Source organism: Xiphophorus maculatus, chromosome 20, assembly GCF_002775205.1.
Source record: "Xiphophorus maculatus strain JP 163 A chromosome 20, X_maculatus-5.0-male, whole genome shotgun sequence".
Classification (NCBI taxonomy): Eukaryota; Metazoa; Chordata; class Actinopteri; order Cyprinodontiformes; family Poeciliidae; genus Xiphophorus; species Xiphophorus maculatus.
The window spans coordinates 25070000-25124344 of NC_036462.1; the positions used below are offsets into that span (position 1 = coordinate 25070000).

The window sequence follows — 54345 nt, forward strand, 5'->3', positions numbered from 1 at the left end:
GACCACATTATTATAAATATACAGATGACAACAAATTTTAATGTTACGTATTCAGTTCTAACCTCACTTTTACTGCTTCTATATCTGTCCACCACCGCGCCGTGGTGAGAGGGTTACCACTGATCAGTCGCAGCCTTTCTGTGGGTTTGCTAATTTTCAACCTCAGTACTTTGGTTTTCTCCCACAGAAGAATGTGCTTGTAACTGGATGTCGGAGCTATACCTAACTTGGCCAGTTTAACACACGTTGTGTGCTTTGATCCAAGCGTCCATCACAGCGCTTGTTGTTTGTTTACTAGTGTTGTTCTGCAGGAACCTTTGTCAAAGTCTTCTGCATCACCTATTTTGCTACTTGCCTTTTAAATAATGAGCAGACTATTTGTGAAACATTTTGTGACTTATCTGAGAAAGGTATAAGTAACATTTACTTACTTTGGTAAAAGGTTTCTTTAGAGTCTTTTTCTTCCAGTAAGTAAATTGAAAATGCATCATGTAACATTTTATTCCAAGATTTTTTTGTGCGTTTACTTCGGAGCCGTGTCCATTGTGTTTCTGTGTATTAGTTAGGACCTGCCGTCAGCCGCCATTTAATCAGCATAAGTTATTTGTGCTTCCTGTTTTGGATTTGTCCTGCTGTTCAGTCTGAAAATATATAGGAATTGCATTTCCAACATAGAGTGGATCCTAAGGAGCGTTATTTACTAGCGTGCAGTAATCCGTGAAGAGTTTTGAATTATTAATAAAAACAGACGTTTCTTATCCTGCCAGAAACCCAGAGACACTCATATCAAGTCCAGTTCCATGTGACTTTACACAAAGCAGACCTGATTAAGCCTCAGAGCCACCGCCCAAGGCGTCCATGCTTTAATCTGAATATAAAAATTTTTTTTTTTTTCTCTCCCTTTCTTTGCAGAATGTCAAATGTTTAAACACAAAATGTGATCTAAACCCTCATCCATCGCCAAAAGAGCGTGGTGCCTGAGGCTCCTTCACCATCAACTTCAGCTGGAACAGCCAGAGATTTCACAACAATGCACTACAGCAGTAGGTCTGACAAGTCAGACAGATGAAGACGGTGTCATCCATTCGTGAGCTTAGAGTCGTCACAGCAGCTCAACTCCAAAATAACAACAGGCCTTTGTGTGAGTAAAGTCTTGTGTCTCAGCAGTCACATATTCCACTATGCAGTACATTTCCACACTGTACGTTTCTAATTTCAAGTGTGGTCTCTGGATTCAGCTCTCTGGGACTTAAGATGAACAGAAAAGCTGCTATTCCCAAGTTCACCTCTAAATCTGTCACTAACAGGAGCTTCTGGTATAGTCATTTATGAAGCACAGGTGTTACAAACACAGACTGGTAGCTGTGTTTACATATGTTTATTTTTTACATGCATACACTTCATTTAGTGCTTTGCAAAAATATGCACACCCCTTAAACTTGTCCCCAAGTTACAACAAACAATCATTTTTGGTAATTAGTGCCATTTTTTTCCCAGCTCAGGAAAAGCATCTCTACTGCATGATGCTGCCACTACCATTCGCCACAGTGGGGGTGGTATGTTCAGGCTAACTCATTAGGAGGCTTCTGAAGGAAGCTGTTTGCTCTCAGGGGTATCAAAGTAAAGGGTGAAATGCATGACACACTTTTCAGATTTTTATTTGGAAAAAAACAAAAAAAAACCTAACTTTGAAAATAATTTTCTTCCTGTTTGCACTATTATGTACGATTGTGTTGGTATGCCAATAAAACTGACGTTTGTAGTGGGAACATGGCAAACAGTGGAAAAGATCAAGGGATGCGAATAAGTTTGAAGGCACTGTAAAACAGACAATAGTAGCTTTTGGTCTACAAAATTAGGATAAAAATATGATAATTAATCTCAAAAATATATACCGGAAATAAAACAGAGCAAAAATATCGTATTGCAATTAAACTCTTAGCTGTCTGTATTTGTTTTTGTTTTGAGGAAAATATTTTGGAAGCATTGTTTTTTTTTAGTCTGACTGTACAGGAAGAATAAAGCTAATATAAGCAAAAAGCTTTCAGTTCTCACTTTTAGCCTATAGATTTACTGAAGAAAAAAAAAAACAAGATGAAAAAGGTTCACTCTTGGTCTTTTTCCTCTCCGTGAGTAATGATGTGCACCAGGTTCTTGTAGTCCAGGTTTCCAGCCACATCAGGGGGGAAGGCGGTAAACATCTGCTCCATCTAACCAACCAAACACACGAGAACGCCTCGTCACGCGACATGCATCAAAAGCTGGGATGATTCACCACCGTTTCTTCATTTTTGTTTCTTTTTTCATTATTCTGGAAGAAAATGTGCCTGACGTGGACACGTGCGACCGTCATAATGACGTTCATTCTTTTTCAGAGTCACCCACTCGCACCCAGTAATCGGCAATAATGGCGACAATTAGTGTAAAACTCCACAATGTACCTCTTCAGAGGAGAATCGGTCGGCCTGCGTTGTTAGCATCTGTGTCACGCTGGAAAAAAAAAGAAAAAAAAAAAAAAAAAGAGTCTTCAGAGCGACACGCATTGTGAACTGGGATGAACAACTGCAGCCAGAGTGTCATTAACAGTGAGAGGAAGCGAACGCAGCGTTGCTTTCAATGAATTTGCAAATTGCAAACTCATGTGGAGTTAGGAGTGAGTCCTCCAGACACTTACTAGTCTTTCTTCAGTATGCCTTTTCCCTCGGGGTCGAAGACTTTAAACGCATTGAGGATGGTCTCCTCTGGATCCGCACCTGGAGTCATTAAAGAAGCCATCAGCACTCCTCAAACACACTTACCTTTAATTATTATTTAGTTGCTCTTTTCACAGTTAGAGAAGTAGGTCAGTGTGTCTGAAATGAGCTTCTGTTTCGCTGCTATAAGATTCATGATGTGTCAGCATGAACATCTGTTTCGGCTGAAGTTGGTAAAATTTTTTTTACATATTGCTAATACTGGATTAACATTAAAAGCAGATATTAATTTCCATCTTGTTGCTGCTTAGGTGTTCCAGGGTTGGCTATGTTGTGCAGGATTGTGGGGTTTTTAATTGAAGCAGAGAAGCAATGTCAGTGGTGTCGAAAAGGTGGAAAAATAAAAATATCTGTAAATCTAACAGCGGATCCTGATGTCAAGGACAGCACTGCTGCTCAAGTTTTCTTCCTACAACTATTAGACTCTTGAATCAAAGCAGCCAATCAGTGAAGCAATTTTGTTTTTGTGTGATGCCAAAAATGCAATTTCTTCATCCATAAAAGATCCTGAAGGAGTAACTTTGCGGTAACGTCTGGTTTGTTTTTCAACATGATGGTCCACTTTGGAGCCTACAGTGTGAACAGTATCAGCTTTATGCATGTGGTATTATTCTGAAGCCTGGATGTGGAGATGCTGACGTCCTCTGCTCTGACTGCAGTTGGCAAAATCTTCAAAAGCAACAGAATACGTTCCTAGATGCGTCACTGGTCCCTTTTTTAAAAAGCCACTTTACTTTTATATCAGAATTACTCTGAATGGAAATGGTTTCCATCTCACTTCTGCAGCACATATTTAACACAGAACGATAACTTGGAGTAGCTTAGCCACTGTTTATGTTCTTACCTTTCAGCTTCTCACCAAACATTGTGAGGAAGACTGTGAAGTTGATGGGACCAGGAGCCTCTTTGAGCATGTCGTCGATCTCTTCCTGTTTCACATTCAGACGTCCTTTGGGAGCAAACACACTACATAATGAGCAGACGGATCGTCGGCACTTAAAGACTCATGTCCCTATGATCCTTGAACATGCTTGTCGACATACCAAGAGCAGCGAAGGTGTCCCTCAGATCATTCTTGTCAATAAAGCCATCTCTGTTCTGGTCCATGATTGTGAAGGCCTGAGGTCAGAGCAGGGAGAAAGCTTCATGGCTTTAGTTTTAAAAAAAGCGATTGCTTCAAGCTATCTCTGTAACAGTAATGCTTAAACTCTGAATTTAAACGCGTTTTCTTTTTTCTGAACTGCATTCATAGATGAAGACTTAAGTATTTATAACTTGTAAGCCCACTTAGGATTGCGTGCGGCATCCAGGGCACGCGCAGCCGTTCATCTGCGGCCTAATCGCTGATGACACAGTCTGAATGTTTGGGCACCGCCGACCTTCATACCAACATACCGCGTGCTCCGCTGTTGCCAAGCCTGAGGCATGAAAATAGACAGGTGGGCATACTGAGGCCGTGAACAATAGAAACCGAAAGACAAGGAGGGAAAGTAGCTGGAGCTCTCGGTGTGTGTGAACTGTATTCAGGCTGTGCAGAGACGTTTGGGTTTTAGAGGGAATTGAATCATTCTGAGCAGCGCTCACCTCTTTGAATTCCTGGATCTGGGCCTGCTCGAACATGGAGAACACATTGGAGTTGGCTCCCTCCGCCGCCCTCTTCTTGGCTTTCTTGGGGGCCTTTTGGCACGAATAAAGAAAAAGCATAAACTAGATGCTTTTAAATACAGCACCTTAATCAGCTAAAAAGTGTCCTTAGAAGATCTCTTTAAGGATATAACAAGCACATTTTACACGCTTCCACTTGATAGCCAGTAAAGATTATGAATGAAAGGACAAAACTTATTCCACAATATAACAGAGTTACTTACCATCAGGTGTCCACTCTGACAGCAGCATCTCCGAAGCCAAGAAAACTCACCTGTCCTTACAGTAAGAAACATGTCACACATGCCGACTTACCATGGCTGAGCAGCTGGGATGTCAGACCGACAATGATGCCAGTGAACAATGGGGGCGATTGTGGGTGGCCTTTTTGTAGTCCCTGAGCCACAGCTCCACTGGATGATATTTATAAACTATGTCCTCTTTAGGAAGTGACAGGTAAATGACGCTTTATACAACACTTATAGTCCTGCGGGCTCTCAGACGAAAAACACAGCGCTAACATGACAAGCATCTCTCTATGCCGTCTAGATCGGCACAGGACAAAGAGATTGGAGGAACCAGTCTAGAACTACAAGAGCAGGAGGAAGTAACACGCTTGATCATTTTCCTTGTCTGAAAATTTGATATTTAAAAGTTTAATAGGATAAAACCTGCCGTAGTGTTTGTGATGCGGTTCAGTCTCTTTCTGCATAAATTACAGCAAAGGTGGACAGGAAGCAGTCAAACCTCCACTGAATGCATGAAAAAATAAGTCAGCTATATTGTTTTAACCCTTTCATGCATAGAGTGGACAGCTGTCTAAAAGCCATTTTCTTGTGCTTCTTGTGGATTTTTATGTTATAAATGAAGTGGACATTAATGCGTCATAAAATATACCATCAACTGCTGGCCATCAGCTGCAAATGCAAGAAATTATTTTAGTTAAATCCAATATGGCCGACCGAGCCTTTCCCTCCCTCTACTGTAGACGACTCTTGCAGGTAAAAAAAAAAAAATTGTGACATCAGATAACCCCTAAAGAACAAAACTACTGATGTATTTTTCAAATAACAACTTTGTATTTGAAGAAAATTACAATTGATCACCTAAAAAAAGTTTTATTAAAATAAAAATTTTACACTTTTTTTCCCTACCTTTTTTATGCTTTAAGAAAAAAAAAACAAAAATTGGAAAAATATCCTGACATAAAGAATCATAATTCATGCATAAAAGGGTTCATCAAAAACATTTGACTTTGACAAAAATTGTTTTTTTTTTAGTTCAACATGTATTTGTCCAAGTCAGTGGATCTAAGACCTGATACCACTAGCACATTTCCATTGAATAAGTGTATTTGTCGTAGTTAGATATTTTTATGAATTATGCATATTTAGATAAAATTCACCTAAAAATCAACTTGTACACATTTAATTAAAATCATTATATTTCCTATTTTTATTTATTTGGTTCAGATCCTTGTTTGTGGCAATCAGAAACCCTGATCAAACCAAAAATAACTACCAGACTGAAGACTTACTGATAGTAATGGTGAAATAATAAATATTATACAAAATCCAGTATTCAACATGTTGCTGAACTGAATGAAGAGTGAAATGCTGAGAGATGGGTTGTGTTTAGCAACTAGCCTACAAATCCCTCTGACTCTTGAACAACAGGTAAGCTGGGGATATTGATATCGCTGCCAGATCCAAATTCCTACCACAGATCTATCAGAACTTATTACTGGTTTACTACAGCCCTCTAAATGTCTTACTGGGAGTTCTTGAGAAGGTTCTGATAAATATGGAGACCTTTTTAGTTCTTGGTACTTATTAGCACTATGTCACAGTACACTTGCTTGTCTACATCTGTCAGTAATTGACACCAAAATGTCTTCTTAATACACACAGTGAAGAGTTGTGCCACAGGTCTAAGACTTAAAATTAAAACAAAACTGCTGTTTCTCCCTCAAGTTGTTAAAGTGCGGCGCTGCTACATTTATACGTTTCACCAGCTTTGTTTTCTGCTATAGATAAGACAGACGCTCTCGTTCTGCTGCATGAGGTGATCTGATTTTTGAACAGCTTTTTAAATGTTTCTATGCTTCGGCATCAACTTTAAAAACTCGTCTTGAATACATTTTTTTCCAAAAAGCTCATTAGTTTGGACAATGTGTCAGAAAATACTGAGCTAGATTCCTAGATGGGGGGGGGAAAGAAGGTTCAAAGCGAAATTCATCTGAGAATCTACGCTTCAAGGATTTACACTTATTAAAGCTCTGACAACTTCCAGCCTGATGAAGGCTGAATTAGCCCTATGAAGTCACGGACTCTCACCAACAACATCATAATAGACTGATACAAGTACCAATCATTTTTGCTCCCTTTGGATAAAGGAATGAGATTCACCAGGTCATTACACGTAATTTACTGAGCTGACAGGACTGAGTTAGAGCCAAACTTGCTCACATTTCACACCAGCTTCTCCACATCACTGGTGTTGGCTTGCCTTTCTCCCCTAACACAGTCATGTAAATAGTGACACATTGTGCTTACTACAACCTGGATGCAGCGGCTGTGATTCAGTCATTAAAGAAACTATTGAGTGATGCATTTTGTTTTCATTTCCAAAAAGACAGTAAAAACACAGCAAGATAGTAGGTTGTTTTTTTTTAATCAATGAAAATTGTACAATTCTTCTAATTGTACAGTCATTTTTTGAATATTTGGGTTGATGACATCAGAAAAGGTAACAACTATGGTGAAATGATGAATGGCCGGTATATCCCGGCATAAACTATCAAATTTTGAACCTGAAGTAGTCAGAGCAAGCAAAATGACAAAGATGCCTAATGATGAACACCTATTGTAACTTACCATTAAAGAGCAAAAAGCAATAAGAAAAATACAGAAAGATATACTCAAAAGAAATATTATCGGATGTCTTAAGGGGAAGCCAATCTTCATCTAAGGAGCAGTGTTGTTAGCATAGCAGAGCATTTGAAACAAAGCTCTGAGGATGTCATCGGCAGCAGGCGCGACATACTAAAGTGTGACACTGCCGACACTGAACACGTCCTTACAATGTGCCACGTCTCAATGCATCATTAGCAAGTCGTCCGGTGTCACTTGAGGCTCCGCCGGTCAAGAAAAGCGTCAGTGTGTGAAAATGAGCTAAGCGGGCCAGGGTTAGGAGGTGAGGCCACAGGTGTTTCGCCTATATAAAGCGAGGCGCTGAAAGGCCTTCGCACACTCGGGCCTCCCACTGTCGCATACACGCGACAGTGGATGAACCTCCTAGCAGCTGCCAAGCGGTATCATCTCACAGCGTGGCGCATGCAAGGAGGTCGGATTTAGACACGTTATTGTTAACCAAAGAGACACATGGGGTTGTTAAAACTTTCCTTCTGTACCCTCTTGGATCCGAGCAGCCACTGCAGCTACCGGGGCTGAAATGGCAAGCCATTGTCACATCGACTGAATGCTGAACACCTAAAAATAGAGCAGCCTCTGGAGCACAATGGGCCTGGACAAAATGGCCTTTTCACTGGCTGTCTTCAAGAGTCTGGAAGGCAGAAGTGAAGAGGGAAACGGCTCCTGCTCAAGACACTTTGGTCTTCTTTAGAAACACATATTTAAATCTAAATATCATTGAAAAGTACATTTTCATGTTAATTCAAAAGTGAAAGTCAGATTTATATAGAGTGACATATTTCAAGGTAATTTTAACCTACTATAAAGTATTTCCTTACTGTATAGATTTGGAAAAATGATTGCATCAGTGCAGGTTAGAATGGAGACAGACATCCTGTGGTTCTGCAACGCATCAACATCAGTAGATGCGTTAAAGTTTGCTGGCCAATCAAGGCGCCAAGTTGTGCTGGAAAATGAAATATGAGCCCTAAAAAAAAAAAACTCGTCAAAGGAGGGAAGCATGAACGGTTCTTAACTTTCCTGGTAGGTAGCTGAACTCACTTTGAAGCTCAGGCAACTTGATTCATAGAATCAAGTTCTAGGAGGGATAATATGCCCAAAAGTTATCCCTGTTGTGTATGCTTCTCTTACGTATTTTTTTTCTTTCCTCTCAACTTTCCATTAATATACCTGGAAACAGTACACAGAACATCCACCTTCGATAACCGTGGCCTTCTGTGGGCAACCCTCGTTGTGGACTGTGGTAAAGGCTGTCAGTTAGCCAACATTCAAGTTCCTCAGGACTGAGTTCGCCATAACTTTAATGTATTAGACCTTCTTTTAAACTTTGTTTTATTCAAATTTTCTGAAAAACTGATTAACATTAAAGAATTATGTGTGTTTGAGTGTTATTAAGAGTTTGCTTTTTGAACAAATTACTGCAATAAACTAATTTCATATGATATTCTAATTTACACAAGCACACTACAGACCAAAAGTTATGAAGCAACTTCAAGTCATGATCTGCTGCCTGATCAGACCGTTTCCACTGATAGACACAATTTACGCAACAGGAACCAAATGTTTATCAAACAGGAAAAGTCCCAAGCAGTAAAAAAACATCTAAACAAAGAAAACAAAATTATAGTAAGATTTATTTTTGATGGACTAATTGTTTATTTTCAGCCTAAATAAACCAATCAACGTTTGACATTTTTGTATAAATCTGAAGTTTCCAAACTTTAGGACTGTAAAGGAGAAGTGCTAAGTTGTTTTCCTGCAATTTATGACAGCAAAACACAAAAAACAACAATACGAATCATAAGTGAAAGACAATGATTATAATATTTAATATTCTGTGACAAAATCTCTACAGGAAATGCTAATTAAACATTTGTTAGCAGACATCAATATCATATCCAGCATAAGAGCATTATGATCCGGAATATGTAAAACATAAAGACGATGAAATAGAAAAATAAAAATTAAAATATGTGGGCAACCCTTTTGTACAGAGTCCTACAGAGACCAGCTGAAAGTGTGTGCAATCTGTTGCATTTTGTTAAACACTGGCAAAATCAGCTCCATCTTCTTGACTTTTAATACATTCAGGAAGCGTTTTTAAGTTTATAAAGGAGTTTAAAAATTCCAGAAATAACTTCAAACCGAGCGCCTTACTGCTGAGAAGAAAAAACTGGGCAGGTTAAAGTGAGGTATCTCATCTGCTTACATTCAAGAACCATGACTGAAAACCGAAGTTCAGAAATAAATTTGTCTTTCGAACCAACATGGATGGATAATTTTACTAATCTTCTGAATGAAGTGGATGTCTCGACTCATAAAATAATAATAAAAAAAGGCTAGGATTTAGTCATCGTCACATGACTTCACTGAGCAGATAGTTCACACAAGGTAGTTAATATTTACGTGCTTTGTAAGATTGTGGAACTCGATGAGGCAGAAGCAGAAGACAACACTCCGTTTCGTTTCAGATATACATATCCATGCCATTTACGAATCGGGAGAGAAAGGAAACAAAACAAAAAAGAAAAATCTTTTTTCATCTTCACTTTGAACATTTTCAATTTATATACAACAGTAAGGAACACTGTACAAAAAGAAATGCTCAGGTACTAACGTTTTAAACTCTAAACATGATTGTTTCTTCCCCCCCCCTTCATTCCTTCATATATGAGTCAGTACTGAGGTTTTTCCCTTTTTGACAGATGGAAGTGCATACACGAGTCAGATCCAGATACAATCACTCACTTGATAAAGACGCATTAGGACGTGTTAAAAGAATACTCATCGGACATTCAAGAGGACTATTTTATCACTTTGTTCTTTAACAAAAATAGACACGGCTTTTCCAGCCTTGAAATTCCCTCTCAGAATATATATATAAAATTATGTCTCATCTATTTACACTCAGATTGTGTTCTGAAGGATTAGAAAGGTACTGCTCCATCGCTGCTGGGGGTGCGGGCTGTGGGTAGTGCGGGCTGTGGGTAGTGCATTTTTTTTGTTTGTTTTTTTAGTGTTGACCTGTCAGGAGGGCAAACAGAGATCCAGGGCGACACTGAACTTTTTCTCTGTTTGCTTTGCGGCCAGAGCCTGTCAGGCGTGGACAGATGACCAGCTGAAGATGATTGCAATTAGCCGATTGTGTGTGGAGGCTGAAGCCGGAGGAGGCCATGCTACACGTCTGCCCCGATCTGTAGTTAAGGAGTTTGAGGAGGAGCGGAGCCGAATTTAATGATGTTGATTTTAACCAGTTTAAACCATTCATCACTGGTGGCTGCGAATGACTTTAAGGTTAGGTGTCTAAGACTGTGCTTATGTTGTAGTAAGCAGCATGTGAAGGTATATCTGTAAGTAGCAAAACCAACCAAGTCCAGTCTTGATGTGAAAACCCACATCTTAGCTTTTTCTTTGCAAATTATTAACATGTGCTAAAAACTTCATAAAGACCAGGTTTATGTGGCCAGTATGACATTTTGTTCTTCATTGAAAATATAGCCTAATTTGAAGGACATCTCTTTATTTTCTCTAATACTACCTTTAATATCCGACAGCTACGGTTGTTTTTCTGTGTAGGTACTTAAGTATAGGCAGTGTTTCAAGACGAGTCTGCAACGTTCTCACTGGTTCTTTGAAAAAGACGAGTTTCTCCTTCAATGATGGGCGCGTGGCTCCGCTGATTCTTAAACGGATGATTGGTCCCACACCTGCAGGAGGAGGCCAAAAAAAAATACATCTTAGCATTTTAAATGCTGGAATATTTAAGAACTCTTGCAAATGTTGAATCTTTTTTAAATACCGGTAAATTGATTTTTAAAATATATTTTCTAGTATTACCTGCAAACTTCAAAGTGTTTTATTCAGGGTTTGTGTGATTGACTAGGGCTACACAATATTAGGAAAACATGCACTTGCTTCACAATGGATTTACTAAGAGTGTCCTCATCACCAAGCTTTAGCATCTTAACCACTAAAAATACACTTTAAATGTGGATACCATAAAAGGAGAAACAGTCTACAAAGTATTGACCCGCAGACTACACTTCTCAGATTTTTCTTCTAGTTCGTACTTTTGTATGAATGCATGTTGTTGTACTAAATAGTCAAAATAATATAACATGTTTGTGGTTTCAAATAACATGGTTGCAATCACCGCATTTCCAAAATGTGGAAATGTTTAAGCCATATGAATATTTTCAAAAAGCACTGAAAATATTTACCACAATAATCTTAAATTTGTTTTGACAAATTCACAGCGAGGGACAAATAATTTCGCTTTCTCATAAAGCTGCACAACATTACATGACGTGGAAATAAAGGATCTCTTTGGGAGCCATAAATACTTGAGGTTCTTTAAGTTTTGTTTACTCGAAGAGAAGTCGTAGTAAAGCACAACATGAAGAGCTATGAACCTAAAGCTTTATCCTGCAAGCAGATGTTGACGAACCTTGTTGACGGGGTTTATGGGCGTGCGCCCAGAGCCGGTATGAAGTCTCTGGCGCTCCTCAAACCTTCCAGGTGACCTCTCCCTTCGAACGTCCATCATCCGGCCGGGGGAGCGGTCCATGCGGGGGTCTGCCATGGCCCTGCCCGGGGAACGTTCTAGCCTGGGGTCGGCCATGGCCCTGCCGGGAGACCCAACTATCCGGCTCTCCAGCATCCTGCCGGGGGACTTCTCTCTCTCCAGCGGGCGGCTCGGAGACTTGTCCCGCCGAAACTCTGTGCGGGCCTCTCTGTAGCGGTGGGGTGTGCCGGGGTCGCCGTGGACCAGAGGATTGGCGGCGAGCCTTTTGGAGATGTGCTCATTGTAGGAGGGTGGCCCACGCTTGTTGGGACTGTGGGGAGGAACCCAGGCGTAAAGACAGACATGGTGCATCATTTAGTAAAAGAGGTTTAAAGTCTGGGCTCTGCTTGGCACCGTAGGAGTCAGGATGTGGTGAGGGGGAATGGATTTATGCTAGCGCTAATTGAATCGGCTAACAAGTGCATTGTTGTTTGTGATTAGAGGTGACTGAACCCATCAACTCCATTTAGTCTGCTGAATTGAATTTAAGTTAGCGGTTGACAACAAAATAAAGAGCATTAATGAAGCTTTACACCAGTCAGCACAAGAATAGCAAAAACATTTTTATTTTAAAGTTTATTATCGAGATGAGGTATTTCAACAAATCATTTAAAAATAAGTCGATGCAAAATTACGATCTGTGACAGATAAAAAATGGACCACCTTTCCTGTAAAATAAAACAAATGTTAATTTTTCATTAAAACATTCGAACCATCACCACGTGTGGACACCACCTGTGCCAGCTAAGCCCAGTGACCCATCAGCACCACATACGTGAACCTGAACCGTGTGACTGGAAACATCCCTCTGCTCTAAACTTGTTCTGAGCCACATGCAGAACCTAATGTGCAGCTGAAATCAATACTCTACATAAAGACACCAAACCTTGCCTTGCTTTAGGTCAGCTAGCAGGACCAACATTGGCATTTATCTTTGATAAATGCCAAAATAATGAAAAAAATATGTACAATTTCCTTTAATTTTAGTTTCATCAGAATAAAAGACATTTGTAAACTTGAATCTGGCTCTGGATGTTGCTTTAATAGCTTCATCCTATCTGAGCAGCATTTCAGCCCACACCAGTAAAGGACTCGTTTCACCGTGGATAAGGACACTCTTCTGTTCAGCCACGATTTTACAAGGTCCTTTGCTGCTGTATGTTGCTGAAAGATACGATGGTTGGACATTCCCGTATTGTTTATACCTTTCTATAATTAAACAGACGAATATGGAAACTTCATTTTGTAATGCAAAGCTGACCTAAAACAAGACATTTTAGGTGCTGAGAAAAAAGTATATATATATTTTTAACTAAATGACTAGTTAATCAAATCTCAACAGACAAGAAAAAAAATTACATCTTCTTTGTTCATCTTTTTTTTTTGGCAGAATTGTTGCTCCCTTGTAATATTATAAGTTCTTAATCTTTTATTTTGTATTTTGTGAAAACTGAAGGCAGGAATATAATATTCTGTTTGTCTTGAAAATGGATAGCACCTCAGAAACGAGCAACATTTAAGAGGATGGTGTGTCACTAAAGCGGTCCCTAAATGAAAGACCAAATTGAAGGCAAGTTCTTACCTCCGTCCCGAGCCGTTGCGCTGCAGATCTCCTCCACCTTCTTGACTCTGCACCAGGTTGCCTTTGCAGCAAATGACCCGCAGTTTGTTCTGGTAGGATGAGGCCAAGTAAATGGCCCCAGAGGAAATGGCTGGGCCAAGGTAACGTGGGTTTGGGATGTCCAAGTGTGCATATGAGTGTGACCTGAAGAGATGGGAAAGCAAAAATATTTTAAACAATGACCAGAGCATTTCATAACTTTTTCTTATGGAACAGCACAAATATGCACAACTTGTGCTGTTCTCCAGGTTTGATTTGCCAATGCATTTTAAATGTTGCGTCATTTGGACTGAACCGAAGGTGCAACATTCATGTAGTCTACAAAAAGTGACCGAGCAGACTGTACTTCTTTCAGTGTTTATAACACGAGGCTGCACATCTTCTATAAGTCTGCTTTTATCTCTTTTGCAATCTTCATATGGGGTAAAGGCATCAGAGCCAGGGACTTAAAAAAAAAGCTTAGCAAGCTGATAAAGGAGGATCACTCTGCACATAATCTCCTGGGGTTCCTGTACAAAGGATTCTTCATAAACTTAACGTCATTACAGAGAACCCAGAGGATCCTCCTCATCAGACTGTGTCTTCAGTCACAGGCTGCTTCAGGTTAGCTGTAATACTGACCACTACATTCCTATCCACAGCCATCACCATTTGTAACAACTGTAATAATGAGTTACAACATTTATTTTTACTTTTAGAATGAAATCAGTTTTTCACTTCACAGTTATGCACTATGTTTTGTCATTCCCTGTAACTAACATTTCAAAACCAAAGAACTAAAAAGAAAAATGTACCAGCAAAATACATGAGATCCTCAGCCTTGAAGTTTTGGAGTATACACTATACGTTGTTTTATTGTGAAATTTAAAAACCACAATTCAGTTTTATTTTTAGGTCCTAAACCAGAAAGGAAAAAACAACAACATCTTTTTCGAGGGGGAAAAGATCCATAATTTCCTGTCTAGTGGCAGACAGACTGCCTTTATACATCACTCATTTCTCATGGCTATTAAATTTTAGGTAACCTTTTTTCTGACCTATCCCATAAATTCAAGGCTTCCACAAATTTTCATATTTTAATTGGGAAAAGCCAAATAAAAAAATGAAAACCATGCATCATTTTGCTTCCACTTCAGAGTTCTGCACTATATTGTGTTGGTTTAACATATACATTTCCAATATACAGTACATTAAAGTTTATTACAGGAATACCAAAAACTGTGTAAAAAAATAAATAAACCATAAACATCTTTTAAAAACAAAAATAACGTCTTACCCAAGAGCAGCATGTCCCTGAATTTCAATAACATCCAAAGAGTTGAAGTAAGTCACAAACAGGTAGGGCTCTCTGTAGGCTGGAAAACAAACATTTCATTCAACATCATTACTGGTTTTTATCCTTTATAATCAATTACAATTCATCAAAAAGAGACACTCAAACTGGTTGACATTTACCAAATGAGAGAGGCAGACGGCTCCATTTGATATCGTCTGTTCTACTTCTGCGGCCATATGCATCAACAAACACACCAAACTCTGCAAGACAAAAGTCCAGAAGTTTAAAGACCCGGAAAGAACAGGAAACACCGCCTTTCCACTTTGGTGGACCTGCTAGTAATGTGTTCTCAATATATATAACCACATAAATAAATAAATGTCAAACCGTGGAAACAGAGCAGGTACTCATCCTTCTGTGGGGCTGTGGTGACTTGGATGATGGAGATGGGAAAGCTGTGGGAGGACGCAGCGAAGACAGCTGAAGCCAGCGTTACGTCGTTTTTATCCAAGAACTCTGCAGAAACGAATCCCCAGAGATATTTAACTCATTCAGGTGTGAACGCTCAAATGCTGCTGTGACAGAACTGCTCTGCTGTAAATGTTTGTGTAAAACCATCTGGTTACAAAGACATAACAGTACAAATTACGACACGTACCTTCCAGCACATACTGCTTCATCTCGATCTCATAGAACTTATTTGTGCCAATTATGATGCTGTATCCAGTGAAGTGAATACAGCTGCATGGCTCTGATGTCTCAATCTCCTGCAAATGCAAACAGAGAATGGATGAGCATCTTCTTTAAATTCCCACTCCGAGCAGATCTTCCACGCCGTTCGTTCACCTTTCTGATGCAGAACTTGTTGAGGCTTTCATTATGTCGCAGGATGGTAATCTTGTTAGGCATCGCAGCACAGATGCAGAGTCCGTTATCGATCTGCAAAGACAGAACAGCTCTAATCAGGGCAGAGGTAAATATTTGCAATCACCGCTTTGTTGTTCCTGTTAAGATCAGCTCAATAACTGACTGGGTGACAGTCCGCCAGGGTTTAGCTCCATTTACGCAGCAAATGGTCTCACCTTTCCAGAAGAGAAGAGGTGGCATCCTTTCACTGTCTCAAAGATGAAAGGGTTGAGGTCAGGCTGAGCTGGGAGATGGGACTGTGACAAAGACTGTTTCACCTTCTTGATCTCCACCAAACACAGCGCTCTCTCCTCCCCTGAATGACATCAGCCAGACCAGACATTACAAAGTATACAAGGAATTGCCCACAAATTGGGGTTTAGAAAGTAAATGTATGGCTTTAAAGATTTTTTTTATGCCTTTAGTTCCAACATATATGGCAACTAATTATTTAAGAAAATAACAAAAAAATTATACATTTAACTTGTGTCAATTCACATCTTGATGTCACTTTATAAGTGTTTTGGGAGGAAGATGGATTTGGCCATGTAGTTTGGGTATGAATCTAACCAGAGAAGTAATGCCAATCTAAATAATCTAAATAACTGTAGCTGATTACATTGTAACTGTTAAAACCAGACTGTTATATTAATCTAACCAGAGAAGTAATGCCAATCTAAATAATCTAAATAACTGTAGCTGATTACATTGTAACTGTTAAAACCAGACTGTTATATTACTTTGCTGCAGTAGGAATGATTATTACTTTTCTCCTAAGTAAAAACAATCATTTTACAGTGAAAGTACTTTCACTCAGTTCTCATACAATGAGCATGTCGTACCAGTGATCATCAGCAGCTTATCAAGCTCTCTCAGGATCTGGATCTGGAAAACCGAAGTCAGTCCAGGGATGTGCGTCAAAGAGTTCTTGATGACGTTGAGAGCATACAAACCCTCCTCAGAGCCAACTAGAACAATCTGAAGGGAAAGATGAGGCAGGAAGTGAGGAAAATGTAGTAGTCAGGCAAATTGCCTCACCACAAACATGGTTAGAAAACCTCTTTTTTGTGGTTACTGTACCTGGTCTGTGAGAGGTAGGGTGCAGTTTATGTCCAAGCGGTCATCCCCCTCCAGCTTCAGCAGAGAGTTGCCCAGAAGTTTCTATTAAGACAATAAACAAAGAAAAACAGAAAGATTCAGAAATCTGAAAATAAGTTGAATTAGAGGCAAGTTAACTCAGAGCGTGACTGCCGGAGAGCTTTTACAAACAAAATTGACAAAGCACCAATATAGCAAGGCTTATTTCACATACAGGGTTATGTATGAAGCACACAATTTGTCATCCCTCCAGTAAACTTAACTTGAATCTTTCCAGTTTTGTGGGTACAGTTTTTTTTTTTTTTTGGTAATTAAGTTTTAAATACATTTCATTATACATTATCTATCTATTGCAACTGAAAAGAGAAAAAATAGTCAAATAACCAAAGATCAACAATGCAAATCTTGTATGTGCTAAATGCTGCTCTGCGATATTTCTTGTAGCATCATTTTTACTGTATAACTTGCATTAGTGAATCTGGAGGTCTAACAAAGCTCATAAAGCCAAAGAGATGCAGTGGAGGGAGGAGCTTTAGACAAAAGGACAGCTGCACTGGAGAAAATGATGAGGGAAAACTGGATAGAAAGTAAAGTAATTTAGGGAAAAGCCCACATGTGAAAAAACAGGGAAAGAAATATATTAAAAAAAACCTAATATGAGATAATCTTGCAACAGTAGTCTGTAATCAGAAAAACATTAAATATGGTCAAGATTATGAAGCTCCTGGCTGGAAATGAAAACACAAATTTTACTAGACTGTCAACAATGCAAGACTTTGTGTGATGTAAACAAATGAGGCACTAATTCAGGGATGCATCAATAAATGGGCTTTTGACCAGAATGCATCAACCTTTTTTATTTTAGCTTGCCTGTGACCAGCTGGTCAGAACATCAGTTCTTCTTGCACACCACAAGTAAGAGGTAGAAGGTTGCAGCAACAACTAAAATAATGTAGATGTTGTTACTGAATGAAAATTTAAAAAAGCTACTCTATTTTTTAATGACATTCTTAGACCTTCCTGTGGGTCATTTAGGCCGTAACTTTCAGCAGATACCAGGAAGGTTAAACACAATACCGCAAAGTTACTTTGTTTTGAGTGTCTGTATGCCTGTTTTACATGATAGATGCTGAATTTGGAAATGTTAGCAATGTGAAAATCTTGGTTAAGTCTTTTCAGTTGTTTGTTGTACATTCTCTACAATATACAAACAGAAACAGTTGTTACAGTAATGCTAACCATGCTAATTGCTAATCACTCCAGTTGCGCAGCTTTTAATTTGGTAGCCGACTCTGGTAAAAGTCTTTGTTTTGCGCAAACTACAAAGCTGTGGGTGAATGTTCTTATCCCAGTGTGCGTGTTATTTTGCAATAGGTTCAGCCTTTATCAACAAATCAGTAAATTTAGAACTTGATCCCACAAGTCTTATGTTAAAGTTAGAAACATAAGACTAACTTTCACATTAGTTAGTCTTATGAAACCAAATTCATAGGACTAACTTGTGTTAAGAAACCACATTCTTGGGGAAGGAAAGAATTATAGCAAAATCTAGACTTATTTCATGTGACTGAGATCAAACTGTTGTGTTCACAGCCAAATAAACTTTAAAAAAAAACTGGAAGAAGAGTTAAAACAGTTCCAAGTAATGACAGTAGAGGTTAGAAGGTAACAGAAATGTAATGTCTAAATACAGAGGTGGTAGAGGCAAGGGCACAGTATTTGGAGAAAAGCTGAAACAATTCAGTGCTAAGATAGCATTACAAAGAAAGCAGAAGATGGGGGGAATGTTGCAAGAAAACAGAAAGAAAGGAACAAGCACCAGCCCATGATATCTGTTGTTGCAAAAACCGATCATGTCATGGTTTACCAAATAGGGCTTTAGCACAGCTTTTGCAGGAGCATGCAACACAGCATACGCTAAAATGTCTGCCGCAGCATGTTCATGTCCATGCGTTAATGTGGTTTATATTAATGAAAATGTATGAAGTACAACTATTTTTCAAAGGCATCTGTTCTGATCGACCATATCGAGTAAGTGACTCTGGACTGCGCTGACCTCAACTATCGTGCACACAGTTTTATACATATTTTGGACAGCTGACACATGCTTAGTCGGACGGACGACTGAAGCCCAAGCGTTCGTGCAGCCACTTACTGTACCTGAACCAGAGGTGATAGGTTCTTCTGTCTTTTAGAAACGCCTGCCTATAACATGATCCACATAACCAGGTTGAATGGAGATATACGCACACACACAATCACAGTCACACACGTACCAACCAATTTATTCACAGAGGAGGACAACAAGTGGGTACAGGATGAAAATATTGAACACATGCAAAGAGAGAGAGAAAGGAGAGAAAACAAGAAGTGAAGATGCTGGGCTGATGAGGAATAAAAAGCATCTTAATTCACTTTTTAAAATGTTGCCCCAAACAAGACTAAGATCTTTTGATTTGGTTAAAATTGGTCTAATATTAAGAAACCAGGGACTAGTTTCACACCCCTTGTTTACAAAAGTATTTACATATTGAGCAGCACAAAATCTTAAAAATAATGTATGAATATTTAAACTTGTAGTTAAATGACAAAATTATACTTACCGCCTCAGCTTCTGCTCTGTCTTTAGACCCCCGGCTACCGACCATGACAGACTCCAGCACTGCCACCCAGCGCTGCTTGTCAGGGAAGCTGGGAGCCATGAAGTAGAGGCACTGGCCTGGCCAGCATGTGGTGTGGGGATGGGACTCCAGCTTCAACACATATGGAATGTCTGAGAAGGGGTACAAAAAAAGCAAAAAATATATATATACGCATTTGGACGCCAATATATTTAAAGATTCTAAAAATCAGAAACTCAATATAAATGCTCCAATGACAGAATACCTTTAAAAAATATAAATATAATTTCTGGTGAGGAGTAAAATATAAATAGGAAACATCAACTTTATTGCCACTTAAAATGGCTAAATCTCACAGGTGCATCATATCAGGAATAAATGGTCAGAACATAATTACTCAAGGAGGTTTTTCCCTGTGTATGGAAGCATAGAAGGGTTTAGGCATGAAATAATGAAACTCCGATTTAACTGTGTATAAAAGGATGCTTGAGGAAATTGTGACCTCATTCGTAAAAAAATAAATTAATGAACAAAATAGAGGTGATGTAGAACTGGGCCTTTGAAACAGGCTGTTTGAAACCCCTTAAATATCTCACAGATGAAAGTTTAAATGGCTGGTAGATGGCTACAATAAGCTTTAACCAAAATGAGTAAAATTATCAGTAAGGCGGCAGGTTGTCCCAACTTCTTCCTCATTCAGAATACAGACCTTAGTTGCTATCTTTTATTTAAGAAACCAAACAAGGTAAGAGTTTAATAATCAACTGTAACTAAATCACTACGGTTTTTTTTTTTTTTTTTTTTTTTTTTTTTTTAGATACAGTATATACAAGTTTACACATCAATATTTGAAGATTTCTCAAAAACAAACAAAAAAGTAGTTGTTGGTATGGCCTAATATTTATTTATTTATTTTTTTTTTTTTTACAAATGCCATAGTGAAAACAAACATTGAAACCAGGAAATGACAAAATGAAAAACTTTCAATATTTTTTCATTAGCAGAATTAACTAGTTTTTCTTACCCGACTTGGCCGTGTTGATGAGCTCAGAGGCACCGACGGCTCCATGAACTGTGACCTCTCCGTCACCTAAACACAGCTCAAACTCCTCCTCGGCCTTTAGAGAGTCTAAAAACAAACAGATGGATTCCACTGTGGTCTATACAGGAAAACCTGAACTTAAATCATAACGTCATTATTATAAATTCAACAAAATCATCTTTCTTTAAAAGTGTAAAGCATAGAAAAAAACAAAACAAAAAAACAATTGTTGACCTTCTGCAGGTTCAGTATCATAGACTGATAGTTTGGTTCCGTCCAGAATCACATATTTCCTCTCCCATCCTTGCTGGCCGCGTTTGCCATTTCTATCCAGTGAAATATGAAGGTTTAAACTATTTATTAGTGCTGTATAAAACATTCAGAAAAGCTGTAAAATACTTGTACTAGGGAAGACTATTACCTAGGCTGCTTCATCCAGCCTTCGAGACGAACATGCCCAGTGGCCTCCTTCATTTGCAAAGCGGGTGAGTTTGTCTTTTCTCTGCACAGAGCCTCTGAGAAGTGAGTGGCATACTCAGCTGGCAGACCACAGGTGGCTGGCAGACACGGGGAACACTTGGGGTGGCACAGGGTGTGGCACTCTGCATCGAGACAAAAAGAAGGATGAAAAAAAGCCTTTAAAATAGCTCATCACTACATTAAAAATAACCTGAGATCCAGCTTTGTTACCAAAAAGCATCTAGAATAATCCTCTCTGGATATTTAATCATCCTTATCAGAAATTGTAGAGTTCATTTAAATAGTTTCCTGGCACAGACTGGCCTTTTAAATATAGTCCATAAACTTGGTTTTAGCCTGTGGCCATTCCCGAAGCCTAACGTGAGCCTGACTTATCCACTACAAACTAGTTTTGACGTTGGTTTAAAATCAGCGTCCTGTTAAAAACGCCCAACTGTGGCCAAATTTCAACCATCTGTCCCTCTCAGATGAAAAGAAGCTGGTGAAATGAATGACGAACTGAAAGCTGGTTGCTGGAGCCTCAGAGAAGACAGCTTGACTTCAACTTGATCTGTAGAGAACAGAGCGGCAAGATGGCCCTTGAAGAAAAGGTTTCATAGTCAGATAAGGCAGTATTGCCACAATAAGAAAAGGTGTCTGCAAAAGGAAGGTAAGGCTTTCAAACTACAGAACAGCACAAAAACTGTACAACAGGGGTATTCAAAGTCAATCCACAAGGGATCCTGCATGTTTTATTTCTCTCCCTGGTGGTAGTAGCATCCTTTTCAATGTTCTTCTTATTCCTTCTAATGAGCCATCATTCGATCCAGGTGCATTAAACCAGGAAGAGAACTAAAACATGCAGGATGCCGGCCCTTGAGGACCGACTTTGGGTACCACTGCTGTAAAACAAAATGGTGGAGGAATCATGATAAGGTTATGTTAGGAATAATTAGGCATGCAAGACTTCCTCCAAATCACTCTACTTCACCTCAAATCAATTACTAGATGATGGAAACTTGGGCAATATCGGCTGTTCCAGTCAGACAATGAGAACAAATTTATTAAAACGACAGAGAAGACAAAATGATTGGAAATGTCTGGACTATTTTTGTTGGATCCTTGGCAAAAAATATGGTAAGAAGAGTGATCAAATAACCAGCTGGAATTATACCCGAGTCCTGCTGACTGCTACACTTTTGCTTTTTTCTACACATTGCTAAGGGAAGTGTGTTTAAACATTAGTGGAGGGTGGATATATATATATGTAATCACACCAACACACTCCCAAAATGTTTAAGATATTCATCCCAATGAATGGGGTAAAGTCCAGACCAGCAGTCAGTTAATCACCTTGGACACTGTTGTCTTTGTTATTGTCTTTTCTAAGACAATAGCTGTGAAACCGATGATCCTACCCAGGAAGGAAGAAGCCAGATTAATCCATCTAAAGGCTGCTGTACAAGAATGATTCCAGTATTTTTGTTATTTCCTGCCAATGAAGTGTCCCCGGAAATATTTTTATGTTCCATCTGTGCCGCTGAAAAGCACGATACAGACCTAAACAAGTGGCAGCCTGCCGTCCAAAGTGAACAGTGTCCAGGCAGACGGCACATTTGGCAGCCCTCATGTTGAGGCCGACAGTGAAACGATGAGGAATGTTGTGGTGCATTCTTTCCTTCACACGGCGACCAAATTCTGAAAAGCAAACAGGGGAGAGAAAAAAAAAAAAAAAGGACGCAGAGATAGAAGTTACTGACATGAGACAAAGTGGTACATTAGAGGATAAATAACTGCGAGGATCAGCAAAGATTTGTATCAGATGCATTATTTTCAAGCACTAGAAGGCGTTTTAAGTAATGGATTTGGAACTGAGCCTTAAAAAAGTCAAATTAAAAATCAGATTGCACATGCTAGTAAGCATGAAATGTATTTAAATGCTCCTGAGTGAAAAAGCTACCCGTCCTACACAATACATCTTCCTGTCTCAAGGAAGAAAGCAGTCATTGGTCAAGTTAAGACAGTGAAACAGATGAACACTTTGATAGCGAAACGTCTCCACACAGTGCAACATGCTGGCATCGCAGGTGAGCTCAGGTGTTTGATGGTGGCTAACTTACTTTCAAACGTGACCCTCCTCTTTTCTGAAGAAGAGGAGAAGAGGGAAGAGACACAAAAAAGAAAGTGGTCTAACAACAGCTAAATGCCAGCAGAAACACACCGACACCAAGAGCCTGAATCACAAAGCAAGAGAAACCAATTCTGCCCATTTTCTTACAGATGTTAGATCCTTAGATGTTTGCTAATTGGGTTGGTTTGTTCCGAAATATAGAAAGTTCTTTCACTCAGTCAATCTCTTTATACTGATGTGAAAATTTTCCAGCTGATTGTTGAGCCGTTTATCAGTTGTAGCTGGGATTCACTCAACCTGCAACCTAGCTATGGTATAAGCAGCAGTGGTTCAATTTTCATGGCGATGACTGCATCAATAATGTGTTTTCGCTTCAAATTAGAAAACAGCCTGGATTATTTAAAAGCAACCCAGCTTTTTTATGGCTTATCTACGTTTCTTGTTTGTTTGTGTTCTGAAAATTTGCAACAATTAAAAAAAAAGTCTTAGTTTAATATAAATACTTTTGAATCCCACTCATAATTAGACAATTATTTCCATTTATGCACTAAAATCATGTCTCCAGATATAGACTCTTGATAATGTTTCAAAATGGGGGGAAAGAACAATAATGTACTAAATTTGTTGGATTGTGAGGGGTGACCACAGTTTTTTGTGGGAGGCAAAACCAGGAGTTTGATTCCCGATATAGGAGAGCAACTACTTCTCCTATATCGGGAAGTTGTTGCTCTGTCACATACAGCAAAAATTGTTACAACCTTACCTGGATAAATAGTCAATTAAATGTGATACTGTTTTGTTCACATCATGCAAGGCAGTCTTAGTTTAGCCTAATTCTTGCTTTGTGAAAACGGCCATTGAGAGAACACATACAGCACAGGACACGGACAAAAGAGGTGACCAAACAGTCCATTTGTTAGCGTCAGGTTGAATGCGCCTGAGAGGGGAAACACATTAACCTCAGTACAAGAAATTCATGCCTCATATTTACGCCGAGTAAGAGATCAACACTGTTTGTTTATCTATTTGGTTATGTTTTGTTTGACTAACCTTCAGGTGTAGACGTCTCCTTGCAGCGAGTGGAGGGGTTGAGCAGGCTACTGGGGTTGGGCTGATGTTCTGGAGATTTGACGATGGCCGACATGAGGATCTGGTGTCGAGCCTGGGCTGGTGTGGAAGGAGCCACATGTTCCTGGGCTTTGAAATGAACCGCTGGGACACCAGATGCAAATAAACAATATAAGATCAGGAATTTGTGACCTTTAAAAGAAATTGGGAAACTGTTTGAAATAAGCCTTCTTAGGTTTTTTTTTTTTTTTAAATGCTACCAAGATACACTGTAGTAAAATAAACAGTCAGTAAATTTAAGTTGTAAAATTTAAGCCGTAACTTAAGTTGGACAATCAACAATGCATTATTTAGCATTAAAATAAACAATAATAACCATCCATAAAAAAATTCTAATTTAAGAGGTTGCAATAGAAAACATTGTTTATACTAGAAATTAATGTTGCAAATCATAAATGTAGCACTTCCTAAACTATTTCTAATGGTGTTCGAGTGGGACATAAAAAATTGTCCTGTAATGACATAATTATATCCTATAAATTATTAACTTTATTGTAATAAGTATGTGCAATTAATGAGAGGGAGTAGGAAAGAGGAGAGTGAGAACAAGAGAATGGGACGTAGAACCAAAAGAAAGATGAAACTTTTTCCATAATTTGCAATAATTTAGAACTGATTTTTATTTAGACATAATTGTTACTACTATTAATCCTATTACTGCTATTATTACCATTACTAGTATCATGAAGTATGAAGTAAAGCCCAGAGCTTTAAAGATGCCAACAGGCATGTTGCTCTGGTACCTTCTTCTCTGAGGGAGCGCAGCTCTATCCTCATCTTCTGTAGCGCCTCCTCCAGCTCTGCACACCTAGAGCGCTCCTTGTCCAAGGCCATTTTCATGTCACCGTACGGCATGGGGACCGCCGGCTGGGCCTGTTGAGCCAGAGCGCCATTAGTAGTGGTGCCTACATCTTCACGCCGCCGTCCAAAGATACCCTGTACAGAGGAGAAATGGTAACCCACTTATTAATTTATCACATGACCAGAACACTGTTTACTATAATTGTGTTTTTAAGCTAAAGCTGATTGAGATCGAGGTACGATTCTGTAAACTGAAATATTTTCCTGTACCTTCTTTTTTTTGGTGGGTTGGTCCATTTTGGCCTGCAGGAAATCAATGAGTTTGGTCTGCTGGGAGATGGTGCCCTCCATTTTTACTTTCTCATGAGAGTACACAGCCTGTAGTACGGAAATCAGAGGCTTAGAGAAGGAAATGCCTCAAAAGACTGCTTTGAAAAGAAGTCTGTGTGGGAAAACTAATCAGGATTTATAATTATCATCGCTCTACTGAGACACTTTTCGCTGTGGATAATGTATTTAATAATTAGGAAAGTCTTCCTCTCCAGAGGGGATCACATTTCGTTTTTCTGAAAAGGTACAATAGTGAGCACCTGTATATTTTCCAGCTGGTACTCCAGGTCTGTCCTTTCAGTTTTGAGCATGTCTGTTTGGTCCAGGGCATCCTGAAGGCCTTGAGTCAAACGGAAAATGTGACTTTTCTGAAGGTCCATCTGCTGCTGCAGCTTCGCTTGCTGGAGGGGGGACCGTCAATCACAAAATACAGTTAAAACAAAACCTTTCAAATCAATGATCTTAATAGGTACAGGCATGTTGCTCTGGTTAATTGCTGATGACTTTCTACCTCTTCCATCAGCCTCTGTTTCAGTTCCCTCTCAGTCTCCAGTTTCTGCTGCAAGCTGCGAGCGTTCATCTCCAGCATTGCGTGCTTCTTCTCCAGATCGTTGAGCTGTGACACAAGCCAGTCAAACATGTTTCACGAAAGAAAGCTACGATGGCTGACAAAGCTAAATTTACCGATACCAAAGAAAACGTCTGTTCGAAAGATCCGAGCTTCTAAATTTCATAACAAAGATAAAAAAATGTTACAAAAGTGGAGAAGATCCGGAAGTTCACACTGGAAGATTACACATTATAATGACCTAATACTGACGTATTCTGATGCAGGTAGTCATAATATGGTCATATGAAAATAGTTTATTGTTGTATTTAAATGATGAACATGAATTTGCTCACAAGACGGAATAATTGACTGCACATTTATCAGATCACTTTGATCATAAAAATTAAGCTAAAAGGTATTTCCAGGACAAAGACAACAATGGGGGATAGTTTTTCCTAAAATATTAGATTAATGTCTTTTGGAAAGGGACAGAAGAACTACATGCTTTATGTTGCCTTCAACAAGCCTCTAGCATAATTCTGGCTGGATATTTATTCACTTTTCTAATTAGAAATGAGCTCACATAAAATGAAGAATTTCCTGGCACAGACTGTTTGTACATTTAATTCACAATATTTTAAATTATCCATAAAAATCACTAGCCCAATCCTGGTTGCATTCACTCTGGAACCAGTTTTGATGAGTTAGCGATCATTGTCCTGTCTGAACAACTACAACTGTGCCCAAAGTTTCAAACGTAAAGCAATACACACTCAGAGTCACTTCTGTTCTTCGATTTACTTTGTCAGGGAGTTAAAAATAACACAATACTTGACTTCTGGAGACTAAAAAATGTCTCTAGAAGATATTTGACTCATGTCTGTGAGCAGCTGCAAACATCTGTCGAACTAGTGTTCACTTATCTTCCAGATATTGCCAGTTAAAAGCTTTGTTTGTTCGTAAGTTGTGTTTGAACATCTGAATCAATTATCTTTCTTCTGAGGCTGATTGTTTATATTCCATAGTAAAACTTGGGACATGTTGTGGTATTCCAACAGGGAAATGCTCAAATGCATCCACAAAAGCCCTATTCCTACAGGCACAGCATTTGTATGCATCTGTCATATAAACTGTGTATGGTTTAGAAATAAATCTAGACCATAAGGAATATAGTGAAGTGAATAAAGTGAAGACAGACAACATACTTACAGTGTCAGACAAACTTTCAGCTTTCAGTCTTTGCTCCTTCAAAGCCTGTTGTAACGCCAGTATCTCAGCCTTATGCTCCTTGACAGCCAGTTCCACTGCCTGACGAGACTCGGTGCTGCGCTGCTCTGCACGAAGCCTGTGATCAGAACCAAAAAGATTGTCTAGTAGCAACATTGAAAAATCTAATATATAACGAGAATGACATTATCAAATTGTATGTTAATGTGAATTTAAAAAAAAAAACAAACTGTTTTACCTGTTCTGCTTTTCATTATCCAGTAGTCTTTGCAGGTCTCTGGTCCGTCTCTCTGCTTGGTTTTTTTCGTCCTCCAGAGCTCCTCTCCATGCCTCCCACTGTCTCTCTTTCTCCAGCAGCTCATCGTTCAGAGACTCCAGCTCCACCACCTGCTCCTCCAGCATGCTGCATGTTGTCTTCAATGTCTCAATGTTCTGGGAGCATAAATTTAAGAGAAAAACACGGTTTGTCAATATTATGCCATTGTTCTGACTTTACTTTCGCTTTAAACGCTGTTATGTCTCACAAGGTTTTCATGTTACAACAAAATTACTGACACTGAATGAGTATTTTAGCTTGCTAGTAATAATTTTTTTGTCTAAATGTATAATTTAAATTTAAAAAAAAAATTGAAATACATTTCATTCCTCGCCAGCCTGGATTGAAATCCACACCATGTTAAGTGGTGGTTCCTGCAGATTTGACCAACTCCAATTCATGACTTTTTAAGACCATCACGAATGAAATTTATCGCAACAAATGTACAAAAGAAGCTTGTACATCTATAATATATATGTATGGGTTGGCAAAAGAAGTGAGTTAGTGGCAAAGATGGATGTAATTTAATGAACTGCAGATAAATTTGCATTTACAGATGATAGACGCAACAAAGCTAACAAGGGTTTATTAGCAGCTAGTTAGCGGTAGCGTCAACCGCCTTGAGTCACAGAATACAATGAAGATGTCTGCGTGCGACTCAAACGTTTGCCTTACAAAACATTCCCAACAATAAATAGTTCTGCCACAACAAAGTTTAAGACCTGTGACAGTCATATTTGAGGCCAAATTACATTTTTATTACTAAATTTAAAACATTTTATGGCCTTGATTTTAGATATGTGAATTTAAAACTTTTTAAGGCTGCGGGACAAGCTGTTAAACAATTTAATTGCTCTCATTTAACCTGCTTCTGGTTGTTGAGGTGCATCTCCCGGTCAGCCACCTCCCTCCTAAGGCGGTCCACCTCCTGGCTGAGCTGCATCTTTTCCTCCCTCTCATCCGACGCTTCATCGAGCTGTTTTGACAAGTAGAAGTTCTGGCGGTTCAGCTCAGCATTCTCCTGACTCAGCTGCGTAAGCTGCTCCTCCAGGTCAGTGATCACCTGAGGCAAAACAAACAGGTGGAGGTGTTAAACCCATACAGATAAGTGGTCATAATACATAAATATTTTTTGTTGCTGTGCTAAAATGTAACTCAATGCACCACAACTATTTTGTATCTGTAATGAGGTCCCTAGTAGATTAGTTATTTTTTTAAACATGCTGCACAAATCTTATGGCAAACGTTTGATAGTTGTGATCAGAAAAGAGGAAAATAAAGGCAGTGTCAGCACTTACTGAGCAACTGTCCCTTAAGGCATCAAATTTGCGCTGAATATCGTCTCTGTGGTTCTGCAGAAAAAAGATGACAAAAATAGATATACAATGTGAAATTATGTAACTATTTTTTCTTTTAATAAATGGTGTTCCAATGTAAAATTATCCTACAACTGCTTACATGGTTCTGAGTTGTCATAATGGATAAGGACCCGAGGCATTTTGCTGCAGGATATCTGCCTGCCTCGTCCTCTCTATACCAAACTTACTGAGGAGCAACTTTATGAGATCTTGTGCTTGTCTGCTTGGAGTAGTGTCTCTTACCCTCAGTGCAGTGATTTCCTCCTCTGCCTCAGCAGTGGTCTCTTCCAGCTCCGTCTTCGCCTGCTGCAGCTGACTCTCCAGGGCGAGGCGTGCAGCCTGCAGGCTACTGATCTGGGACTCACGCTCTTGAAGAGACAAGGTCAACTCTGACACCTGTCTCTTAATCTCCAGTTTCTCTTCTTCATGTTCAAGGCCCATCTGCATGGGAAAGAAGTAAGCCTTTTTTAACAAAAACTCAAATTTCCATTGTTTTCTGTTCTTTTCAGCAGGTTTCATGAATTTATGGCAGATACCGCTACTGTTTCTGACTTAAAAAACAAAACCTGCAGAAAAACCACACCGTGAAGAGGACAGACAGACAAAGAATGATGTGTGTGTGAGGATGGATGAAAACTGACAGGTGGATAACTGGATGAAAATTTGAAACATGAATAGATGGATATAACTTAAGATACAGAAAAAATTTGGAAAAGAAATGAATGAATATTTGTCTCTATATTCTGTTTCCCTTTTCAAAATTTATTCAGCTTTAAAAACACTTAAATAACTATATAAAGTAAAAGTAAACAACAAGGCATGCCGGCTGTTCCTTCAGAAAAACAGAACTATCCTTCACTGGTTACTGGTCATCTTGCACTTTTGAATTGGGCTTTTATTTACCCAACTTTTTGTGTACAATGACAAGCCTTCTGCTTTTAGGACAGTCTGGTAAATTGAAAAAGAAACAAACTGACCAGGAGATAACAGGAAGGCTGAATAGATTACCGTACAGTCTGCTTGAAATCTCAAAGTTGATTGAGGTTTACAATTATCAAATGTAATAATTCCTAGTACAGGACAATCAATGGAGTGTAAAATAAAAACTCCTATCGTTTGGTCTTTGTAAAATAGGGCTTTGTTCATTTAAAAACAGAGACTCCTCTCGCAAGTACATGATTGGATACTGACTCTGCTAATAATTTAAACAAATAAAAGAAGAAAAGGCTAAGAAATATTTTAAATTCTTTTAAATATAGTTCCTAAAAAGTAATCCTCTAAAATCCCTATTGGTGGGTCAGAACGTTACAAAATCAGAACGTCAGAATTCAGCGACAAAAATCTTTTCCAGACTAGAATCCTACTGTTTCCTCTGAGAGAGGGCAGAGAAAATCTGTCTGCAAGCTAAAGGACAGCGAGGTGAGTATTTAGTGCCAGGCTGTGTATCGTGTCTCAGTAGAGTGCGAGAAGGCAGAAACATGACAGCAGGCTGTCCGTCAGCAACATCTACAGACAAGCTCTCAAATAGAGGAGGAGACTAATTAGCGACCTTTTTATCAAACTGTACAGAAAAATAAACAGCTGAGTATTAGGATACATATCTCAGTGTAGGACAAATGTAACATTTTAGGAGAGTACTGCTTGTACTATTTGTACGTGTATCTTACAAACCAGTCTCCCCAACAATCAAACCAGTGTTGTTTGATTTTTATTCCTTCCTCATTTGTTAAAATCTGGCCAATAAAACTGATTTTTTTTACAGTAGGGATTTCTTTCTAGACTTTTATCTATTGCTACATTTACATGAAAGCTACAGAAGCAGACTAGCTGATCAGCTCCTTAATCCTGTCATGATGCAAGGCTGGATTCTGTCCTGGTTTAAGTGAATGACTTAATCTTGAGCTTACAGATTTAGCACTGTTTTGCCTCCTGTTGCCTTACCTCCCGCAGCCGACTCTCCAGCTCCATCAGCCGGCTTCTCCTGGTCTGCTCCTGCTGACTCATTTTCTCCAAGTGCTCCTCCAGTTTGGCATTCTGAGCCTCTAGCTTGCCTGCTTGAGACTCCAAGTAAAACTTTTGCTGACGAAGTTCTGAGATCATCTCCTCCTGGGCTTTCCTGCCAAGAAAAGGAAACACGAATGTGGCTATTATTTATTTGGTTGACTCATTTCTTAAGAAAAATGTCTTAAAAAAAAAAAAACATAGCAAAAATTCTCAAATGAGAATTCTGAGTTCAATATTTGAAATGATAAAGTCCAGCATTGTTTAGGAGTATACTAGTGAAGACACCAGAGTAAAAATCTCCGGGAGAACAGAATGTACTGGACGCTTTGTTCACTCACATATTCTTTTGGGTGTAGATGCTACTGTTGGCAGCCAGCTTGTTAGCTTCGGACAGCTCAGCGATGCGCTGCTCCAGGTTCTTCATCTTGGAATCCATGGCATTGATGGTCTGCAGTAGAGCAGGGATGCAATTAACGCCCAGCCCATCAGCGTCTGACAAACCCACTCACCCAATAGGTTTCTTGATCAGTTTGTGCATAGAAGTCATAAAAGAATGACAGCAGATAATTAGCCAGCACATTTTTGTTTAAAGTTAGCATAATGTTAAACATTTACAAAATCCTATTTGAGTCCATTTAGCAGTTGACGATCTGGGGAAGCTTCTTAACGGCTTCCAGGCTAACACATTAACGAGATTAAAACTTAAACCCGGGCTGTGTTGAGCAACAAGAACCATTCTGCCAATTAACTTGTCAATCCAGCTAAACGGCGATAAAAAATTAACCAAATTAAATATCTGAAGACATAATCTTACAACCAAATCATTAGATGTTCCCAAATAGGTAAGTTAAGCACATGCAGGTCTTAACTAAGCAGACATAAGTGACTTCTGAATCCACTTCAATAAAAAATTAGAGAAAGATTTTGTTGTCTTACAGCTTTCTGTTCGCTGATTAGTTTGCAATTCTCTCTCGACTCCTCCTCCTGCTGTGCCCTTTTTGCCTCGAGGCTCTCCTTCTCAGACATGTCTGCCTTCATCTGGGACTCCAGGACCTGGATCAGTCAGAGCCGGAAAATAGGAGACTAGTCAGATTACATCAGAGATGCTCACGCTTAATTTATAACCCACTACAAGACATACTTTATGGTTTAACTATGAAACCTGGGGTGGAAACTATAAATAGAGCATTGTCAGGTTTTGCTGTAAAACATGTGACAGCGTCATTAATTGAAAATTTTAGACCTGAAAAGAAGAGGATTTTCTGACCCACCTTGATCTTATCTTCATAAAGCCTCTCCTTCTGAACCAGCTGAGTTTCCATCCTCTGAGCCGTTGACTGGGCGTCCCTCAGGTTCTCCTCCAGTTCCTGGGGAAATTATGAACATTATAATAAAATCGGCAGTAACAATTAAGACAGAGCAATCAACTAATAAATCCACTCTCACTCAAAATTACAGGAGAAATAAAACAAAGAAAGAAACTTGCATTAAAAAGCTGGAAATCCACAAGCTGACTGTAGCGGTGCCTGTTCATGCTGAAAATGGTAAAATCCATAAACGTAACACCAAATCTTTTCAAACTATCTGCGAGCCTCGGCTCCCTACGTCCATTTCCTACATCCATTAATGGCTGAGCCTTGACCATTATGGGGTTAGAAGGCGTAGGGCAGTGGGGAAATTAAGGGTGGAGTAGTGAAGAGTATTAATGAGCTTTAATCTAAGGCTCTCCCACCAGGATCTTTTCGGCCATCTGCTGGATCTGCTGAGATTTGGTCTGAATGTCATCTTTCAGCTTATTCTCCCGACGCTCGACCATCTCCAGCCTCTTTACTTGGTTTTCCAGGGTCTTCCTGCCCTCCTGCTTACACAACAAGAAGAATCCAGCAGAAAAAGTAAGTGCACAGAAAAGTAGTGATGATGACACAGAAGAATGTAAAGTAAACAAAAAATAAAACAGTGGAAGAAACTTGTTATGCAGCGTAACAGTGGGAATTTATCATGCTATCTACCATTTATCTTCAAAAATGTTTTGTCATGAAAAGAATTTTGACTTATGATAAATTTCAGCTACTGTAAAAAAATTTTTTTTAAAAATCACTAAAATGTTATTTTTACTATTTTGTCCGCTCTTTGTTCCATAGTGGAGAAGTCAGTAAATTCAAAAATAGGATTAGTCCCAATGTGCAGTTTAGTGATATAAATCACACTTCTGTAAGTGGCGTCTTGAAGAAGCCTGTTTCAAATAGGAATGTTTTCCAAACACAGTATTTGTGTTTGTGGCGCTACAAAAGCTGTGCCTTGAAGTTACATAAAAAAAAAAGAATAAAAGGTATCATAAAATACTGTGATAAAATTCTAAATCCATATCTACCTTAATACAGTGCCTTGGAAAGGTTTAAAGACCCGTTGAACTTTTTCACAACTCGTCATAATATAAACAGAAACTTTGTTATATTCCAATTGGGATAAGAGACCAACACACAAACCTTGAAAGACCATAATCATCCTATCTGGCTAGAAAATCGTCTGCCATGTTTGCTGTGGCTCTAAATGGCTTACGGCCGCTAGGAGTTTTTATGGGGGTTTTTTTAACAATGACTTCTTCTAGTCACTAATCAAAACATGCCAGCTTTGTGGAGTAAACAGCAGCTGGCTTTTCATCTTTCTAGATTCCTCAACCTGACCTGTCAATCTCTGCACTTCCTCAAGAGTTCTCAAATGGCTTTCAGCTTTCCTTTCTGACTGTTGCTCGCCTTCTCCAACCAAGTAATGCTTGGCACTGTGTAGTTCATACAGATTTAGGCTGGTACCTCCGTCTCTCTCAGACGACGCTTTAAAGTATCACTGGAGTCGGTTTTCCCCCGCAGGCGCTCCAGATCCCGCTCCAGTCGCTCTTTGGCCTGTCGGACATTCTGCAGCAGCTCCGTGGCTTCTGTGCTCGCTTTCACTGCCTGGGGAAAAATCAGAAGGTCAAAGGCTGCTAATGTGTCCCAAGACAAGCATCTTGATGTGCTCGTCCAAACCTTACCCATGGAGGTCGAAGAAAAAAGAAACTAAAAGCTACTCATGTGAATAAACCAAGTTCTACAGCACACTGCAAATCGGACAAAGCTGCTTGGATCCCTACATTTTTGCAGAGTGCCACAAACATGTGTTCTTTGTTTCAGAAAAGGGAAACAATACAGGTAAATTTACCTTAGACAGTTTGTCTTGGAGCTCTTGGATTTTCACCTGCTGTTCAGAGTTGGTCTACAAGAAAGCAAAGAGTGACTTTACTGATCAAATTTGATAACTGTAGAGTTGCAAAAATAAACAGCAGCCTGACTCCTCATTTACCTTCTCAAGTTTGGAAAGAAGCTCCTCCACTTCAGCTTTTCCCTGCTCTTTAGCCTGAAAACGAGTAACCCTAGACAGGTTAGTCAACATTTCCTCACTGAGAACACAGCTTACTGTTAAATGATGGACTTCTGAGAAATACAAAGCTTGTGTTATTTCATAGGTGGATTTTAGTGAAATTTATCATTTGAATGTCTATATTTATTACCCAGCAGAAATGTATCCACAACTATCAATACAGTAGAGTAGTTTTGTTCTTATAAACTACTTTTAGTTTATATTGAATTAATCCAAGAGCTTTCAAGCACTGGGGGGAAAGCAAACACCATGGATCTGCAGTTTTGCTCCAATGCTCGACACGATGAAGACCTTCATTTAATTTGGATTGTTTCATTTGCACAATAAGCAAATATCAAACAGTAGTTTGATATAATGGGTATAACATAAAGTTGTGCAAATAACTGAAGGGAAAACAAGGATTTAAAAATGAGGATGCTTTTGATAATCTACAGATCTAGTTTGCTTTGATAAAAAAGTAAATAAACCTTTTGGATTCTCTGCTGGTATTCCACTGCTTTTCGTTTAAGTTCTTCGCTTGTTTGCCTGGAGTCTCTCAGCTCGGCTTCGTAGAGGTCGCTGCGACGCCTTGCAGCTGAAAGGTCCTCTTCCAGCTGCCTGATGGTCACTTGCATCTCCTCCAGCTGGGCGTGGTACTCCTGAGGAGCAGCACACGGTGGTGAATAATAACGAGGGGAGTTGAAGATGTGAATGTTCATTTCGCAAAAAAAAATTTTTCAATGGGTCCTGAGATCATTCCTTTTTTCAGATTTGTTTTCTAATAAAAAAAGAAATAAAATAATGGGATCATTTCAAGCGGGGCAGAGTCCAAACGTTAATTTATGAACAATTGATTTCCATAAATTTACGACAGTGAAAGACACAGCTGATTTACTAATGGAACATCTATATGGATTCAGATTGTAGTTATTTGTGGTTTGCCTCTGCATATTTTACATGCATCTGATGATCTGTTAAGTCTGATGAAGACTTGGTGTGTTCAAGCCAGTGTAATTACTGGGTGTCTCCCTGCCCCCTGTATGGTGGCTGGGAGAACCTCTTGGTCAATTGCTCATGTTTTGAACCTTGCAGGGATGCCATCTGCTCTGATGACCTTTATGAGTGTCGGCCACCCAGAGGGGAAGCCCCGTCTGTGCAACAGACACACAGAGGGGGAAATATCTCACTGCTTCCTCACTCACTTTGCTATCAAATATGGCTTAAAATAAACCCTGAAAGTTTACAGTAGACTTGGAAAAGATTCCAATGTTGTGAGTGGGAAAATGAAACCTCTTTTTTTTCTTCCTCCCCCTTGACATACTTGTTCCTTAATTTCTTGCAGCTTGTTGCTCTGTTCTCTTATGTCGTGCAGCAGCTGCATGGCCTTATCGTCCTCTCTGGAGACCTCGACGCGTGCCTCCTCCAAGCTCCGCTTCAGGCTCTGCAGACACATGCATGCAAACACAAGGTCCAATCAACACAGTCGGTGGTGTAAAAGCTGCACAGATGTCTGAATGAGCAATCACCCCTTTAACAACAGCACATTCAAATGTTCTCCGGCAGCCTACCAACACGTCTGAATGAGCTGGTAGTATGACTCACACTGCACTCAGTAATGTAGGTGGCGAGGTCTTGCTCCAGGATGCTTCTCTGCGTCTCGGACGCCTTCAGCTCCACATCCTTCTGGTGGAGCACTGACTCCAGGTCAGTCATTTTACGCTGGAACCTGGAGATTTCTTGCTCCATCTTAACGCAAAGAAGACACGTTATTCGCCTTCAAGCGAAGGTTGAAAATTTAAAGCAATAAAGAAAGAAACCATGGTTTTATGCTCAGACTGAGAAACATGACCATACACTGAATGAAAATTACAAAAATGAGCAGCAATATGTTCGTATGCCGACTCGCACTTGGCCGGTAAAGCTTATTCTGATTCAGATTATGAGCGATTACTCTGACCCATCGCACCACCGTGAATGCCGCAAATTACAAAGCTGTGATGTTGTACAAACAAAAAGATTATCTTGGCTTATTGAAGCACAAACATAAGCTTCTATGATCTGTGTTAAGCCAGTCTGCCAGAATAAACACAACGAGTCTGGTAATAAAACCCACATTGTTGGGTCGATTTTGTTCAAAATCCAAAATGTGCACACAGAATTTTACAGTTTCCAATAAGGAATTAGTCGCTTTGGTTCGCATGAAATTTCTTTTTAGAGGATGCTTACAATACAGTTTTGGAAAGAAAGCTTTATTTAACAAATCTCTGTTGAGAATGAATGAATGCTTTAGTGACAATGAACTGTGATGAAACATAAAAACGTGTCTTTGCTCTCCTACCTTATGGCATTTGTCTTGAGTTTCCTGTAATTCTTTGCTTTTCAGATGAAGCTTCTTTTCCATAGAGTTGGTCTTAGCAGGTGAGTTGAGGCCTGCAGACACTGACCTGAAATAACAGCATATCAAGGGAGTCCTTAGTTGACTGAAGAAATACACAGATCCTTCAAACTAGCTGCAAAACACACTTCAATAGTAGCATGATATATCGGCATTAACATCGGTATCGTCCGATTTTAGTCCTTTTTTAGCATATCAGTATCGGCCCAATAGGTAAACACGGGTGGATAAGCACAAAATAAACTGAGGGGTGGCAGTGGCTCAGGAGGTAGGGCTTCATCTTGTAACCTGCGAGTTGCCGGTTGGAACCTCTAAAACAATCAAAAGTCAATCCTCCTAATTAAATTATTTTACTACAGGAACAACCAATATACTGGATTGTGTGGTTCAATGCATACTAATGCAATTTACTCATTATTTTAAGTTGTTTTTCTGAGGAAAAAAATATATATTCTGGTATTACCCTAGGGGATAAAACATATAGATGTACAATTTATATTACATTTTGCTCGATTATAAATTTTAAAGGTTTAAATAAACTTTAACTGATATTCAACTTTTGACAAGTATGTTTGTGTTTATATTTAAATTTGGTATGTGACCTATGCGTTTGTGTAATGGCAAAGAAAAACACAAAACCTAAATGCATCTTTAATTAATTAAAGTAAAGATATTTGGGGGTGGGCTTAAAGTCAAGCCTAGTAAATGTAATTCAGCCTAAGTCACATAAGGATGGCAGCCAATCCTTGATTCTGTCCAGAAATTGTTGCACCATCATTGTTAAAGCTCCCTTAAATAAGAGCAAGAACACACACACACATTATGACGGGAAAGCTTTATAATGCTGTAATAAAAATTATAATGCAGACACAAAACCCACCATCAAAAATAAACATCAAAGTTTGCCTTGAATCAGTTCTTTCTATTTAGAGGCACATCTAGTCCAACAATAACACTCCTGCCAACAGTTTGGGTGAGATGCATGAAAGCCTTTCAGAGGAGAGAATATCATCTATTTTCTATTCAATATGGTTTATTCAGTACAAAAACAAACTGCAGAGAAGAAAAATAAAGAGAAATGCAGGCATGGAAATATTTCCTCTTTCTCTGACTAAATAATGTGACAGAGAATTTTGATTGTGTTGTTGTTTATCATGGTTCTATCCATCTTTAACTTTGTAGTGAGTTTAACATTTTTCATCCGTTCTGATTTGTTTGCTTTGGAGTATTAAGAGCACACAGTTGATGTGGTTTAATCTGCTGTGCTGGAGACAAAACAACTCTGAAATAAATTAACAAGCCTTTATGAATGAGTTTACAAACACAGCAAAAGGATCTTTGACAAAGTTGACTCAGCCTGAGTCACAGTGTTAAAAATAACACCACAAAAGCAATCCCTGCTCTCTGTGCTTGCTGCAGTGAGGAGAGATCCCCTTGAAACATATCAATACATGGAGCATACACTACATTATATAAAGAAGAATCCCCCACCCACTCACATTGAGCTGTGCTATATAAAGACTGAAACCTGAAATGCCACATCAGTCATTTATTTCATGGGAATCCTGATTAAAACCGAAAGCAAACAAGCAGCCAACACAATTATGTTAGGAATTCACTTATCTCACTGCGGTTTAGTTGAATAGTTAAAAGAGGCTGTGTGGAGAAAATACTGTAGTGATTAAAAAGCTATCCAGTTGCGGTTTTCAGGGTTGGGGTCTATTGTTTTTCTATCCATCTTTCATACAAGTGACAAAACGTCAAAAGGAAGACGGATATCATTCTCATAACATTCAGACTCCTTCCCGCACATTGAAAATGAGTACGAGTACAAACTCTATACGACTAACATATTGTAGGCAGAAGAGAAAAGAAAAAAAAAAGAATACAAAAAAATGTACAGGAGATAAAATATTAGATCCCTCTGTAAAGAACATGGTGGTTGTCATTTCTTTGAACTGTGGCTGAAAAATAAATGAGGACTCAGTGCAGACCGCATTACTGAGGGGAATCAATAAAAGACAGGAACAGGAGGAAGGTATGCATGTTTAAGGCTTATTAGCATTGATCTGGTGTATACACGGAATATATTTATGACGCAAGAGAAATATGAATATAAAGAAAATCCACGTAAAGCCACAAGGTTCTAACAACAGCTAGAAATCAGGATCAACAAAGCAATAGTCGGGAAATTGTGTCTTGGAAATCAGTTTTATGCAAATTTCTGATCATTTGCCTTTTTTTTTTACTAAGCAAAACAGTCTAAACAACACCTGTCCATAAAAGCACACATCATCTGGTGGCAAAAATCAGTCATATTTTACCAATATTTTACCTTATTTATGAACATAGATGATGAGGAACAGGATTGCTTCATTTAAATTAAACTCTCATTTTATACTTTCAAAATTGTTACTTCTAAATGTCTATATAATAAAAGAGCATTTCTTACAGAAAATTTTGAATTAATGAGTGAAATACATAAGATCTCCAAACCAAGGATCAGGGCTGATCTGGCAAACAATATCAAGATATACTAAGGTTTTATGATTAAAAACCACAACAACTTTCCATTTTAGCATTTATACTGTTTCAAGTCCTTAAAATGAGATGTCAGAAAATATTGTCAGAAACAGAGGTTTTTCTGGCTGCATGAAGTACACAGTATTGAAGTAAAGGCCCTCCTTCACCTGTTGCTGCACATTGCCTATCTGCTGACTGAATAAAGTCGGCTAATAGGCATTTAGCAGGTTGGAGAAATCTCTGGCTGTGAAAAATGTTAAGTTGTAAGTAGAATACTGCGCATGTGTGAGATGTAAGGAGTGGGAGGCGGGGCTAGATCTGGGGTCCTTGGGGGTTTGTGGGTGGGGAGTGCGGAACGCAAGTTGTTAACGGTTAATGGCGACCATTAAAGTGTGGATGCTAACGTCAGCAGTGTGATTATTGTTTCAACAAAAAACACAGAAGACCGTGGTACAAAAACTGAAGGAGAACCAGCCAATGCCATAGGTAAAGTACCTGCTAGGAAGCTACGATCAACATGCTTGTTAAAAAGCTGCCTGCAGAGTAGCTACCTGAACAGACAGCCTGACTAACTAAAGTCCAATTTCAGCTTAGTCCGCTTATGTTGTATGAAGATATAACATTCTGTGCTAGGGCTGCACATCTATGTGTCTATCACCCTGTGCGACCTTTAACATTTTGGGCAATGTCATTTGCATCCAATGTGAACATCTACAGCTGTGACAGTCCCTTGTGATATGAATATTACACACACTTGTATTGTGATGATGATATACTTGCAATGTATTTTGCAGCCCTTTTTAGTTAAAGAACCAACATTAAATGTAGCAGGTATTTAGTCTCTATTTTTCTTTTCTTTTCTGTTTTGAAAGGTTTACTAAAGGCCAACAAGGAGGGAGGAAGCATAAAGGAGTTTTACTTCCTCCCCCTATAATATTCAAGTGGGGCAACTGGTGCTAAGAGGTAAGTCTGAAAGCTCCACTAAATGATAGGATATCAAAGCTTCCAACCGTCCTCAGCAGATTTCTCCAAAACTGTGGGCATTAGCTGCCAACAAAGCTCACTAAAGAGTAACCTTACACCATGTTACAGCTTTGGACGAGAGTGAAATGGTCAGCTAAATGAATATAACTTATCCTCTGGAGACTTTGAATAAAACTTTTACACCCTGCCAGCCATCTGGCATCGTTCAGGGAATTCTAATAAGGAGCTGTCAACGTATCATACTCCGAACCTAAGTGTTAGATGACAGACCAGAAAGACTTTCTACTCTACTCTAGTCAATCACAATCATCAGTAGACAAGAGAAACTCTTCAAACCAAACACATTACAGATACACCGATGAGCATAGAATATAATGAAATGTAACAATGATTTCTTGGCAGCAGGCAACAGAAGGCTTCTCAGAAATATGAGGCAAGCTGTGGAGGAGATTTTTGCTGTAGAGTTTTCCTAATGAGGAGTCGGGCAATCAAGGTCAAAAAGAATGAAAAGCAAATAAATCATGACTGGAAACCCCAAAACACATGATTAGCATTTCATTATGCCTGACACTTGGCTTATTTCCCTGTCCCTTTTTTGGAATTGCAATGAAGATTGTGGACATGCATATGTATGCACCCACACAATACCGAAAGATTGTTAGGGTTCTGGGCTTCTCTTTGTCAAACGCCGCAAACAAAATGACTGGCTTCAGTTAAAAAGCTCTAGCAGATGAGTGATGTTATGTTAACAGCAAGGGACAGAGACATTAGAAGAGGGAGAAAACAAGAGGAGATAAGACTGGTAAAGATGGGGGTGGGGGCTGAAGAGGGGAGAAAAAAAACATCACGTTAGTAACCATAGAAATAGATTTTCTCCCCCAATCTGAGCTCTCAGCCTTTTTTTTCTGTCTAATCTGCTAACGCTTTTTCTTCCGTTTCTGTTGCTGCTGCTGCTGTCATGATCCGCAGTCTCTCCAGCACCATTAACCGGTGAGAGCACCGGCCCAGGGAGGGGGCTAGAGAACTGAAACCCATCCTCCTGCTTTATTATCAGAGGTTAAGAAGCCAAATACCATAAAGATAAATTACATTCCCAAGCTTAGGCTGTTAAAGTCAGGAGCTCATTATGTCTCACAGGGAAACGGTGAAACCACAACAACAGCAGCGACGGTGGGAGTGTGCCTGTGTGTGGGGTTCCACGTCTCAGCAAACCTCATTGACACACTCAGCCGCATACCAATCAGTGTTCATGGAAAGATAACGCAGCCCAGCATCCTCTGGTTCATTTATTTTATCTGCCTACGCATCGGATCAACCATGTGTGGTCGCAAAACACACAAAAAAGAAAGAAAAATAGAAATCAGGAGAAAGAAATATCAGAAATTAGCTCTGCTTCCGTTCTTGTTTTAAACATCAAATGGACAAAATAATTTTAAGCCCCAACAGGCAGAAAACTATTGACATAGACAAGACCAGCTGCCCAGGCCACAGTGCTGGGTCACCTGGAAGAGGGCTACCAGCATATTATGAAGCCCAACAGCAGCAAAGGAGCCAGTGTTAGTATGGGGGAACAACAAAGATGTTGCAGGAGGCATATGCAAAGGAAATGATGATTACTGTGGATTCACTGTGAATTAAAAGGAAAGGGAAGACCAAAGCATATTGGTAAACAGGTAGCACTTACTCAGATTTGGCCAATGCTGTTAATGCTCTGCTGAAGAACCAGCCTAGAAAGGGCAGATCCTGGCCCCGGAAGCCTGCTGGCACAGCTCCTCGCTGGGTTGCTGAGGCTGGCCAGGGGGCAGCCTGCTCCGGCTCCTCAAAATTAGAGGTGTCATCCTCAGCATGCAACGCAGGAACGAAAGGCGGTGGAACTACGAGAGTAAAAAGGACGAGAGAGGAGGGAACAGGAGAGGGCAAGAAAAAAAAAGGTAGTAAAAAATTATGTTTAAAAGAACAACACAAGGAGAAAGGAAAGAGAAAGGAAGGGAGGAGGAGCAGAGTGGTGGGAGCCTAGAGTGCGGCAAGTCGCGCGTTGATGCACATGCTGCCTGTGTTCCTCCCTCCTCCTCTCTCCTCCTTTCATACACATGCTCGCTTGCTCTCCCTCACTGCAGCAGAGCGAGCTAATCAGCTGGAGTCACAGCTGAAGCAAAAAGCTCCTTCTGTGTTGAACTGTCAATAAACAAGGACCGAATATTCAATGCAAACATGCGGTACTTCTTAAACAGTGTTTTATATCAAGAACAGATTTTTTTCCCCAAATTGTATAAAGGTGTATAATTGTTTTTTGTAAAATAATCAACACTTTTCAGTTTTCAAAAGTCTATCATAAATACTACTTGCAAAGGGGAAATCTTTCAAAAGAAAATATATGACAGGAAAATTCAATGAACACATCAGATCTGATGAGCAAAAAAAGCCCAGTTTGCTTCCAACAATTGTACTTAACCAGTAAACTGAGATACTGGTCAAGCATGTCTGACAGAAAATATTTCTTCAAGGGTTAGAGTTGTGCTTTCCAGAAGCTGCTCAGCTGACGCTGTCGAACTGAACAAAAACAATGATGTTAAATCATCAGGCGTGTGCTTCCGCCACGGAAAGCCTGCTGGTGTAGCCTGCATACAGGATTTGTGCTGCGTCTGTTAAGAAGCAGATGAGTTGCAGATCTTCACCGTCAGCCTCCCTCCCATTTTCTCTCCTACAGAAGGAACTGGCCCGCTGCCAACGGCTCACAGAGCCTAATTATTTTACAACTGAAAACGCCTTTCATAATGCAATTACCCTTTGTTGCTTACATACATCCAGAAGCATATAACACACCTATAGAGACTAAGCATTTGTTCATATCATTACTACAAGGCTGAAAATAAAGTGTCAGAAGGAGGGGATTCCCCCCACCTTGTCTTAAGTTGTTCCAGTCTACATTTGAGAAGAAGGCGTGACACCGCAGTCCCTGGTAGCCCAGACGCTCTCTCGCTCCACACAGCAAGCTCCGCACCAAGTCAACAAACTGCTTACTGGCATGAGGCTCTTCTGGAAACTTTAAGTAACGCTGGAGGCAAAGGACATGGGCATTCAACAATTATTCATTACTTGAATAATACAATGACTAGAATTATTTTTTATTTAAATGATCACTGTACCAGACATACCTGAAAATTGAGAATGTTGTTGATGGTCTTAGTAGATGTGGCATCAGAAAAAGGCGACTTGGCATAGATCATCTCGTATGCAATAATGCCAAGGGACCACCAGTCGCACTCAACCCCGTAGGTGCTCTGAGAGCCACCGTTTATGACTGTCAGGACCTCTGGGGACAGAAAGTCCTGGGTACCAACAGCTACTGTGGCAGTGGCTACCTGGAAACATTTATAAAATACTTCAAATGGACAACTGCGGGTTACCAGTATTAAGACAAACCAAGGTATTAAAAAAATAAATAAATACAAAATTGTTTAAAAGCCGCAAAATCTTTCAATCGTACAGCTAATGTGGTTTACAGGATTACTATACAGTTCAATGCACAATTCTATATGGTCACAAATTTATAGTTTCAACATTTTGATTTAAATTCTTTACATTCGAGTTCAAACTTAATTCGGAACCTGCCTGAATCGTAGTTAAGCCTCATCATCCATCCTTTCCACAAATAATGAAACAACACGATGCTAAAGTGTGGTACCACTCTTTTTGTGGTACCTGACCTTTACTTCAAAATCCATTTTGCTTTGACTTGTCAATTTAGCAATGGAGTGTCCTAGACCACCAACCTATTCCTTAAAAACACAATTTGTGTACTTCAGCACCTTTATTAAATGCTTCCCCCCCAAAAAGCAAACTGAAGCATTGGTGTTTTATTTGGAATTTTACACTCGGTTATAAAGCAGCACACATTCATTTAAACCTGAATTTAAACTGGTCAAGATTTATCAAAAAATCTATCTTTTTTATGACTGCACATTCAACATTTAATAATTAAAGAATTATAGTTTACCAGAAAACAAAAAAACACACCATGACATTATTAGACTTCATTTAGAAAATAGAAGAAAGAAAAAAGTAAAACTCAAATCAAACTAAACTCCACTTTATACGTTTGGCACAGCTAAAATTTCTTTGAATAAGATTCAGAGTAAGGACTTTAATGTAGCACTTTCTCTGCTGCAGGATGCTTCCCACTGCCAGTCAGCCAGCTAAAAAAGACGATACTATATTTTTCTTGTACTTACAGACCAATTAGTATGTTTGGAAATATTTCCATCTTCATAAAGTCAGTCAAAGCTGCTTTGAAACTCCATATGGCAAAGTTATCCAGAGGTTTTTAAACTTTGCAGTAATACTAGGAAACCTTTACTCAACGTTATCAAATTGCAAGATCTCATTCAACCAACTTATTTCAGTGATGTCACTGTTAATAACACCGAAGTCAAAACCGTGTAATCTACTTACGGTTTTGTTTGCAGTCAACTTGGCAGCTGATCCAAAATCGGCGAGCTTAATGTGACCAGTCCGGTCGATGAGAATGTTCTCTGGTTTGACATCTCTGTAAGGAAATATTTTATAGGACATTTGATACTGCTTTTAAAAAGCTTTTTGATGCCTCAGTACTTTAACATGTCAGCTACTCCAAGTTTAATGGAGCACATTAGGAAACATCAGCATTGTTTTCTTTTTTTTTATACTTTATGTTGTCTGACTCGGATGTCAAAACCAATTTAGTAAAAAACAAAGTAGCAACACCAACTCAGAAACTCTAGTGGCTCCTCCTTTACCACATACTGGAGGGAAAGCAGTAAAGAGATGGATATGGCTTCGAGTGTCTAACCTGTGAACGTAACCCAGCTGGTGGACTGCCTGAATGGCTTCTACCAACTCAGCCAAATAAAACTGAGCCATTGACTCGTCAAATTGATCCTCGTATCGGTTCAGCAGAGACATCAGGTCACCGCCCGGCAAGTACTCCATGGCCTCAAGACACACACAGACAGACAAAGTCGATAGAAAAGAACATAATAATAGAACACAAATAAAATATGAGGCAATAAAATACAACATAACATTTTAGAACTAGACAATATATCGAATCCCAGCTGCAATTTCAAAGTGTGCAACACTGAGAACTACTTACATCTAATATTTGGTAGTATATAATATTTCAGGGTCCATCCGTTTTGCTTGTTAATAACATATTTGGCCACGCTGATGGACTTTCACTTTCTTATATGCCCACACTTGATTTATAACATGAAACAGAACTGTGATTAAACAGGCAAAAAAATACTGAAGGACCCATTCCATATTCTGTTTGGAGACTATAAACAACTACCCTCATGGACATGTTACAGAGCTATCTATTGCACAAGCAATCGTTTTAAACAATCTTTTCTTCCAACTTTTACTTTACTTCTTAATAAATTTGATAACTAGTTTTAATTTTTCTTTTTAAACTAATTTATTGTTGTACCATCTAGCTACCCTGTCACAGATTGGTGGTTTTAACTGCTGTAAATTGCACATTGGCAGTTGCACCAGATATTTTTGTTTGTTTTTTTTGGTATGCATGTAACATTGTAGTCATTGTACACCTGCCTGTTAATGAATGAGTTTTGGTGAGATGATGGCAAAGAAAAGGAGCAATGAGGGGGAAAATGGGTTAATCATGACTCATATTGCCATTCTGGTATTCAACAAGCATGTCACACATGTCATGTTTTCAGAATATATAGACCAAATATACTCTGAGATGCACCAACTAAACGGAAATTAGAACTGATTTTGGGACATGTATCCAAGCACATGTCCCAAAATTTTATCTGATTTTTTTTTTTAAACAAAACTAGAAAGAAAGAAAGAGCTGTGTCATATTTACAGACAAACCAGTGGGAGTTTTAAATTAGGATGTATTTCGTAAACACAAAACATTGATTGTGCTGTTGATTTTGAGCCAATCAAATGCAAATTGGCTGATTTCATTCACTGAATATTTATCATCTATATGAGACAGCAATAAGTGTTGGATCACATATGATGCATCTGAGCTCACATCAAAGCTATATTCAGATTAAGCTCATAGGGTATTTCTCCTCATTATAAATTCCTTATGTAAGGAGTGGATACTATTACAGATTTATCTCTGATACCGCAGTCAAAGCATTGCTAAAAATAGACCAAGAATACCCGCAAAATCCCTGTGCAGTGTGTATTGCTGTGATCAAAACGTTAAATAACACCCATCCAGCGAAGCCAACATGCCAGGAATTATATCTCATTTGATATTTGCATACATTTTATCTGAAAACACAAATAACTGAAGATTATTTTGGCAGTCTTCTGCACCTTGAGGAGAAAGAAACTGGTCAAGTTGATTGGAGCTATTCGGTTCCTTCAACACACACACTTAACAGGCGAGAGCCCCTGGCGCATGAATGGTCTGAGAGTCTGAATGAACAGGAGCATTCTCTAGTGTTACCTAGCAACAGAGAGACTGGGAGCCTCTCTGACACACGGATAAAGATGGATGCTTTGTATTTTTGTCCATGCTCTGTTAGTGTGCATGGTGGGAAAGAGGGGGAGTGAAACGGCGATGAAGAAGAATTGAGATTGACACACAGGGGGCATGAAGCAAGATATATAAGGGGGAAGTAGAAAAAAACCCTCACTATGGAATGTACAGCTTAAAATCATTTTTCCTTCAACCTCAGTCAGTGTGGGGTCAACACAAACAAAGATTGTGTTTTGTGTAGGAAAAACTAAATAAAGGTCGCTTTAGAGGCTGACAGAAGCACAATTTTTGTAGAAAAGTTTCCTTCCCTGTATCTAAATAAACCCTAGAGATGTAAAAAATATTAACATAAAAAATCCTGTGTTTTTACTGGCCAAAAAGGAATACATCAAACCAAAAATACAACCAGTCACACTTTGCCAGACTGATGCACTGAAGAAGAGAATAGCATGAGTCATGTCATTAATCATAAGAGGGGGTTAAAAGGATTTCTGGAGGTCTTGCACATGCTTTACTAAATGTTTAAGCCTAGTCTTTGTAGCTGACTCTTTCCCCCTTTCTAAATTATTAAACCACTTACCAAGATTTAAAAGTCATTTAGGAACAGAAAGCAACCTGTCTAAGAAGATGATTCAGTGTCATGTCTGATCTTAGCAGACAAATGAGCAAAAAAAAAGAAAAAAAATTTCAACAGCTACCTTTTTTTCCTAGCAACATGGTTCTGATTTATCCTAGCTGAATGAACAAAATCCCCAAATGATAATAGGTTGGCAGGATTTGAACTTGAAATAATGCAAGATTTCAATTTTATTTTTTTATAAATACAGAATATAGTGCAGAACTTTGAATTTGTTGACTTTTTCTAACCCACACAGAGTAAAAAATATACATACAGGTTGAAAATTTCCCTTTATCCTCTAATAAAATGTATGTGAATGCCCATTTGGGAGTAGATGGGAAACCCCACATTTTTTGTAGCCATCAGTGAGCTTCTGATACAACTTTGGCTGCATATTTAGACACAGTTTAAATATGCAGCAGTGGGTGGGATACTGGCAGGGACCTGAAAGTCTCGAGTTTTAAATAGGATTAAAGTATTTTTTGAAGTTTATAGATGGCCTATTTAAATCATGTAAATAAACCATTTTTATTTGGGTTTAAAACCATCGGCCTACTAAAACAACAAATTGTGTGCATAGACCAGTATACTGCAGGTTGCCAAACAGACAAATCTCATGATTCTACCAACACCATGCTTCACAGCTAATAAGGATTTAAGTCTCATTTTGATGTAGAAAGACATCAAAATGTCTCATGCTATTCTCTTCTTCAGTGCATCAGTCTGGCAAAAGACCATGTCTCATCTGAAGTGTCTGTAAGCCGAGCCTAACGGTGCAGATTTTGGAGTGGCCATGTCAATGTAATTGTTAAGCGTGTTTCACAATGAATTGTAAAACTCCTCTTGTAGTTCCTGTGTACTTACTTCAGAGGTTTACAGTTCGGATTAAAAGCTTGCGAGTTGGACACAGGACAATGTTCCCAAACAAAGTTCAGTACTAGCTTTGTCCTAAATCTATATATATAACAGGCCCTATGCTATCCCCATCCGTTCACACACTAAGTCAGTATGCACTCGGCTGAGCTTACCCCATAGATCAATGGCACAAAACATCTCAACTGGGCTACATTCTTCTAGTGCAGCAACTTGACCACCAGACAACCACAGTTAAGCTACAGCACTTAGGAAACGCCTTAACCCATGGCTTATTAAACATGCTACAGTCTCACCAGGTAGACGTGATCTTTATCCTGAAAGGCATAAAGAAGCTGTGGAATCCATGGACTACTATTCAGAGCCAGAATCCTCCGTTCCTCCTCATGAAAAACAACCTGTAAAGAAGTAAAAGGATAGACATACAGTATGTCAACTTAAATGTTTCACATTACCAAACTTGTACTTTGTGAACAAATACAAAAAACTGCTTTCAGATGATTTAATTTATTAAAGGAAAAGCTGTCCAAAACAACTTGGTCACAACTTGTAAAAAACCTAATACAGGGTTGCGTCACCCATGGCAACACTAATCAGCATCTAGCGTTCCTGAGCCTTCCACATCTCTGGAGGAATTTGGCCCCCTCTTCTTTCAAAAATTGTTTTAATTCAGCAGCAGTAGGGGGTTTTCAAGCCTATTCAAGATCACACCATGGTCTCTCAATTGGATCTTAATCCACAGTTTGAATGAGCTACTCCACAACCTTCATTTTGTTGGGTATTTTTCTTTGTGCTACTGTGAGGTTGTCACCAAGATCTGATTTAACAAAAGCGTGCTTCAACTTAAGGTCAAAAATTCTTCTTCTCCGGGGTATTCTGCTAGAGAGCCAAATTTTTGGTTGCATCATATATGGCAAGTTATACAGAAACTGAAGCATGAAAGCAGACCAAGACCGTCACACAATCACCTCCATGTTTGACTGATGGTATGACATTCTTTCAGTCAAAAAAATCCTGTTTAGGAAATGTGAGACTGGGTTTTTTTGTTCTTTTTAATTAGCGGAGGAATTATCCCATGAATGCTATTAGCCCATGTTGACAGAGAGGCTGCATTTATATTATGTTTTTGATGCTACAACCTATTTTAGTCACTTTGGTTATCTGATTAACATAACCAGATTAACGTCAGACTATGTTCAACAGGTGCCAAAAATAACTTGTTTGAAACATGTAAGTACGACAGAAGAAATCTGGAAAGAGGTAAATCCTTTTTCACAGCACTCTGCATGTAATGAAGGAAACCTTAGTGCCTAGTTCCTAGTACTTATCTTCAACTTAGAAAACACAAAGAAGATCATTAGAGGAAATATTAACACACTATTATCAATCATCCTAAGACCTGATATTTGCCATTATACTTTAACAGAATTTTGTTGTATTTAGTTTTTATAATCTTCTCAGATTTCAACAGGACAAAGGCTACTAAATAGGCTAGAGTAGTCTGGAAATTAAGAGGCTATAAGTTTCATTCCAGCTTCCCCCATGCCACACAGAGCTCATTGTTGCCCACTGATCTGTGAATCACTGTGTGAAATTTTGTGCCAACGAGCGAATGTGACACATAGTGACAGAACGGGTCAGTATGGTGAGAGTGGTCGGTTCATTTACAAAGCAGCTTTCGAAGATGGATGGATTTTGAAAAAAAGAACATACTGTAAGTATTCAATTCAATTAAAAATACTTTAATCCTAAAGGGAAATTAAATATAAAGTACAAATGACCCTTGTTACTCAAAAACCACTTCACTGTTCAAGATATCATACTTGTAAATTATATCAATTTCCTTCACTTTATGTTCTTTTCATCCTAAAAATGTAATTTATTGTAAACAAATTGGTTCCATGTGGCATAAAGAAATAATTACTCATTCATTCAAAGTCATGCAGTTAGTTGCTCCCTTATTATCACTTCCTGACATTGCTCATGTACTGTTTTGACAGAAATCTGTTCCATTAGTCATATGCCAGGGACCACAGCTGTGAAATACCATACCCAGACTTTTCTTAATGTTATTCAGCCTTACAGCGCTCCCCTGTGGATGTTTCTGACAGTGCAGCTTAAGAATATTAAGTATACTAAGAACAATGTCACTGCAGGGATAGTGTTATTCTTCACTAAATTTTCTCAAAAGTATTGTCTAAGTTTTGCAAGCTTGTCACATATTTTTTGGGTGAGTCAAACAAGAGTGACTTACATTTTCTTGAGTACGTAGCACGGCCTTGTTCATCGTTTTCAGTGCACAAACATCGCCGGTGGCTTTTTCTCGAACTACTCGAACTTCAGCAAAGCGACCACGGCCGACCACTGCACATAGCTCAAAGTCATGAACCGCTGGCTGCAGGGCACGCAGCTCGGAGACGGTCTCAGAAACTGTTAGGGAGACAAGCATTGGATGTAAGCAAGAAAAATGTGTTCATTATGATATATTTAGGGTTCCTACATATGTCCAATCTCAAAATCCCATACTTTTCAAAGTAGTTTTTTTAAAACAATGTTCTAGCCAATCATGTACAAAATATTTACTAAACTGGGTTTTATTACCTACATGTTACTCAAATCATGACAAGACGAGATCCAATTGTTGCAGTTTGATAAAGGACTATTTCAATGCTTCTTTAACATTTGGAGCAACTTATATCAGCTCTATTTTCTTGCCTATAAAACATACAATTCCTAACATTTTGTGAGACAAATACAAGAGCTCACAGTACTTTTTAAAAATAATTTTAAAAATGTAAAAGTACAAATGCAAGAATTCGTAAACGTTTTTAAAAGACAAATTTAAGACTTTAAAAATAGAACCTGCAAAAGACAGGAACAGGAACCAAAAGAGATGGGGAAAGAGACAGGAGAATGAATGAATGTTACATATCGATAAAAGATAAAAACAATACTTGAGTTGGAAAAAGCTGTCACGTGGCAAATCAAAAATAAAAAAGTGCCTACTTTAAATATAAAACAACACAAAACGCTTTTCAGAGTATCTGATATTTATCTTTCAATAAATGGAAAAAAGAATAAAGTTGGCAAATTCAGTTTTCGCTTTTACATATTTACCAAGACTTCTCACTAGATATGCACTGAGATGAAGTTACTTACATTTATGGACAAACTTTGCCACATGTTGAATCTTCATTAGCTCAGGGGATGTGCACTCTTGGTAGAGAAGCAACAGAGCCTCCAGAAACTCCTCCCGTCCTAAGCTGCATCCTCCCTGCTGACCGCCGCACAGGCTCACTCTTCCCTGGGGACAACACAGGAAGGGGGAGTCATGTACTGACTGCGGGCCACCGGCTTTAAAATATGCCGAATGAAAGTAAGATAGTTAGATATGGCCATACCTGAAACACCTGGTTGAGACGCAAGCTGCGACTGGTGATTGGGTCAGCGGAGGAGCAAGGTGTTCTCAGCGTTCCCTGACTGACGTATTTAAATTTCAGCATGGTTCCCTAACCCCAGATAACCTAGGTGAAAAGCACACGGTTATTCAAAGTTGAAGTACCGCTAATGTTGGGTTTTCAAATCAGTAAACGAACCGGCTAACCAAATGTCAACACTCCGTCCCTTTAGCTCGCGCTACGTCAACGGTAGCTAACGTCCACTTCTCTAAAATTGCTAACTAACGAAAACACGTCACTCGCTGCTGTTCTCAAATCATATGTATGTACACAAAGTACTGAGATGCTTAAACACTTACCACACTGCCATGCAGACAATAATAATACAGTGTTAACATAGATGAAGCGATATACTCGTAACCACACTCTTGCCCTCGATATTCCCGCTGTTGTTTCCGGGTGAACTTTCAAATTGTGCGCGTTTCCCGCCCACCTCACGAGCCTAGTGAATGGAGGTGCTTTCTGATTGGATATTCTTCATCTTCCTGGGCGGGTCTGTGTATTGTTTCTAACCAATCACTGATAGTTGACCTCAACCGAGGGTTTCTCCGAGGAGGAAATGCAAGGGCTGTGTTGTTATCGCAAACGTTAATCTGAACATTAAGTGGACACAAAGTTAGGGCATTAATTTAATTTCTCTTTCATCCCAGAAAATCAAAGAAAACTTTTCAAAGGTTTTTTTTTTTTTGCACAAATATCAAATAAGATTAAACGTATTAGTTGTAGGCATTGTGTCACTTTTAGCTCTCCGTGGTTGTTGAGACTTGTTTATGGAGAGAGATATGTTTGCATTTTTCAGGTAGTTACAGAGGACGTGTGAGGCTGTTTTCACTGTTATTTTTCAGTAACTCTTATTCTGAAACACCTAAGTTTGAGCTGCAAGGTAAGAACAAGACAAACGTAACTTTATCATATGCAGTGCCTTCCAAAGGTATTCAGCAAAAGGTATTCAGCACCACTGGAACATTTTCGCATTTTGTCACATTGCAGCCACAGCGTTTGGAGTCATTTTATTTGACATATCAATACAGAGCAGTGCATGTACTTGTGAAGTGGCAAGAAAGTGATGCATGCATGGTTTTCCACATTTTTCTTTTTACAAATAAAACCACAAAATGTGTGATGTGCATTTTTATTCAAACCTTCAGGGTTAGTTGCAGATTTCACTGCGATTATAGCTGGACGTTTGTTAGGGTTTGTCATAGTACAGGTACCTGCTGTGCACATCTAGACACCGACACATTTGGTCAGTCTTCTTCTTCTCAGATTGTGTGGACATTATCTGTGAACAATGTGGCAATATGTCTGGCAACAGGTCTGGACTTTGACTGGTCCATTCAAACATGTAAACGTGCTTTAATTGAAAAAAATATTTCAGTTGTGTCTCTGGTGGGAAGTTTACAGCCTTTGTCCTGCTAGAAGGTGAACATCCGCTCTAGTCTTGTCTTTTGCAGGCAATATTAGTTTTTCTTCAAAGAATGTCCTGTGTTGGCTCCGTTCTTCTACTGCTGATAAAAAGGCTATGGTGTATACCCTTTTTTTGCAAACCAAAATGAAATTGGTTTTCATTTTCAGACAATGTTTTGCATGAAGCCCTTGTGTTACACCTCTGTGGCTTAAGGCAATCTGAAAATGTGACTTCTCATGGTTTTCTTTGAAGTTTTGGTGGTGTCTTGCTCGGTTTGCAGTTGTGTCATTGTCTTCCCATTTTCAGGTAATAGACCAAACAACGCTGAGTGAGACGTTCTCACTCACTGAGATGTTCAAGAAGCAAATTAAGCTTCTATAAGCAAGGGTGTAAATCCCATCTCATTATTGGGGGGGACCATAATCAGGAAAATTTCTTAAGTCCAATTTTGGGGGGGTCGGCAAAGTTACAGTGAAATGTAACGTTAAGTGTGGTTTAAACAGTTTTTAACCACATTCAAGCTGCAGGACCGATAATGACTGGTAATGCATATCAAACGTGTTTTTCTCAGTAAGCAAACTATTGAGAAATAAAACTAAAATTCAAATGTTGCTTCTATACGAGTTTTGTTCAGTCTGACTGATCTAATCTCTGCTACACCTTTACAAAATTTTAAGGTTCTAAATAAAAAAAACTTTAATGAGTGGCTGCTCTTAATAAAATTCCTCATAAACATTGATTTATTGAAATGGCTCCCAATACAAGTTATGGGCTGTTTAAATTATAACTTGTTAAGTTGCTTTATTTTTAAGCCTTTTTTAGTTTTGCCATGTCCTGGGTGACAGAGAACCAAAAGGTAGATAGAAATGAATATCTGAGGGGTATTATAACTTAAACATAACTTTTAAAGCACGGGGGTTTATATAGAAAAATATTCAGATTTTATTTTGTGGTTTTAAAGGCTCTACATTGAAGACAGTGAGAAATAAAGGCGACTTTCTGTTTGTTTGTTTTTTCTATCTGTTCTCAGCTCCCACAAACAGAGCTGTCGGCCACTGGCTCAGCCCGTCCCTCCTGTTTCAAACGCTTCTAATTTAACTAAAAGTTACAGAGCTAAATATGAATTAGATGCTTGCTACCTTTGACAAAAAAGTTTAAGTCTATGAAAGTACAGCAGGGTAGCAGTTTTGCTAATAAGGCAGCTTATCATGATTCAGCCAAAGTAAGAAAATAACGAACTGCAGGACTTTATTGTTAATGTGTTTCTTCTTATTGAGCAGTGAATGTAAATAAAAGGTTTACATGTCTTTTGCTGTAAGTATTTACTCACTGGAGGGTTTTATGTTTGCTAGCTGTACAGCTAACAGCTAGCTCCTCACTGTTGCTCCTCCTACACTTTGGACTGAACCATTGTTCTAACAATGG

The 54345-nt window shown here is 39.0% G+C and overlaps 2 protein-coding genes across 9 annotated transcripts; both read right to left on the reverse strand.

The window, feature by feature from the left end:
• Positions 1-1365: 1365 nt before the first annotated feature.
• On the reverse strand, positions 1366-4775 carry LOC102235799 (myosin regulatory light chain 2, ventricular/cardiac muscle isoform). 2 transcript variants are annotated; one of them, XM_023324932.1, is made up of 7 exons: positions 4713-4775; positions 4338-4430; positions 3797-3872; positions 3598-3702; positions 2675-2753; positions 2442-2490; positions 1366-2210 (listed from the first exon to the last, which is right to left on the reverse strand). In XM_023324932.1, exons 1-7 carry the CDS (start codon positions 4713-4715, stop codon positions 2106-2108), a joined length of 510 nt encoding a protein of 169 aa, XP_023180700.1. In that variant the 5' UTR covers positions 4716-4775; the 3' UTR covers positions 1366-2105. The 2 variants fall into 2 exon arrangements, with proteins under 2 accessions (XP_023180700.1, XP_023180699.1); XM_023324931.1 differs by lacking the exon at positions 4713-4775 and adding an exon at positions 4622-4708.
• Positions 4776-9135: 4360 nt separating this feature from the next.
• Positions 9136-51902, reverse strand: LOC102221896 (citron Rho-interacting kinase-like). Of its 7 annotated transcripts, none has more exons than XM_023324925.1 (50): positions 51812-51902; positions 51456-51578; positions 51214-51358; positions 50309-50484; positions 48351-48452; positions 44886-45028; positions 44510-44603; positions 43213-43419; positions 42959-43112; positions 41742-41931; positions 36494-36599; positions 35758-35901; positions 35477-35596; positions 34644-34814; positions 34099-34152; positions 33958-34011; positions 33573-33713; positions 32495-32620; positions 32034-32129; positions 31699-31815; positions 31101-31210; positions 30700-30874; positions 29002-29199; positions 28699-28752; positions 28266-28463; positions 27323-27516; positions 27067-27202; positions 25819-25923; positions 25568-25708; positions 25248-25355; positions 24920-25112; positions 24099-24260; positions 23038-23061; positions 22478-22615; positions 20880-21060; positions 20693-20784; positions 20441-20545; positions 19399-19568; positions 18956-19000; positions 16778-16858; positions 16540-16675; positions 15874-16013; positions 15638-15730; positions 15450-15558; positions 15179-15307; positions 14971-15051; positions 14792-14870; positions 13477-13659; positions 11778-12165; positions 9136-11037 (listed from the first exon to the last, which is right to left on the reverse strand). In XM_023324925.1, exons 2-50 carry the CDS (start codon positions 51555-51557, stop codon positions 11014-11016), a joined length of 6414 nt encoding a protein of 2137 aa, XP_023180693.1. In that variant the 5' UTR covers positions 51558-51578; positions 51812-51902; the 3' UTR covers positions 9136-11013. The 7 variants fall into 7 exon arrangements, with proteins under 7 accessions (XP_023180693.1, XP_023180691.1, XP_023180696.1 ...); XM_023324923.1 differs by having other exon boundaries at positions 32495-32623; XM_023324928.1 differs by lacking the exon at positions 18956-19000.
• Positions 51903-54345: the final 2443 nt, after the last annotated feature.

What these genes read in the sequence shown, in the direction of transcription:
- LOC102235799 (XM_023324931.1), bottom strand. Translation starts at nt 4,702, where the DNA reads ATGTGTGACATGTTTCTTACTGTAAGGACAGGTGAGTTTTCTTGGCTT. An exon ending in GGACACCTTCGCTGCTCTTG is followed by an intron (nt 3,703 to 3,796) that starts GTATGTCGACAA and finishes TTGCTCCCAAAG; the next exon opens with GACGTCTGAATGTGAAACAG. An exon ending in GGCATACTGAAGAAAGACTA is followed by an intron (nt 2,491 to 2,674) that starts GTAAGTGTCTGG and finishes TTTTTTTTCCAG; the next exon opens with CGTGACACAGATGCTAACAA.
- LOC102221896 (XM_023324923.1), bottom strand. Translation starts at nt 51,557, where the DNA reads ATGCTGAAATTTAAATACGTCAGTCAGGGAACGCTGAGAACACCTTGC. An exon ending in CTGAAAGTTTGTCTGACACT is followed by an intron (nt 25,924 to 27,066) that starts GTAAGTATGTTG and finishes CTTGTGTCACAG; the next exon opens with CTCAACGATCTGGAGAAGAA. An exon ending in TGATACTGAACCTGCAGAAG is followed by an intron (nt 20,546 to 20,692) that starts GTCAACAATTGT and finishes GTTTGTTTTTAG; the next exon opens with ACTCTCTAAAGGCCGAGGAG.